The 72089-nt window shown below is 32.7% G+C and overlaps 2 protein-coding genes and 1 long non-coding RNA gene across 3 annotated transcripts in view; 1 reads left to right on the plus strand and 2 right to left on the minus strand.

Moving 5' to 3' along the window:
- Positions 1 to 4581: 4581 nt before the first annotated feature.
- Positions 4582 to 15589, minus strand: LOC129224361 (protein C1orf43 homolog). Its single transcript, XM_054858804.1, has 5 exons — positions 15574 to 15589; positions 12087 to 12145; positions 11254 to 11355; positions 6659 to 6776; positions 4582 to 4589 (listed from the first exon to the last, which is right to left on the minus strand). The coding sequence occupies exons 1-5, from the start codon at positions 15587 to 15589 to the stop codon at positions 4582 to 4584; spliced, it is 303 nt and encodes a 100-aa protein (XP_054714779.1).
- On the plus strand, positions 15011 to 44058 carry LOC129224423 (SHC-transforming protein 1-like). The gene is made up of 12 exons (XM_054858872.1): positions 15011 to 15145; positions 20941 to 21064; positions 23585 to 23655; positions 23960 to 24020; positions 25332 to 25451; positions 25536 to 25589; positions 27813 to 27991; positions 31214 to 31358; positions 31482 to 31629; positions 33094 to 33186; positions 38240 to 38556; positions 43780 to 44058. Exons 2-12 carry the CDS (start codon positions 20945 to 20947, stop codon positions 43930 to 43932), a joined length of 1461 nt encoding a protein of 486 aa, XP_054714847.1. The 5' UTR covers positions 15011 to 15145; positions 20941 to 20944; the 3' UTR covers positions 43933 to 44058.
- A 21158-nt stretch (positions 44059 to 65216) lies between these two features.
- Positions 65217 to 72089, minus strand: part of LOC129224460 (uncharacterized) — a 7899-nt gene continuing 1026 nt past the window's right edge. Inside the window, exons 3-4 of the long non-coding RNA XR_008580693.1 lie at positions 67731 to 67837; positions 65217 to 65604 (exon numbers count right to left, since the gene is read on the minus strand). This is a non-coding gene — a long non-coding RNA (uncharacterized LOC129224460). The remainder of the gene's footprint in view (positions 65605 to 67730; positions 67838 to 72089) is intronic.

Consider the following 72089-nt stretch of genomic DNA (forward strand, 5'->3'; position numbering starts at 1 on the left):
TATTTTTGCGCTTATTTTTTAGTAAAGAAATATCTAAAACGCACATTAGATATAAAAATTTTGAAAAAGAGGAAATTGTTTAGCTGATAGTTCATTTAATGATTAAACAAACTATAATTTATTTGGAGTTTGAAAAACATGTTATTTCAGAACTTTAGATATAAATACATAAGAATACTTTAGAATAAATGCATAAAATAAAAATTTTAAAGACTTCCTTTTGATAAGTTTTGTTCTTTCAGTTACAAAAAAAACTTATAAGCAGAAGAGAAGTTATATTGTAAAATTCATACAATAAAAACACTGGGAAAACATACATCTCATAAAAGAAATGCTAATACAGCTGCGCCTTTCAACAGCGAAGTCGAAGGGACCAAATGAAAATTTCCGTACAGTCGCAACTTTGTTAAAAAAAAAGCTAAATAATACACTGTGAAACCTGAAGATGAATTGAAGCCACTGTATCTCATACATAAATTTGTTTTACACAGATTTGCTACAAACAGACACAAGTGTATTTAGTTTTCTTATAGCTTGAAAGAAAATATTACATACAAGATCCCACTGCAAATATCTACCCTCATCTATCACATCTATCACTTAAACAAAACACAATTTTAATACATAATTATGATTAGAAGAATATGTTTCTGTCTCGTTGCCTATCAAAATACAGCTAAACTCTTATTGTGATCTTGGATTTTAGGTGGGTTTTTTAAGTTTTATATCTCGAAAACTACTTACTTCCAAGTAAAATCAATCCGTGATAAATTAAAGAGCATAAAATTACCTTTAAAATTGTGTTTTTATTTTTTATTGTAGCTGCAGGAGATACAGAGTTTATGATTCACTCATGAAAACAGCAAACATATTAGCAAAAAGAAAAGTTTTCTAATAGAGTGAACCCTCTCTGACCGACCACGTCTTCAAATGACCAAATTTTGTTGGAACATGATTTTTCCTTATTAGTTTAACGCTAGGTAATCCCTAATATTAATTCAATATTCCCTATTAATTTAGTTCCATTCAATATTCCCTATTAATTTAGTTCCATTCAATATTCCCTACTAATTTAGTTCCATTCAATATTCCCTATTAATTTAGTTCCATTAAGAAAGCATTCTAAAACAATCACATTTTCAACAACCAAAAAAAGAAAAGAAAAACTTTCCTAGCTTTACAATTGAATCTGGACACAATCATAAAAGAAAACTATTTTGGTTGTAGTGGAGCCTATTCCTCTCGGAATTCCGTATACTATCACATTGGAATTTTTTTTTATATATTACTCAAGAAGGTTTACAACAGACATGTGACTAGAGACGTACCGAGTACTCGGTAACTACTCGGCACTCGGCCTACTCGGCCAATTTGCCGAGTACTCGGTACTCGGCCAAATTCTGATCAGATACTCGGCCAATACCGAGTAGTTGCAAAAAATTGAATATTGTCCAAGACAGATACTAAAATTTATAAAAAAAAAAGAGCAAGCATTATATTCTGCAATCATTTACAATTAAAATTTATAAGTCAAATTTGAATTTTGAGAATAATGAAGTTTGTAATGCTTCAATGGAATAAATCTTTATTTTAATGTCCCCAAAGTTAATAAAACTTATTTATTAAAAATTACACAAAAATGGTAAGTATAGAAAATATGGAATTTTTATATTAAAAATGGATTTTTGCTACAAACAAAAATTAGCTATAAAAAATGTAAAAATACTTTTGCTTTAAAAGTAAAAGGAAATAAAACAACGTTAAAAGCACAGTGCAGGAACTCTGCAGACACGTGTTTTGCGTTACAAGGAATTCCTTTTTCAATGCACAAAATGGGAGCTAGTAGATTTAAAGGCATCCGACAAAAGTCAAATTTTTTTGTTGAATGTCTATTATTCTTTAGCTCACATGTTATGCACTGAAAAAGACGTTCCTTGTAACGGGGAGGGGGGAAGGGGGGGGAGATAAACGTGTCTGTAGTGTTCCTGCACATTTGTTTTATCTGCTTTTAAAAATTATTTATGTTTGGCGGACTAGAACTATAATTGATTGGTATACAGTGAAACCCCTCCTAGCTGACACCCCTCCAACGCGGACAATTTTTAATTCCCCAGTTCCAATGCAAATAACATTATTAAACCCCTGTCCTGCGGACACCTCTATATTGAGGACAAAAAAAAATTCCCCGTTAGTATCCGCATTAGAGGGATTTTACTGTAATTTGTTTTAATTCCAACTTGAATTTCAGCAGGAATTTAGTTTTAAAAACTATTATATGGACAAGGAGGTCTATACTACTTTTCCAATAAGTTCAAAATTCATCACATGTGTGTCGGTGGTTCTTCTTAAAACATAATTGGTACTTGGTAACTCGGCCAAGTAGTGAAAGGCCAAGTACTCGGTAACTCGGTACTCGGCCGAGTAGTGAAAGGCCGAGTACTCGGTACTCGGCTACTCGGCCAAAGTGCTACTCGGTACGTCTCTACATGTGACCTAAACAGGTTGATACACACTGAAACTGCATGGCTGTGTAAACTAACACAACACTGTTAATAAATTGTACTACACCTGAAAGCTCTCCCATGTATTTTTGTATCTATATAGCAGACTTTAATTAGATGCATGAAATTAACTGGAACACATCAAATTTAGCTTCCAAATTTTAGCTTTCAAATTTAGCTTTTTTTTTTCTCTGCATTCAGTATTTCGCTCTCACAAAAAATACTGAATTCAGTAAAAATACTGAAAAATCACATTTGTCTGTTACAAGAACGTGAGACTTAGGTCAGTATCACATGCCCTTCTGCAAAAAACACATTATCCCCTTGATGAGACAAGAGCTGAGTGATTTTATTTTAACAAAGCAGTTACTTCACTTTTGACTGTGACTCTTTCCCTCTCTTAACTTTATTAAGCCATTTAGCATTTTTATGAACTCAAATAACTACCTGGTCGAAGTAGCAAAAATTTCACATTCATTTTAAAAAATTAAAATTAGTTTAGAAATTCTGAAAATAGCAAATGTCCAACTGTGATTTGTTTTGGGAAAGAAAAATTATTACTATATACTAAAGTTTTATTAAAGCATATTCAACTTTTTGTTTTTATAACACTTAAAGAGATTCTTTAATATTATTGACAAATTTAAAACAAACTCCATTAAGCGACCATCTCCCTTAACAACCAATGTTGGCCAGAATTTGAGGTGGTTGCTTTAGAGGTTTCACTGTACTTAGGAGGTGAAGCACAGTGTGTCCGAATTTCCAAAATTAAGATTTACAGACCATCATACTCAACTTTCAAGATTCTATTCAGGGGTAAAAAGCACTAGTTTTTGATACACAAATTTTCTTTTTATATGCCCATTAATGACAATTCAGTAATACAAATCATCAAAAAAAGAAAAAAACTTCTTTTTTTTTGTGACTTAGTGCCTTTTACCTTCCAAGTACAAATAGTATATACAGATGTATATTTCTCCTATTATATCATAAACTTAGTTTTATAGAACACGTTTCAATGAAAACAACTTACCTAAAACTGATAAGGAATCCAAGGCTTTCATTCTGTATAGATGGACAGGCACTGCAAAATACAAGGCATTAAAACAAAGCCCAGACATTTCAAACAAATATTGAATAGTGATAAATAGCAATCATTATATATGTTTTAAGTGTTGATTAAAAAAAAAACACTGAAAAGTTATCATAATCCCTACATAGTATAAAATGAAGTCTCCAAAAAGCGTCTGTGTGTTTGAACTTACAAAACTCCAGAACTACCCAGCCGATTTCAGTGAAAATTTCTGTTTGTTCCTTTAAATAATGAAAAGGTTTGCAGATCTGTTCAAAAAAATTCGATGAACAGTTATTTTTTTATTCCAATTTAGGCCCACTTTTCACATAAATTCCTGAATTTATGGGGGTGAAGAATTACTTGCACATACTATTATATATTGTTGGAAAGTGTAGAATTTTCCGCATTGTACGCAACTTGTTTCAATGATTTAATTTAATTAGGGCGGAAGTTATTTACGTTTTTAGCTCGAATTTGTTTAAGCTCAGCTGAAATTTAGGCTTTACATTCTTCATTAAGTCTATCCATGAAAAGTGAAGGAATTCTCCCACAGTTTTCTTTTTGATACTATTGGAAAGAGCTGCTTTTTTTACTCCAGATCTAACTCCACAAAATGGCCAAAGGTTTAATCCTCTACCTCAATTCAAAAAAAAAGTTACAAGCGAATTAAATGAAGTTCAAAAATCTGTTCTCTATTCAAGTTTTCAGCCATTTTATTTTGCATTTCCATGGTAACGATTTTTGAATCCATTGTTTATTTCAATCTTTCTCATTTTCAATTCTTAAACTTATTACTTATTTTATTTTGTGTTTCCATGGTTAGGCTTTTTAAATTCTCATTTTATTTTAATTTCTTAAAAGTATTTTAATATTTGTTGTCATTGTTTGGAGAGGAAATTTTGCATGATATTTTTTTTTCCTTCATTTAAGCCTGGTTATTGTATATACTTCACTTGACAAAATGGTTATTTTCAAGGTGGACCGGGCAAAGCCCGGGCAACGCAGCTAGTCATCTGATAAAGGGAAACATTTTGAATTAATGAAAGTAAAAAGATAGAATAATTTGTAGAAGCTATTAATGCAAAATCCTTTTGACTGTTAAGATGAATTGAGTGAGGAGTTAGTTATGGAATTTGTGCATTAGAAAGAAGGAAAAGTATGACAAACATGTGAAAAAAATATTACAAAATGGACAGACATGTTAATCACATGCCCTTCTCATTTTTGTTACTCAATCATTTGTGTGAACCACACAAACTCATTGCTTTAGTTGGTTAGAGCATCATGCTAATAGTGTGAAAGTTGTAAGTTTAAATCCCTATGGCCTGAAAAATACATTGTTCTGATCAGTGGCGCACACAAGGGGAGAGTCCAGGGTGTCCGGACTCCTCCCATCGCCCATGAATTCTTTTGATTGACTAGAATCTTATTGACGTAGCATGTAAAATATTTCCAAACAAAGGTAACAAAAATTTCAAATTTAATAAATGAAAAAATAAAATTTATTTCCTATTTTTCTTCCCTGGCAAAAACGAACTGTATGTGTACATCAGTTGTTCTAAAATGATGATTTTGTTTCTCTGTTTTTGATTTTAATTATGAGAAAAGTAAATACATTTGTTTGTGTGCTTTCTGGTATTTTAATCAAGTATTTGTTATCAATAAATTTAATTATTACAACTAATACTAACTAATTATTCAATTTTTATTTTTTTTCATGTTCTTGACAATCGACAAAATCAAAAGAATAGATTTGTATGCGTGTTGAAGTATAATATGAGAATGGTAGACCTGGACTACCCTTTGGAAAACAATTTGTGTGTGCCACTGGTTCTGATTAATTTTTCCAGCAAACCTCTAATCAAAATTTCCATGAATATATAACCTAAATTCATCACAGGATTCTGAGCAACAGTTCTGTTAATGTTAAACTCAGGAAGGAGAAAAACATTAATATTAACATGGTAAATCACTGTACAATGTTTAAAAAATATTTTAACAAAGACAGAAGCATAGATTTTCAATTTATTTTGTTGCTTTATTGCGCATTGCTTTAGTGTATCGCATTAAAAGATGGAGGCTCATTAGCTCTGTTGGTAAGAGCTTCCTACTAATGTCGTGAAGGTCATAGGATTAATCACATGTTAAAATGCTACATTTACAGGATTCCAAAGAAATGAAACCTAACATGCAATTTATGGCAAAGCACATATTCAAACCTGGTGTTTTTCCAAATAATGGTTTGTTACTTATACACTGTAGAAACTACAGAAACTAAATCATAGCACTTGATATCTGGGTTAAAATTTTGTTCCAATGAAACAATTAAATAAATGTGATAAAATGTTAAAAAAAAAGTGATTTCCTGTCAGGCCTGGATCTGCGTACATGCGGACCTCGCAGCGTGCGTCTTTGGGCCCAAGTAGCACAAGAAATTGAAAAATCATAGCACAAAGGCTTATTAATGTTGCAAATATACACTGCTGGCCTCAAGGGTAGACAGATTTTGTTGCAAGAAACTCAAAATTTATATATCTAGGCCTGTTTCCAGTGCAAGAAGTTTCTCTCTTTCCCTCTATTATTAGCAGGTTAAAAAGTAATTGGGAGGAAAACTAAATATGGATGTGCTTTAGATGGTATCAGTTCCTTCAGTCAATTGAATTTGCTACAGATTTAAGGGACAACTTTAAGGAAAATTTTGGTACATACCAACTGTATTTTAAGATGATACCTAAAATACAAGAAAGGTAAAAAATACTGTATCTTTTCCTCTTTTTAAAGTTTTATTTATTTATTTATTTGAAGCTTTTAGTCACGAAAGTGGAAATAACTGTCATTAATTTCCTTTAGAAAAAACATTTTTAACATTAAAATTGTAAATTTTACACCAATAGATGTTTTATATCAAGTTATATCAGTAACTGAAAATTGGTGCAGATTTTTCACCCCTCCAATTTGTTTCACAATATATGTCTAACAAGAAAATAAATATTAACTTTTTGAATCATTTATGGTTTAAAATCATAATAAATAACTAAAGAAATAAAACATTTATTTTAAAGAAATTTCAGAAGCAACTTACTGTGGCAAGAAAGCTGCTCCTCCTGAAAGAATTTTTCATCAGATTTTTTCAAAAGAGGAGGTTGATAAAATATGGTTTTGACAATTTCTAATCTTCTATTTATTTCATTCTGAAGTGACTGAAAATAAAAACAATTTAATTGTTGAAAGATCTATTTTTATGTTAAATAAAAAATAAAACAACTTGAAGCTTATTTTTCAATACTAGGAGGTAAAAAGTGAATTGATTAGAAAAAACTGAAAAATGCTAGTTTAAACTCCACATTATGCAGGCTTGTCATTTCAAATTCTTCCAGTGGCAAAAGGCACCTGTTTGATTAGTGTCACACCAAGAAACAGCAAACTTCATGAGTACACATACATAAATTTCATACTCTGGGGCAGGTTGGGTATTTTGTTCCCTTTTCCGTAAAAAGTTCAGGGCAGAGGAAGAAACAGGACATTCATATGTTTTATACATACAATTATTAATGATGATGTAATAGAATTATATATTTTGATTACATTAAATTATTTATTACAGAATTTAGTTTAAAGTAATCATTTAGTAGACTCATTATTCTTGTATTTTAATCATAATCTATAAAATCTGCAAAAAAATATTATACACTTTTGTTCAACAATTTTTAGGAATTTTTTTACTGTGAAATTGATCAAATTGAAAAAAAAAATGAAATAGAGGATAAACATGATTGTCATTACTATATTACTATTAAATTAAAAAGAATAATTTTTAAAATCTTGGCAGCACTTTCCACTTGCCAACTCAAGGTATTTTTTATGCAACAAATTGAAATCTAATTCATTTTATAAAATAATAAACATTTGTATTATTGCATAAGAACTGTTTGATTTAAAAGTTGTTGCAATTTATTAAATAAGATTTCAATATTTAAACATTTATATATATATACTTGGAAATACCACAAGAATTTCTAAGTTCAACTCGCTATTAAACCTAAAGCGCAAAACATAGTGAACGAAAACTTGAACCAAAAAACAAAAAAGTTCATCTTTAAATGGAATCTTACCAGAAGAGGTGGTAATGAACAAGGGAGTAGATAGTTTTAAGAGGGCCATTGATCTTCACTGGGGATTGTAAATTGACTAGGATCAGTCTAGCTGGGCCCAGAGCCTGTTGCTGGTCGTCACTTTTGTATTTGTATTTGTAAATTTACTTTAATGTCATAACAAACGTAATTCAAATCAATATCATTTTCTTCATTTCATTTCAATCCAATTTTCTTCATTAATGCCAATTTCATACTTCATTATGTGATATTTCATATTTACACATACGTATACAGTAGAATACCTTTATAACCCTGACCTATATAACGCAATTCTCTATAAACCGCACAACTTTTCAGAAGTAAACAATAAGTTTTTAAGTTTAAAAAATCCCTTTGTTTTGCTTTGCTAACATAAAAATAGTTAGGAAAATTTAATTTTGAAAGTTTTTCATCTTTCCAGCTTAATTCAAAGTTTTTAAATGAAAATTAATATTCACTGTAATGAGAAAATATCAGATGGCTCTTGAAAATGCAGCTGTTATGCAAACTATGAAGCTGGCAGAAGTGCAGGATAATTCACTTTCTTTTAATTGTAAAGCATATTTATTTGTGGAATGATTAGTTGTATAATTAGTGTTTTAATACTCATTGCAGATAGAACTAATTCTAAAAGGCTAATATACATATATTCTGAATATTAGTTTTAAAATTTGTGAAATTACCTATATAACACCAAAACCTCTATAACACAAAAGCTCCGGTCCCAAGGTGTGCGTTATAATGTTTTTCAACTGTATTACAATTTATTATATTTGAAAACAAAGCTACATCTTTTAAAGATTTTCACTAAATGCATTAAAGCTTAATAACTTTTAATATTTATCAGCTTTATAATTGTGCTACCATTAAAAAATAAATAAATAATAATATCAATAATAATAAAAACACTTTTTAAAAAAACTGAACAAGATTCCACATAATGTGTACATCATCGCCTCAGAGCAACAGTAGGATAATTTAGTGTTATTCCTGGGGTTATATGTCTCAGTGTTGCTCTGATGCAACAATATATAGCTGAATGTGTAGTAATTTGATGTAATTCTTATCTCAGTATAGGCAGAGAAGAGACTCTTTAGAAGAGGCAAGCTCACGCCATAGGAAATAACTTCAGTCTTATGTTCTGCATTCTATGGTTATGTTTCATTTTTATAGTTCTCTAAAATTTTAACCTAACCATTAAAAATATATTTTTTTAATTTTAAAAATTTTGTGATTTATCAGAGTTTATTACACTAGATAATGTGAAAAATACAAATTATGATGATCACTAAAATTTAGAGACGTACCGAGTACTTTTCTCCGCACGCACACCCCACCACTTAGCTGTAAGCTTTAGGTTCCACCGCACGGCTGGGTGCGACCATAGACTAATAATAAGAGTAGACCAAGCTATGGCAACCCTTTTGCTGCTCATAAACCAAACCATGTGACTGGTGGATATCCTAGCAACAGCGGGCGTTAATCGTTGCAGACGATCAACGCCAGCGAGAAATAAAATAAATAGAATTGATGGAGCACGGAAGAATGATCTTTTATGGAGTCTGATTTGTAAATTTGTTATTCTAAATTGCAAATATTTTGTTAATATAGTGAGTTTTTCGTTTAGATAGTATTGTGCATTTTCTTTAGTCAATTTCAATAACTCTCTAAGCAATAAAAGATGCAAGCGACCAAGAAGAATCGGCAAACGGTAAGATTTTTACCTACAGTTTCAATTTAAGATACCGATTAGTACATTTTTGCGTTAACGCAAAACGTTTACGCCATTTCGTTCACGCCAACGCTGACAGCTCCAAATGAAATAAAAGTTACTGAAAACTGATCAAAAACTATTACTAATGTCAAAATAATGCATAACTAAAAGAAAAACAGTTCAATCTCTGCACCTGGAAGTTTCTTTTAATGAAAACACATTGTCTTAAAATACATGTCGAGTGCCAAACTATAGATAATGCTGCCATCTAGCAACCATGCTGCCAAAGTCTTCGCCAAGCCCTTCCACTAGTCACATGATACATCTATGAACCAATTTTCTTCATCAGCAAGAATGAGAAAGCTCGGTCTACTCTTATTATTAGTCTATGGGTGCGACGGTCGATAGTCGTCTGGGCCACGGACGGTCTTGGTGCTTATTGCGGCGGGGAAGGTCCCCATGCTGGGCGTAAACCCAGCTGGGAGTTTACCCCTTAATGTGTGAACCTTGCTCACCATGAGATACGGGATATCTCCCCGTACGTACCGAGTACTCAGTAACTACTCGGTACTCTGCCTACTCGGCCAATTTACCGAATACTCGGTAATCCGCCAAATTTTGATCAGATACTCGACCAATACCGAGTATTTGCAAAAAAATTGAATATTGTATAAGACAGATATTAATATTTATAAAAAAGCGCAAGCATATATAATATTCTGCAATCATTTATACCAGTCAAATTTAAATTTTGAGAATAATGAAGTTTGTAATGCTTCAATGGAATAAATCTTTATTTTAATGTCCCCAAAGTTAATAAAACTTATTTATCAAAATTTGTGCGAAAAAGGTAAGAATAGAAAATATGGAATTTTTATATTAAAAATGGATTTTTGCTACAAACAACAATTAGTGATAAGAAATATAAAAATACCTTTGTTTAAAAAATAAAAGGAAATAAAACAACGTTAAAAGCACAATGCAGACACGTGTTTTGTCATTAAAAGGAATTCCTTTTTCAATGCACAAATGTGAGCTAGTGGATTTAAAAGCATCCGACTAAAGTTGGATTTTTTTTGTCGAATGTCTTTACATTTTTTAGCTCACATTTTATGCACTGAAAAAGACATTCCTTGTAACGCAGAAACACGTGTCTGCAGTGTTCCTGCACATTTCTTTTATTTGCTTTTAAAAATTATTTATGTTTGGTGGACTAGAACTATAATAGATTGGTATAATTTGTTTTATTTTCCAACTTGATTAATCATACCTTTTATTTATTTATTTTTAATTTTAAAAATAATTTTTTTGTAAAATTTTTGACATCAACAAAATATTTTAAATAATCCATAATTAAATTTCAGCAGGAATTTAGTTTTAAAAACTATTGTATGGACAAGGAGGTCTATAACACTATTCCAATAAGTTTAAAATTCATCCCATGTGTGTCGGTGGTTCTTCTTAAAACATAATTGGTACTTGATAACTCGGCTGAGTAATGAAAGGTCGAGTACTCGGTACTCGGCCAAAGTGCTACTCGGTACGTCTCTACTAAAATTATTACATCATGACAAAAAAATGTGACAAACACAGGTCAAAACGTAGGTTTAGCTCTTATGATATTAATCTAAACCGGCTAGGAAAATGCAATATGCATATCGTCTCCTCAGAGCAACAGTAAGATATCTATTCCCAAAAATAACACTAAGATAGCTTTCTGTTGCTCTGAGGTGATAATATGTTGTTCAATGTAAAGATATTATTGGTCTTCACAAAAATGCCTTAAAAAGCACTCAATGAATCACGGAAAATATTGTAATAACTCCTTACTTTTGGTGCATCTTGGGCTATAGGTATATGAGGACCAGATCTGGATTTTAAAGAAAATCTTTTAATTTGCCTATTTCCAAATATGAAGAGAAGTACAAAAGTCTGAAAAGCAAAAAAACATGGATAAATTTTACACTTGAGGACCATAACAAATACTTCAAAACAAAATAAACAAATAAATATAAATATATTATGGGTATAACTGCTGATGAAATCTTGATTATTTGCTTTGCTACTTGCTACACTACACTGCTGGACTGAACTTATTAAGTCCCGATCAGATTAACAACCGCTTCATCTTTTTTTAAGACAGTTCCCTATAAATAATAGCTTGTTTAATTTCATGAACTAAATGAAGCACTTGACATTTTCCAACATTGAACGACAAGGCCATTAAACTGCCAGCTTAGAAATTTGATCTAACAATATTCTCTTAAGCATTTTCATTTGTTCTTCACTATCATGCTTCTATAACTCAGACATCATTGACAAAAACTTGAATGTTTACAGAAAGCCCTCCATTATCAGAAATGCAAATAATAAATAATGGCTCCAAAACTGAACCTTTTGGATCCCCACTAAAACGTCAACCAAATGAGAAAATTTTCCCCTAACCAACTACTCTTTGTTTTCTCCTAGTAAACTAATTTCTAACTCAATTTAAAGTTTTCCCTCATAATCCATATTGTTGCTAGAGTTTGATAATTAGGTAAAATTTGGAGTTTCCTTTGGTTATTTGACAAGTTCATTCTTTCAAAAAATTAAGTTTAGGACACCCTGATCACCAATGAAAAACCATTAAATGCATTACAAGATGATTTCAGGATACTTACTAAAATACCAAATGCAATGCAAATAATAATTGCAATTCCAGAAAGGGAATCAGCCATTACTAGACAAAGATAAGGTTGGAAGACCAGTGACTACTTTAATAGGAATGCTTCATCTGAAACAATTTTCACAATATTAACATAGATTCAACAAAATTTTATTTAAAATTTTAAAAACAGTAATTCAAAAGCAAGAGAGAAGTACAGCATGAAATATAAGCCATGAAGTAAAAACTAGTGCAATATACAGTATTGTGGCAATTAATTGGGAAATGTTATTTTTTTTCTCTGTATCACAGGTAAGCGAACGAATAAGCACTCAAATTCAGCATAGAGCTTAAATGACAGCTATTGTCAAACTAGTATAGCTATTTGTACGTTCAGTGAAACCTGTGTAAGTTGACCACTTGCGGTGCAGTATTTTGGTGGTCAATTTAGACAGGTGGTCAACTTATAGAAGGTAGTAAATGAAAGCTTTTTTTTTTTTTTTGTCATTTCTTGTCCCATGCATTTTTTTACTAATTGGAATACTTTAAACTCACTTTCATTGTTTAAAATTACTCTAAAACAATAAGAAAAAAAATGCTGTTTAAATATTTTTAGAGATTATTTACCAATGTGACGCATAAAGTATCATACAAAATTAAAATTTTTGTGAATCGAAAAAAAAAAACTGCCTCATTGCTTATGAAAAAGTACTTACTTGATATTAACAATTCCTAAAAATTCATAACAAGTCAAAAGTGACTCAAATTCCTCATTTGATTTTTTTTCTTGTACATTTGTAACCATGGTAATCCACTTTTCAACAAAATAACTCTTTATTGAAGTTTGGCGCATTTTCTGGGACTTAACATTAGCCCAATGTTTTTCGATGGAAGCATAAATTTTCATATGTTTTTCTAAAATGGGTCTGGTTACTTATTTGAGGCATAAATGATGAAACGTCTATTACAATCTAATGCTTTTGTACAGTGGTCAATTTACAAAGGGGTTTTTTACACTACTCCAAACCAAAGTTGGTGTATATTAGTGGTCAAGATAGACAGGTGGTCAAGATAGAGAGGTGGTCAAGTTACAGAGGTTTTCCTTCATTATATGAGATAGGACTAATTCCGTTCCTGACAAAAGCGGTCAACTTAGACAGGTGGTCAACTTACAAAGGTGGTCAACTTTACAGGTTTTACTGTATCAGGTAAGTAGCAGGCACATAAATTCTCCCGCCACAATTAAGTTAGAGCATTGAAACAAAGTTTTTAGAACACGGAAAATTCTATCCTTTTCAATGACATATAATATTAATATATGCAAGTAATTTTTCACTCCCATATTCAGGAATTTATATGAAATTGGGGCCTAGATTGGAATTTTAAAAAAAGCTATTTTTATCGGATTTTTTCGAATTATGGCCTATGTCACTCAGTAAGAAAGCACCTTTCATATAGTGAAGGAATTTTTCAAATAGGTGCAGTGGTACTGGAGATTACCTTGAACATATAAACACACAAAAATCTGCAATCTCTTTTTATAATTATTAATATAGATTTACTTTAGTACGAAGAAATTTATTGAATAAGGAATAAAAACTTGAACAATATTTACATGTATCTTTCATTTGCTATGACTTTTTTAAGAAAGTCTAAAGCTGATTCGATATTAATATTACAAGTCTATGTTTCAAATGACAAATCCAAAATAATCCTGCAGAAATAATTACTTTCAGACTTTTTTGGTCATCTAATCAAATTTTATCTTTTTTTCGGGATCTGAAATAAACCGGCCGGGACACCGGAACTTTGCCTGAAAACCGGGACGTCTGACAAGCCTAAGCATGGGACACAATAAATCTTGAAATTAGAGTTAGAAAGCAATTTTACCTGTTTTACGATGGGGTTGCACTTTGGTTTCTCACTATTTTCAAATCTAGTGCAACTTTAATTTTATGGTAGTTGTGAAATTATAGCCGTTATCTCAATTGTAATTAGTACAAAAGTATGTTGTGATTTTATATCTAGTCTTTTACCAGTCAATATATAATTTTCACATAACATAAAAAAATAATATTTCGAGAATAATCAGAGCAGGATAAATAGATTATGACCAAAATAAAATGCCAGACTATGTTTTAATGGACATCATTAATTGATTTCTGTGACATTGTTATGGTTGGGTAGTTTTTCATATGAAATGTATTACACCAGAAGACATTGAAAGTTATAAATTTGATGCAGGAGACGACAAAATGAGAAAATTAAGGAATAATAATAATGTTACATAACTTTTTTTCGAAGAAATAATGTAATTGGAATATTTTAGAGTGAGACGAACAATCCCAACATTATTAACATGATTATGATTTTTTTTTTTTTTTGATCAAATGAGCTATTTGAAATTGAATTTCAACTTAAAGCTTGGAACAACAAATGATAACAATTTACATACCTATATACCGGTACTTAACTTGTTTTATCAATTCTAGAGAAAAAATTAGGCAATACATTCCAGAACTATAGGAAAATGGAGTTTTCCCTTACCCTTCAGTAAAATACGCTGGTAGTTCAATGTTTCAACCCATTATTTACTTCCTCTAGAGGTAATTACGATTGACAGCAACATTTGTGGTGAAAGGAAAAGTAACGGAGAAACAGAAAACAGAAACACATAAGTTGAGTTGTACATACATCATATAATTGGAATCGAGAACGAGTGGAGTAACAGCAAACAAAACCAAATTTATAATTTAAATTTGGTTTTATCGCTTTGCATTAAATTAAAAATTGTGTGCCTTCTGCTTAGTTAATTAATTATAATTTTTCATATTTATCAATTCAATTTGTAAAAATAGGCTCCATTTATGTCCATAAATCATGCTTTTGTAGAATGACAATAAACAAATCATTCATTCACTCACTTTTCATTTCCGTTCTTGTTGATGTCTTGACATCCGCTCTAAAAAAAGTTTTATTAATGTTGACATTAATTTCGTCTTTTTCTTTATGTTTCTTGTAACATTCATTTGATCCTTTTGCTTAGTGTTAAAGTCACCTATTTGTCGAGTAATGGTAAATATGTTTGTTTTGCGTTTTTAGATGTTATATGGAGTTTTTTTTTTTTATAATCGTTTCATACGTTTGTGTACGATATTTATCTTTAGTAAAACCACTCTAAGCATATTTTAAGAAAGTTTGCAGCTTTCCTCAATTTCAAAAATGTTTGCACAATTTAATTTACTTGCAATTTCACTTGTCTTTACAAATTCCCCACATAGTTCTTAGGAATGTTTTTAGTTATTTGCCCAAATAACTAAATATTTAACGGTTTGTTTCTGTTATGTTTCATTCGTTATTATGTGAACACGTCCAGAAGAACTAATCATTGCAACAACCTTGACGTTTTCTGACGTTCTGATAAACTTATTAAGTTGTAGAAAACTTAACCAATCCAAAGACTTGATATTTATCTAACAATGTAATTTTAATATGTAGTTGACTGTGATAAAATAACATAACTTATCTGTTGAAAATCTTTGATTTATGTCAAACTGGCGGTTTTAGCGTAACTGATCCTTTTCTAACAACATTTTATCATTTTGAAAAACAAAATGGAATCTTACATAAGAATAGGGGGGAGGGGTTTGAAAAATCCTACTTTCCCTTACATGGGGGTAGGAGAGTGTCAAAAATTGCCAAAACCATCTTAACAAATAATGAATGACCCCTAAAAATATATCCATGTGTCTCTCTAAACTGATAGTATAAAGCAAAGTCACCTTCTCAGTTCAATAAAAGTTTTTGTTTAACATAGAATAAATGGAGTTTCTTATGAAGAAGTAGTTTTAATTAATATATTAGAAAATCGCCTGTCAAGATATGATGGGTGAAAATTGCTTCTACAATTGAGCAAAGCAGTTGCCTGTTTGGTGATTGCCTGTTTGGTTTAGTTATTCTTAACCCTAACTCCAGTGGATCAAACGTAAAACTCCAGTAGATAACATTCATTGTCAACCACTTTTTCGTTTCTTCGTTCCCCTGAAATGATACAGTTTTACCAGTAAAACAGTTAAGTTACTGGATCCAGTTCAACCTTGTCACAGCCTTTCCCTGCATGTAAGCATTACCAAAGTATATTATCAAATTATCACTCTGTGGTGCAAGTTTCTGATAAGTCGGGAGCATTACTGGATCATTGGCTATTATACAGTCGAGCCTCCATATATCTAACTTCCACATATCGAAATTTTCTATATATCGAAATCCCAGCAAATTTCAATGTTCAGTACATAGAAAAATTGTTTCTATATATCAAAAAAATCTCTATATATCGAAATTTTTTTCGAGACATTCGTAGATTTTTTTTTCCTCTTTAGACTGTTTGTCTCATGAAAAATAAAGGTTAAGGGAGAAAATTATGTTCTTTAAAGGTTGCTACGAAACTCATAAGGAATCTGGGGTTGAGGGGTGTGTAGATAGGTCGTTGTTTCGTTCTAGAATTCTTAAATTCCCTCAAGTTTATTTCAAATATCTTAGTTGTAACCAGTAACATTGTAAAATTAGTTTCAAGTCATCCCTTTTGTCTGTTGATTATCGTTCCTAGTCGTTTTAAATGCAGTCAAAATCATTCAAGTTAAGTAGATTAATTTTTTACTTTTCTCTCGATTTGTCAAAACGAAAATCCCCTGATGTTGCGGATCAAGTTGAATTGCCGAAGAATGAAGATGTATGAAGGCCCAAAAATGTAATTTCTGTTACTTTTTAATTAACTTTCAATTAATCTGATGCTCGTATAAATTAGAAATTAGGTTTCATACACGAAAATTAGCTTTAATTTTAATGTTCTAGGAGATTTTTAGGATAAAATATGATTTTTTCTATACATCGAATTTTTTTCCGGCAATTTTCTACTTTGATATATGGAGGTCCGACTGTATATGCAAAGATTCTACCAGGAAAAGAGCCGGTTTTTGTTGATTCATTTAAATATTTGTGTTGAAGTGTTTGTTCTTGTTGAGTTTTTTCTCATCCCCATAAGAATTATTTCTTTCATTATTTTCCCAAATTAAAATTATTTAAAAATAGTGATGAAACTGAATATTTTCCTGTAGAAAGCTATGTAAAAAAAAAATTAATGTAAATTTTTTTAAAAAAATGTTGTTTTTTTAAACAAAACTTTTTGTGTTAAAAAAATGTGAATAAAAATGATTGTTGTTGTTACTTATCTCGAAATTGTCTAGCAGAGCTTGACAATCCCCATAAATCCAAATATCTCCAGGAAGTCTAGGAAAAATGAAAAAAGCATGATGAGAAATGAAAAAAAAACATGAAATGAAATTTATCCCGTGGTGACCGCGGTGCCCCAACAGTAACCATGTAGTAACTAAGGGGTAAGAATGCTCCCACTGTAGCTAATGTGCATGTCGTAAGAGGCGACTAAAATGGGCATTTCAAGGCTAAGTCAAATTTCTTACTTCAATGCCCCAGACCTTCGGGTCATTTGAAGCTGCTCCTTTCGCCTTGCTGTGAATCCTTCTCCTCAAATGGCTACAGCATCGTTCATCGTGCAAGTTAATCAGGGGCGCGTCTGAGTTTTAGGTAGAGGGCCTTAGTCGACAAGTGAACTACAGTCTCCAAATCGACAACTCAAAATTCTTCAGTGCAGCATAAATGAACTTTCTACCCCGGCAATGAGAATTAAATTAGACCAATTGATTGAATTAGCAGACAAGCATGGCGTCCAGATTATTGCCCTTCAGGGAACTAAATTGAAAGAGCACACTAATATCAAATTAAAAAAATTTAGTATTTTTCGTGTCGACATACCCCATGGAAGTGGAGGTGGATTGGCTTTCCTGGTCAGAGATGTTAACTTTTAAGAAAATCCCCTTGTCTGCTGGACTCAGACTTAGAGAAGCAGGGAATATATATGTCTGTCACTTGGAAGAGAAGCGTGATTAAAATCTTCAATCTTTACCAGCCGCCTAACTAGGGACATCTTCCTGCAGAATTTTTTGACTGCACTAACAAAAACTCCCTATTCCTTGGTGATCTGTACCCTAAACATACGAATTAGGGCTGCACCACAAACAATAACAGGGGTTATGATCTATTTAATGCTGCTGATGATAGAGCTCTTATTTTTCTTAACACTGGAACACCAATTCATACAACTTTTAGCTATGGCACTACCGAGGCCTTGGACCTTTCTCTTGTTAGCCCTGAACTCCAAAAATGATTGTAAAAAGGTTTAATGTCTATGAATATTTAAAATATTGTTTGTTTATATAAAAACAAAGATTTTAAACTTTTTTCAGTATTTTAATACTTAAAAATTAATTTTTTTAGTTAATAGCCTATGACCAGTAGACTCTTAATTTAATAGCCACTTTTTAAATTAATATCTTTACAGGGTTGGTGAAAAAAACCGTTTTTTTGGTTTAAATACTATTTGCGAGAAAAACAATTAATTTTCGGAAATTAATTAAGGTTCCATGTAATTAACAGTTATTCAATAGTCACATTATACCTAATTTCTTGATTAATTAAAGAGATAAGAACAAAATCTTGTAACTAAATTAAATGATTGAAATAGCTTTCTGCGGGGAAATATTGATTGAAATGTTTGACTTGATTAACATGTTAGTATGCATGTATATATAGACCCTTTATGATACGAAATACTTCAAGAAGTGGTTGCGATGTGGATTAAGATAAAATATAATGAAGATCCAAGAAAAAAAACTTTATAAAACCAACATAATGTGAATAATCTTTATACATAAAGGGCTAATCTGTCCGGGGTAAACTTCAAAACTACTGGAGGGATTTTAACCATTTTTTCACAATAGATAGCTACATAATTGGAGAACAACTTAGGCTCTAATTTATCGCTAAAAAAACTTAGTCTAAGAACATCGTGATCGAAAACAGTAAATGTCACGTAATTTCCACATCAAATGATTAAAGATTAAACCCATTGTTTCGAAAATTCGTTGCCTAACAACAGCAATATTAAAAGTAATCATAATGTAAATTTTGAAACAAGGCCTCTCTGGAGCAAGCATGACATTGCTGTCTTAGGAATTGCATCCTCATCTTTATACATAAAGGGCTAATCTCTGTCCGGATGTCCGGGGTGAACTTCAAAAGTACTGGACGGATTTTAACCATTTTTTTCACCATAGATAGATACATTATGAGGGAGCAACTTAGGCTGCAATTTATTCCTTAAAAACGTAGTTGTAAAAAGTTATGGTGGAAAACAGTAAATTTCATATCATTTCCCCATTAAATAATTAAATTCGCAACTCCAATAAATTATAGGGGGCACAGCAGCCACTGTCTAATGGCGGATGAAAAAAAGTGAAACAAACAAATGCCATAACTTGTAACTTGCTTTGACGTTTAGTGAATGACAGTACTTTTTTATCGCATTTGTGCAAAGCTTTCTTTTTTATTCTTCTGAAATTACATTACACCACAAACTGCTTGAAGCCGGAAATTTACCCCAAAGAAAACTCATGGAATGGAATGTTTTACCTTTTTCTTTAGTGTTGGTAATTACCGCAAGGTAGCGTGTTCGAGCTTTGACGTTGCGAATATAAAACCCATTTTTACAAAAATTCGTTGCCTAACAACAGCAATAATAAAAGTAATCATAATGAAATTTTTGAATCAAGGCTTCTCCGGAGCAGACATGAGTTTAAAAGTCGTTTAAACATTTGGAAACTCTACTTTTTGCATCCTTAAAGAAACATAGTAGAGAGCATTTTTTTTCTTTTGAGTGTGTATTATTTAATTAAATAAAGCGAACGGTTTTTTCAGTGATCTTTGTTTTTGTTAATTCATATTTTGGAAATTCTTCAAATTTTTATATGCTTAAATTCGTGCTTTCGTTTCTAAATGAATATTCGTTCGTTCTTTATACTTATTGCTATTTTACTTTAATGGGTAAGGGAAAAACTTGATTTTTAATCATGTCAAAGTGATTTGTTTTGAGTTCTTTCAGTTAAAACAGAAAATGAAAGGAAGTAGCGATTGTTTCTTACATTTATTTCTGACCCAGGCAATGCCGGGTATTTTTGCTAGTTATCGAGTAAAGGTAAAAGTTATATTTTTAAGCATAATCTTTTCAAAAGAACAATTTTCATATTTTTTCTTTCTGATCTTACATAATGTTGATTTTCATATACACAATGTCGCAAATATTGAAGTAAAGCAAAACGTACAACAGTACATGATTGAACAGTCAAAAAATCAATTGCTGTTGTACCGACAAAGTTTTTAATGGAATTTTATATTTTTCAATATGTGTGGGGAAATCAATGTAAACCTGTAAAATGGATTTTTTTTTAAAACCATTTTTTAAAAAAACTACATGGTTTAAAAAAAAAACCAATTGATTTAAACCATGGTTTAAACCAGATTCCGAAAATCGCAAAAAGGAACGTTAAAAAATGAATTATTGCTTCAACTATCTATTGTATATGAAAAATTAAAGCCTGTTCAAGTGCTCATATAAATTAAAAAATAAATTAAACTTAGTAGAGACCATTTTATCAAATATGAAAAATAAGGCATTTTTGTTCTAATTGATTACTTTACAATTATTTTAGTGCTCCTTTTTATAATAAAAATTGCAAATTAAAATATAAAACTCTAAAGTGTGCGTAAATAAATAGTAATATTTGCCAAGTTGGAGCAAAGCCAGAGCTGTAGCTTGATGATCAAAAAAATTTCTTCTTTCAAGTCCCTTCAACTAGGTTTAAACCATACGAAAAAGGGGGAGAGGGTTCTATATTTTAACTTTTTACCAACTATTTTTACAATTTTGTACTAACAAAATATATTTTCCTTGTTGACAGGTAAATGAATGGAACTGAAATGGACGACTGGAATCAAGCCGGAAATTTTATGAATAAACCTCAGCGAGGTTGGTTACATCCAGATCAAAAAATTGCTGACAGTGGAATTAGCTATGGTGTCAGAGTTAGTACATAATATTTTCACCTTTTCAAAATGATCGTGATAAAATTCTTAAAATACTTAGTGCATTGATATTTATTCCTGCTAGATGTGTAAAATAACTAAAATACTGTAAGACTGTCGGTTATTTGATTCCAGAAGGAATTAAAGGTTAAAAATTACCTTTGTTGCTCCCCATATGGTAACAGTTTAAAATGGTGTTTTAATTCAAGAAAAAAATGCATCGACAATAACTGACTTGTAAACTATATAGTCAGACAGATATATAATGTTACTATTGGTTCAAATTCTATGGTGGTATTTTATTGAGTTAGTGTATTGAATTATAAAGTATGAAGTTACTCATATGTGTAGAATAGTAATGTTAAGAAATATGTTCAAAATAAAGCATGTTTACTATCTTCATAAATTCAAAATGTATGAAATAATAAACAGTTACTGACATTTACATTTAAAGACAAGGACACAACATAGATTTCCTAACCACATTGTTATTTATTTTATCTTAATCATTTGTGCTCAGAGACCAATTTACAGATTCAGGAGCCCTTTGTCTATTGCAGTGTGTAAAGCATTTATCATGTGTTTCAGAAAGCATTTCATGCTTGAAAAAACTTTGCAAGTACTATGTGGTAAGATCCAAAAGTAATGACCTTCGTTTAAAAAAACACATTTATTGAGCTGATTGGTACAACTGACTAATAGTTTTAAAAATAGGCACCTCCTGCAACAATACTTCTGTAGGCGGCTTTTCCAGGAATCAAAGGCATCTCTGAAGTCTTATTCCGGGATATCTACGAGGGCTGCCTTGACATGTGCTTCGATGTCCTCAGTGGAGTTGAAAGGTTTCCTTTTCAGCGCTGATTTTGGAAACAAGAAGTTGTGAAGCCGCAAGCCCGGGCTGTAGGAAGGCTAGGGCACCACAGGAGCATTGACTCGGACATTCCTCCATCACTCCATATATTGGAGTGATGTTTTAAGTGGGGTTCCTCAGGGATCAGTTTTAGGGCCTCTTTTGTTTATTATATTTATGAATGACATCAATGAAAATATTTCTGGAAGCATGAATTGTTTTGCTGATGATGTAAAAGTTATGGGGATTGTCGAAAATGAAGAACAAGTAAAACAGCTGCAAGAGGATTTAGATCATTGTATTACTAAGTGGGCAGATAAATGGGGTATGGCTGTTAATGTAGGGAAATGTCAAGTAAAAAGGGACTGGGTATAAATTAAGTTTATTCCAAGGGACATGGACACCACCACCAAAGAAAAGCATCCGTGCGCAGAGGCCGGTAGACCTCAAAAGTGAACCGGAATGCCAGCTTCAACCAATTGAGGACAGTTAACTAATTTGTTATTGTTAAAAAAAATAACAAATAAATAAAAAATTTTGCAGAAAAAGAGGGAAGAACTTTATATTTTCCTATTATATAGATAGATAGATAGATAGATAGATAAAATACCATTTTAAAACTTGTTTCAGCTTAGTTACTTTTTCTGTCATGAAAAATGTTCGTATTCATATTATAAAAACAAAAACTATGAAAGTACATGCGCACTGTGATCTAAAAGTACCCAAACTTTTTTATTTCAAAGAATAACTGAAACACATATCCCTGCTCGCTGTCAAATTTTACAGTTTCATAGCATGTTCTGATCATTGGCTTGACAAGAAAAATCTTATAGGACTACATAGTACAAATAACATTTTATTTTTAATATATATTGATTTTAAGTTTCATACAGAGTGTGATGATGTAATTGAAATGATTTCAAATTTGGTTTTAAATTAAAATATTTTGGGAAAAAAAGAGATCACCTCCCACACTTCTGAAATACAGAGATAGTCAAAGGAAGCAAGTGTTGTACTATATGATATGCATATTTTTTTATTGGATAGATAAATAAACTTCTTAATGGGATTGTCTTACGTTTTTGTATTTTTAGAGATGGCATTCAAGAGTGAATGATTTCTCTGAAGAAAATTGTTCATGCCTGAAATAACTGTTTTTAGTTATTTATCTATTGCCATTTGATAGTGTGACACAGGGCTAGAAAACCTCAAAAATTTTACATTCCGTGCCAGGAATGTTTGTCTAAAAAATACCTGCTGAATAAAAATTTTGCATGTCCAGTTTTTTATACTCTACTTACGGCAAACCACTTAGCGACTTGGCCAACCATTCCAAATGATTTTAAGTTTGTCCGAAGATGATTTTAGCAGAACCGCTTGAAATAAATTTTGAGCTCCAGAAAGGCTAACCTTTCAATAAAATACGAAATAATAAAATTTTAGGAAGAAATATTTGATTAAAAAATTACATGCCCAGCCGAGCATGTAAGACTAGAAGCTTCTTGCCCAATTGGAATTTTTACATGTCCTGGGCAGGTCGGGCAATATAATTTTCATGCTGTGGTGTGACAATTAAAAAATTTTTTATACTAGTATTAATCATTGTATGTTTTAAATCTGAATAATCCACCTTATTAACAATAATTCTAAAGCAAAACAATATTTTGCAGTATATAGGCTGTTTAGAAGTAAATACTTCGATGAAGAGTTTGGATTTTGACACAAGATCCTTGATAGCCAAGTAATATGTTTTCTTTCTCTCTTTTTTTCTTTTCTTTATCATTTTTTTTTAATTTTATTTATTTATTATTTTTTTTTATATCTATTGTCAGAGAAACATTAGGAAAGTTAAACTACTGTATATTTACTAGCTCTGATTAAATACTTTTTTTTATTATATGTTTTTGAATCTTAAATTTTGTTAAATTTTTATTGCTTTGATTTTTTAAAAATAGATGTATTTGAAATAAAATTATGTTTCTATATAATAATATTTTTTGCAATCATATAAATGTTTAAATGTTTTTTATTCTGCATATTTTTAGGGAATGTATAAACAAGTTGTGTGAAGCTGCTGGTTTAAAAACGGCTGATAAAAAGCGAAAGGTGAGGATTGTTTACTTCAGAAATGTTAATTTAGAACATTTGATGTGCCTTTTTTCTTACAAGCATTTTTGTTTTGTTTTTTAAATGCTTTCCTGAAAATCATTTTATGGATGTTGTTGCTGGCTCTCTTAACTCGTACAGGAAATTTCCGAATTGGGAAAACTTCTCTCTAACTTCCCAAGCAAGTATAAATCCCCGGAGTTTCTATCCAGTGGGAAATTCCCTAAAAAAAGGATTTTTCTATAATTAAAGGCTTGGAAAGAAATCCCAACAAGAAAACACTTTATCAAGAATTGTTTTGGAAAATTTGTTTCTATTGTCAATTAAGTGTATACAGAGAAATGCAAAGTATTTTTGGGTACGAAAGCAAATTTTTGACTAATTATTTATTAACTTATTTATTTATTTTTTGTTGATTCCTTGCATATGTAGGGAAAAGTTTTTGCATGTTATTTTCTCTGATTAGAAAATTCCTGCTTAACATTAAAAAAAAAACCCTATTTTACTTTAAAAATCAATATGTGATTAGTTTTTATTATAAAATCTTGAATTGCAAAACTGTCCCTAATTTCTAATTTGCAATTTTAGTCCCTATGTTTAAAGGCTATGGAAAACACAAATGATTGAGTAATGCATTCATTCATTTAATGACACTGTGCAAAAAGATTCAATTAAATTATATTAACATACTAATTTGGACTTATGCAAAATAAAAACTGATTTTAAAGATATCTCACCGAAGCAACTACTTGAAAAGATGATACAGAAATGAGAAATTTCTTAGTTTTAGTGAGTTTTGTTGATACAAGCATGATTTTCTACTTATTCACTCTCTATTTTGTGTATATATATCCAATACCAGAATGTTGAATCACCATACTATTGTATGCTACATTTACAGAATTTATTTTTTGTTTCATTGAGGAACTTAGTCAAGTTTTTACTGTTACTGCACTCCCAAACTTTAAAATTATTAAATATGTGCTGTACTGATAAAAAGTCTTAAAAGCTCTGGCCTAAGTAAATAAAGGATAGATATGTCCCCTTTCCATTAGAAAGTGCTCAAAATCCTTTGAACAGGTTTGCACTCCCATTATTTGTAGTTTGAAGTCAGGGAAAACTGAAATTAAATCATAAATTTTTCAAAATGATAATAATAGCAATGAAAAAATAAATAAGCAATAGGATTCAGTATAATACATGTTCTTGAATGATGCTTTTATTAAAGAAAGTAATTACATAAATTAAAATGATGAAAAAAGTGTAAAATAATATATATATATTTTTCTTCAATTCTATGTTTATTTTAAGGTGGATAAAAGATTGCTGAAAATGTTATCCGAAAAACCAAATATGGACCATGCAGGTTCAAATGTCAATTTGACTATTACAAGTTCTCACTTAAATTTAGTTACCATGGAAACTGGAGATGTAAGTATTTTTCTTGATGCATTTATGTCTGTATTTATTTATTTATTTACTTTTTTTTCCTCATTAAAAATTTGGCTTTTGTAGGTGATTGCTCGTCATGAAATGCCAAAAATATCATTTGCATCTGGAGGTGATGCTGTAAGTACTTGCAGTTTATGTTAGGAACATCTATTAGTTCTTTTATGAAACTTGTTTACCTTTAGATTTTTTAATTATTTTTTTTAATTGAAAAGTTTTTACTAATACCATGGTCATATTGTTATTAAAAATCTTAGTTTTTGTATGGGAAACTAATATATATATATATACTAGTAGTACCCGCACAGCGATGCCTGTGCTAAAAATTTAAAGAAAATTCGTTATACTAAAGAAAAACGGAGCTCCCCCACCCCTGATGTGAAATGATAAATTTTCTTTAAATACTTTCTAATTAAAAGGAAAATTAACATGTGCACAATGAATTTAAAATAAAGTAATAACAGTAAAATATTCCAGATTTGACTTCATTGAATGTCTATGCTCCTTGATTTAACGATAACTTTTTCCACTCCCTTCACAGTCGTTAAATTGAGGTTTTACTGTATGCTAAAAGTGTTAAACTTCATTCAAGTGAAAACTTTTGATATTGATTTTTTTTTCTTTTCATTTCATTTTGCCATTTGAGAGGTATCAAATCCTCTTAAAGCTAAAATAATTCTTGTAATTATTATTCATTTCTATGTTTCATTGTCAAACTCAAGTAAAACCCTTTTATTCTTTTTTTTTTTTTTGAAAATTAATTCTTGCATAGTATGAATTATTGCACAATTGCTGGTTTTTTTAGTTATTTCAAAAATAAAGTTATTTTTAAAGTATAATTTTTGGCACCAATTCTTTGTTTGCAAATAGCTTTAAACAGAAATATTAAAATTATTTTTTTGCTTGTACCTTTGTATGGGGTTTATAAGGTACAATTTTAAAAATAATTTAAATTGTAGAATGTTAAAATACATATTCAATGAGGTATTGCTCTAATAATATTTTTTTTTTTTGAATAGTCAGAAATAGCTTCTTGTTTTCCCCACACAATAATCTATACAGGCTTTATACAGAATGACACTTTAAAACCACATATGTTTGTGTGTCATACTATCACCTAGAGAAAAAGCTGGAACTAGAGGTTCAGACAGGTACCAAAAGATTTTAAATTTTCCTAGAAAAATATTTTACTTGATCTTTTTAAAACTTCAGTAATTAAAAATGACGAACAAGTGGCCCTTTTTCTGTGTCAGAGAAATTAAATTGAGTGAAAATATTTTCTGGTCTAGACAGGGGTGCCTCCCCCCCCCCCCCCCAAGGTCAATGCCCCCTTCCCAAATCTTAACCCTCTTTCCCTTTTTTATTTTTTAACTCTTTTTTATTTTATTTTTAAAAATATTTTTATTTATTTATTTATTTTTTATTATTATTTTATTAGAAAAATTCTGTGCTATGCCAATGACAGAAACGCACATACGCAAACTAACTAAATAAATCAATAAATAAATGTAAATAGATAAATAAATAAAAATAAATGAAAAATAATCCCCAAAAATTTTGATGGCATAACTTGCGTCATTACCCCCCCCCCCCTGTGGGCACCCCTGCCTCTGGTGATAAATAGTATGTGTTCTTTCACACATGAAAATACTGTGTATTTATTTTTGTGACATCATATGTATTTGTTACTATTTATGTACAGTTTTGGCATAGCATTTACCTGTAAATGCTATGGTAATTAGTAATTATTCTTTCAATTGTATGTTACACAAAATTTCCCTACAACTAACATATTTAATTTAATTCATTTGTAATTTACATTTTCATTTTATCTGTTTAAAAGTGAATGTTTTTTTTTTTTATTTTATTTTTACATTTTAATGTTACAGTTTCCCAACCTTATATTTTATTTAATCGTACAACTGTGCATATTTCTTATTGCATAGATAGTTTGGGTTGGAGATAGTTTATTTGTAGCTTTCTTGATGTATTATGGTATAACTTTCAAAGTATGTTAATTTATTTGTGTTCATATGCATGTTTTTTATTGGAAAATAATAACTCACAAAGATTCCTCTAAAATTTATGAAAAATTTGAAACTTTTAGTAACAGAGCTTAATCAAAATTAGGACACTGATGTATAAAAAGAGAAAACAAGACATTTAATTAAATAAACAGACAATGCTTGAATTCTTTGCTCCAATTTGTGATTACAAAAGGCTTTAAGTTGTCAGAAACTAATCAAATTTATTTTTGATTATGTGTATTTTATATGTTGATTTTTTTTTTATTTTGAATATTTATTTTTTATTTTTTGTCCCTTTCTTAAAATGGAATTTTAGGATACCTTGGATTTTGTATCATATGTTGCGAAGGATCATCGTTATGGACGTGCATGCTTTGTTTTAGAATGCGGTGGTGGGCTTGCTCAAGATGTTATTACAACTATTGGGCAGGCTTTTGAACTCAGATACAAGCAGTATCTTAAACGAGTGCCTAGTATCCGAAATGAGACTGAAACGTAAATTTTATTTGTTATGATTTATTTTCTTGTTTGTTTTTATGCTTTTATATGTTAAATTTATATACAGGGTGCGGAGAAAGTTCCCACAATTTTGTTTAAAACGTTTTTTTGGCGTTAAAATCGTATGTTGGCGATTTATTTGGCACATATTGTTTGTTGGCATTAAAAGTATTTGAGTTTAATCATTTGTTTTTTGTTAGTTCATTGAGTTAATGAGCTATGAATCGTGAAAATGTGTGTGTTACTGTCGTTGAAATACACAAGAAGAGAATAAAAACAGTCGATATTATTCGAACGACTGGATTCAAGAGTAAAACAGTCTATGACTCATTTGTGCCACTGGGAAGACGCCGCTTGTTTTCATTGACAGAAACGTCAAAATTAATGCTGCGAGCTATCAGCAGCAGGTTCTATGCGATGTACTGAGGCCATGGGCAAAAGAACACTTTGGCCAAGATGGAATCACACTCCAACAAGACTGGGCTCCTGCGCATTCGGTCCGATCAACAATTACCATCTGCGAAGATCTGTTCCCAGGTTTTGGGGGCAAGGATGTTTGGCTCCTTAACTCACCGGATCTCAATTCAATGGATTACTCGGTGTGGTCAATCTTGTAGGAAAAAATCTCGGGAAAACGATACGCCACAGTCGACATGCTCAAAACGGCTCTGAGGCGTGCCTGGAATGAGATAACGGTGGATGCGTGCGCGAGCATCTTCGGCAATTTCAGACTGCGACTCCGTAAATGTATTGAAGCCCAAGGAGCCAATTTTGAACAATTGTTATAATTTTTTTGTTTAATGTTATTATTATTGTTTAAATAAAGAGTTTTTATTGCTTTAACTTGTTGATTTGTTGAATTATGTGTTAGTTACAGCCTATTGAAATATCTAATAAAATTGTGGGAACTTTCTCCGCACCCTGTATATTTTATAATCCTTATTTTTTAACTGCTCCCCCCCCCCCCCATTCAATTGCTATCTAAATAGAAATTAGAACTTAAGATTACAATGAACGCATTTTCTTTGAGAATATTGAATTATATTTTTTTGAAAGAATATTAATGTCATTTTCGTAATATGTAAGAATGTTGCTATATATTAAAGAATATAAATGAAATTTTTTATCCCAATGAGAATCCACTTTACATTTCATTGTTTTGAAAGATCTATAGTTATGCTTTAATGTAAGTTAATAAGTTTTTAGCATTATGTTATAGAGTTTCTCTATTTCATGAATGCGATTTTTTATTAAAAGGAAGTTGAAAGTTACAATCAATTTTGTACTGTAATTAGTCCTTTTTTCAATGATTCAGGTCTTGTAAAAAGGAAATGCTTTTTGCATGTGTGTATGTAACCTTATTTCTAGATATTGAAAATTATCCGAGATCTTGAATAACCTTGAAAAAACAACGGGGTATTTATAAAATTACTGCATCTACTCACACATAAGTTAAGCAAATTTGTAGAAAAACCAAGCTTTTAAGTTGGGCATCTGACTTGTACTCAAATAACACTTGAGAACCTTCACAACTTAAGTTCAGCTTTTTTAAGTAAGCACAAATAAAATAAATACTGACACATTCCAATGTAATTTTATTTTGCCTTACTATTAATGACTTTTATTATAACTTAATGGTATGAAAAGTGTGGCACACATTAAATCCTGAATTCGCAAACTTTCAACACTGTTGATCACACTGGAAATGGGAGCTCATTAAAATTTTAATAACAACACTACTCAAAATTAGAGAAAAAAAATTATTGATATGAATAATGAAAACAACAATTAACAAAAACTGTTATCAGAAAAAAGAACCCTTTATACTAATTATGATCGCAAAAAGAAAACTCTTTCATGATACATGAATATAAGAATAGCACATTTCCAATCATAGTCATGTACAGGGTCTGACAAATCCCTGGTAGCAGAAAAAAAACATTGGTGACTAGAATCTTTGATAAGCTACGTAACAATGAATTTTTAAGTTCTGATAAATAATTTGTCTGGCACATAAAACTTTTTCCTGACTCCAAAGGATTTACAGTTTTTGTCTGTCCCTGAACATTATAACGATATTTTATTCCCCTTACATTAAAATTTTCTTTTCAGAAAGCATTGCTAAATGTCCCCAAATTTTCTGTGAAAGTAAGGTGTTGACTTATGCAGGGGTTTCTGATTTTTTCCCAATTTTTCTCCAAAAATAAAGGGGTTGCCTCATATTCAAATTAACTTACACAGTAAAACCCCTCCTAACGGACACCCCTCTTATGCGGACAATTTTTGATTCCTCGATTCCAAGGCAATAACGTTATTAAACCCCTGTCCTGCGGACACCCCTCTATTGTGGACAAAAAAAATTGTCCTGTTAGTGTCTACATTAGAGGGTTTTACTGTATATGAATATACATGATATGATAAATTTAAAACAAAAGCATATTTTGATAATGCAAGTTGTTGCTAAAATTTGATTAAAAGTGCATTTTAACTGCTCATTTGTATTTGAGATAAATCAGATATCTGATTTTTAACCTATACAGTAGAGCTTTAAAAATGGTTAACCCCATTCGTATATGTAAATGCTTTGCTCTTAAAGTAGTGAATCATAGTGTTGGCAATATTTGTTTTCAACATGAAAAAATTATTATTAATGAACCAAATATTTTGTTACTTGAAACTAATGCAGCATGTATTTATGATTGTAAACTTTTTTCCCATATTTTAATTTTGGTAAGCAGTGTCCTCCTTTAAAATATTTTTTGTAAGCATCGCTGAGATTTGGAATAATATTTTCAAGTGTTTTTAAAATAGTGCTCATTTGTAGTGAATTACTACTTTTTAAAACGTTTAGTAGTGGTTTTAAAAATTAATTCTTGCAAGTTTAATTTAAATTTGCTCCAAAATCTAAAGAATCTATAAATTTATGAGAAGATAATATAATATGCTAATAATGTGTGCAGGCATAATTTTACTTGAAACTTTCTTTAAATGTTTCTGAAGTTTTCAAGTTTAAACTAAAGATTGTTCAGAACCAAATATTTTTTCAGTTTTTAATTATTTGCACGTCCCACAGTGAAAAGTTTCTTAATGTTTTTTTTTTATTATTATTTTTAAATAATAATTGATATATCTTAGTTGTTAACTGCTCAACTCATTCTATACTGTGTGATTCTTTTCAAGTGATTTTTTATTTATTTCCCTAATATTTAATTGTTTCAGTGCTCAGCAAGCTTCATCTCATAATGGCAATTTCGTCCCTTCTCGAGATGATCCTGAATATTATAATGATCTGCCTGGTAAAGTTCCTCCTGATGTAGTGGCCAGTGTTTTTCTGGACAATGAGTCAATCAGATCATCCAGTTTGGTAATTAAATCATTTCCATTCTTATTTTTCGGAAGTTGCGAAGTTTTAAAATATTGCTGTTTTTGTTTCTTATTATCTTGTTGAATTTCACAATTAATGTATTTTTAATGTTGTATTTTTCAGGCCAGTCTTGCTATGAAAGACATTAATTCGAATTCACAGCCATATCCTGTTCCTTATGCAACTACACCTTTGCAAAAAGAATCTGACAGTTTAATAGATTTAACATCTAGTTCTCCAAATATTGCTGTCTATAGAAGGCCTGGTCCTGGTAAGGCCTTGTGAAGTTCTAACGTTTGTTACGTTATCAACACATGTTTGTTACCCGTAGTTTTTATTTTGTTTTCATGTTTATGGAAACAAATCTTCAAAAATTATAAAAAATATTATGTTTTATGCCTCATAGTGGGAATTAAAATTTAGAATATTCTTTTGTTGAGTTTTGTCAAATGACCTCATAAATGAAGCAATATTTAAAAAGTTGAATAAAATTGAAAATAATGCCCTCCTCACCTCCTCAGATTTTTTTTTTCTTTTTCTTTGAAGAAATCTGTTTATTACAGAGAAGGATATTTAAAAGAGATTATATATTGGGTGGCCCGAAATTAACGCAAGATTTGAATTTGCCTCCTTTTTTGCAGTAAATTGTTGGAAACCCTGAAATAACAACAATTTGACAGATGAGAGTTTAGAGTTATTAAAAATTGAGCATTATATGATACAATAACACATTTTCTTAAATGAAAAATTGTTTCAAAAATAATGGAAGTTGAGGCTGGTCAAGCAGTTACTGTTTTTAGCTTCTTTGGCTTCAAATAACCCCATAAGAAAAAATCTAATGATGTTAAATCACATGATCTAGGGTGCCGATTCTGATCACCGAAACGAGAGTACACGACCAGGAAATGCCTCATGCAGTAATTGAGTTGTTTCACTGGCTGTATGGTAGCATAACACTCCATTTTTACTAAACCTAAACTCTCGGCTGTCAAATTGTTCTTTTTTCATGGCTGCCAACAATTTACGGCAAATTCAAATCTTGCGTTAATTTTCGGACACCCTTTATTAGTTTCTTATGCAAAGTTTGTAAGACTGTTTATCCTAAATATATTCTTCTGAAAAATAAAAAATTCTCCTAAAAAACAGCTTAAGTAGGAATTATTTCTTGCGTTAAATTCTGATATGTTAGTACTTTTCATTCAATTTGAAAACTACATTTTCTGGTTTTTCTTTGTTTGCAGAAAGACAATTTACTGTTTATCAAAACATTAACTTTCTTGGAAACTGTTCTGATTCTTGCCCCCCCCCCCCCCCCCAAATGTTTGATCTTTTGATATTGCAGAACATTGTAATAAAACATATTTGCCTAGTTGCCTTATTTAATGTTTCTAAATCCCTATTTATCATAACATTTCATAGGATTTTCTGATATTTCCTTGTATTCAATAAAACCAGTATTATAACAAATAATATTTTTGTGTGTATTTGTTGTGAAAATATATTAACTTAATGCGTTGAATTCTTCCATTATTTCCTTACCATCCTTTTTACAGTTTTTCCTACTAATTAATGTTACATGGGACCTTATTCAACATCCTGGAAAAGTCATTAAATTGCAATTAAAAAAACTTTTTTTATGCATAACAAATTATCAATTGTCAGGTTTATTGTTTTCCCCTATGCTTTACTATTATTCATTCATTAATCCTAATTATATTGTTTATTTACTTCTCAGAGTATGTGAATACAACAGCTGTAATTTCAAATGAAAGACCAATGGATAATTCTACAAAAGCCAAAACTGTCAAGCATGATATTTTCGATATGCGTAAGTATAAAACAACAAAACATTTTCTCCTTTCTTACTTTCCTTTTTTTAATGTTTAATTACATGTAAATTTCTGTGCCTGTTTTTAATTATTAAAAATTAAAAAAGTTTTCTATTCAAAGTAAAACACTGCAAGTACAAAAAAGGGGAAAAGTTTGACTGAAGGCAAAATAACTTTTGAAACATTTTTTTGTATTGTTTGTAACTGAGAATTGTCCTGAAAGTAATACTTGTTTGCTAACAAACTACTAAGCACTTGGAAAAAATGTTAGGAAATCTTTAGTTTGTGGTTTAATTTCTTAAGTAGTTTTTTACATAAATTCCACTTAATATCCAATAATGATGTACCCCTCCTCTGAGCTTTTCTGTGGTTTTAAATCATCACGCTTAAAACCACCCTGAAACACTGAAAACTTTGTGAACAAATCAAGTTACTAGAGGCTTAATCAGGACAAAATGCTGCAAATTGTCTGATGGATGGGCAGGCATTGATTCATTTGTCATTATGAATGTTCTCTTTTCATTAAATATGTGACACCAGTAGCTCATATGATTCATCCAACGCATCACTAATATGTCTCAAATTTCCCTTAAAATTTTGCATAATGAGGCTAAATGTACGATATATACAGTCGAGTCCCGACTTACGCGAGGGATGCATTCCAAAACTCCTTGTGTAAGTTGAAATTTCGCGTTGTGGAAAAATATATGCATACAAATTTTTTAAAGCATACCAAATACTTTTAGGCACTTATAAACACCCCTCAAACTGCTCTGAAGCATTCCTAAACCATTAGTTTCTTTCATAAAGAACTGAACTTTTACTGTATTTAAAAAATAAAAAACTGTTATTCAACATGAAATACTTAAGATGCACAAAATGAATGACCAATGGGAATAAAAGACATAAAATAAAACAACACGGTACGCACTGCATGCAGTAAAATTAAAATGATGCACAAAATAGTACTGTACAGTAGATGATTTATGCTCCAAGATCAGATTGTTATTATTATCTAATACATTTTTAAATATGCTTCACCTTTTATTTAAAATGTTTCAATTTGTGGCTACATCTCCTCTACCTGATCTTTTTATTAATCCACTATGCAAGATAGAGCAGGATTCCTCACCATTTTTCCTTTTTCATTACTAACAAGCTAATTTTCCCTTAGTAGCTTCATTTTGTCGAGATGCCCAACATTAGTCCATAAAAATTTTTGTAAGTGGTAGCTAACAGGGGTAAAAAGGACATAGTTTGTTGATTTGGCGGTTATCAAATATTTATAACTTTTTTTAAAACATAATTCTCATAATAATTATCTAAATTAGCCGGAAAAAAATTGTCCTACAAAATGCACGATTTGATCAAAGATGTCCCACTTTTGCAACATGTACTATTTACGAAGTCGTGAAATATAATTACTAACCAGCTGAATTTTTTTTAGGTCAGTTAGTTAATATTTATATAATTTAAGACACACATTGTCCTACATATTGTGTGGTATGCTTTTCTAGTCCGACACTCCAAAGTTGTAGTACAAATCCCAAATATAAAAATAATTACTATGAAGTTGAATCTTCGTGAGTATTTTTGTCTCAATGTGACGCCCAACAGTTTCCTTTGCAAAAATGCTCGACTGTGGTAATTAAGAGGAGGAACAGGTATATAATATGTTGATTTGATGATAATAAAAAATTTATTACTAACTGGGTGTTTTTTTTAATTCTCAAAATAATTATTGATATTAGCCAAAAAAATATTTGTCCTACAAAATTCAAGATTTTATCAACGAGATCCCCCCTTTCTAACATGTATCACTAACGAGGTCATGAAATATAATTACTAACCAGCTAAATTTTATTTCATCAGTTAGTAAATATTTATATGATTTAACACCCACATTGTCCTACAAATTGCGTGGTACATTTGCCGATTTTCCAATGTAATTTGAAATTCATAGAACTGAAAATAGATTCATTCACTACATTTTGCTATTAGAGTTCAGTTATTAGTACGTATGCGCACATAATTGTTTGCTGTGTATTAGATATTTCACATTGGAGCAGACCATAACTGTGCTAAGTTATTTTATGTTGATCACGTGTTTATCGCTCTGAAATAATTTCAATTACTTTGTGAATTGCTACAAAATAATGGAGTGTTTTTATGCAATGTATTGCGCGACAACCCTCTCGCTTTCGAAAGAAACATAAAGAAATCAAGAAATTTTCTCAAGATATTTTGCTTTCTTGTCAATTTCTATCAGCTCAAAAGCATCATAAACACAAATATTGTAATATCGTACTACCGGAAAATTGGAATGACGACATAATCGGGTATCTCTTGCTATAAGGAGTTTAGAGTGAAATCAAAATATTTGTTATGAAAAGTAAGTCAATTGACTATTTTTTCATTTTATTTTTAAAATATATGAAAATATTTTATTAAGTAGAAATTTTCATGCAATTATGTAAAAAAAATGGAGTATTTCCATGATAAAATTATTGGTATCTTTTTTTTTAATTATTTTTTTTAACAATCATTTTAGTAAGTACATTATACTTAACATATTTTTCTAAAAAAATTTAGTACAATGCATATAAAACAGTAAAATTAGGCCAAAAAATAACCAAACCCAAACATCCAAAAAAAAAAAAAAAGAATTGAAACCTGTCGTGAAATAATTTTTACCCTTCCAGCAAAAAGAGGTAAAAAGTCCCAGCACTTTGCGCGTCGGGTTTTGGGGGAAAGGGGGGGGAGCGAAATATTCCTCTTTTTAAATAAAAATAATTTCTATTACTTTTTTAAAAATACTCAAAACTCGCAGAAACCACACTCTATAATAGTAAAATGATAAACTCTCAGAAAAAAATTCTAATTATCTGGAGTGCACAGATGGGGGGGGGGGGGGGGGTCCATCCCGCAAATTGCATCATTGGAACATATGTTTCACATAGGAAAACGAAAATAACAATTATTGTAGGACTAGGGATATATACCTGTTTTCTCTTATTACATTGTTTTATTTGGGCACAAAACACACTAATCTATCACATATTAGTGTCCTACGGTTACTAACAAAAATGGTCCTGTGGTATTGACAACTTTGGAGTGTCGGTCCAGAAAAGCATACCACGCAATTTGTAGGACAATGTGTGTCTTAAATTATATAAATATTAACTAACTGACCAAAAAAATTCAGCTGGTTTGTAATTATATTTCATGTCTTCTTAAATAATACATGTTGCAAAAGCGGGACATCTTTGATCAAATCGTGCATTTTGTAGGACAATTTTTTTTCCAGCTAACTTAGATAATTATTATGAGAATTATAAAAAAAAAACTAGTTAGTTATAAATATTAGATAACCGCCAAATCAACAAACTATGTCCTTATTACTCCTACAAAAATTTTTACTGACTAATGTTGGGCGTCTCGACAAAATGAAGCTACTAACGAAAAATTAGCTTGTTAGTAATGAATAACAAAAAAGAGCGAGGATCCCGGTCTAAGAGCGCACTTAGCTTCCATTTTTATAACTTTTACTTTGCTAGACTGCTCTGCAAGCTTCAATATTGAAACTAAGTTCTAAACTTTTTCGGGCATCTTTTTGTTTTGACTTTTAATTGTACATATGAAAGATTCACTCATACTTATTGTCGTGCTACCTTCGACGTTTTGTAATTGTTCAAGCATATCGAGAATCTTAGCCTTTTTAAATTTTTTTATCAGAAACTTTCTTTTTCTTCACATTTTCAAACTTTAGATGAAGGTAACACTAAGGTGCCATTATGGTTATTTGATGCACTAGACTAGTTTGGCATGGGAACTTTGGCTGTCAGTGATGCTCAAAGGGACGTAATAACATTCACGAAATCAATATTTAGTAGCCAGTAACGAAGCTGATACTTCCTTCTAAAAAAATTCATGTTGTGGGCAAAAAATTTGCGTTATAGCCATTTTGCGTAAGTTGGATCGCGTTGTAGCGGGATTCGACTGTACAGACAACAAACCAAAAATAGGCGACTACTAGCATACCTGCCAACTCGACTGGTTTTTCCAAGAGATTCTCGGGATTCTAGCATTCCTCCTGATATCCCGATTTTTATTTTAAATCTCCCGACTTTTAAGTATTTTGAGAAAAATCCCTTTATTTTGAGATTTTTGTAAAAACAATTAAAAAAAAAAAACTTGTAAAACTGTTTTCACAAAAATTGTCCCTCATTTTATAGTTTTAAGTTAATGTACTCCATGGTTTTTGAAAGTTTCCTTGCTAAACTTCAAGCTTTAGTTCATTGAAATGTGGCAATAATATCAATGCTCATTAAATTTCATATCAATTTCAGTTGTATATTAAACATTAATTTTAACTTAGCCTTCCGTTTTGCGTTTCAGTTGATCATTCTATGTATATATGACTAATGGAACTTCCATATGACTGTACTTTGAGATATGATAAAATTTTATGAAATAATGAAAATTTTCCATATCCCTGTGCATTACAATCATGTACTGGATTTTTTTCTTTGAATGTTTGCAGGTTTGTACTAGATTTGTGAAATCGAATGACTTCTGCTTTTTTTTGAAAGAGAGAAAGAAACGAAGTTAAATAATCACCTTTTTTTGAACTTGGTTAAAAAGTGTGAAAAGGATTTTTAACAAGTTCATTTTTTTTTTCTCCAGATAATAGTATTTTTATAGTGTGAACATTCTGTGTGAGGGCAAAAAAAGATTAACGTATTTTAAAATTAACACTTCCACTCGGATTTGTATAGAGCTTTTAAATTCATGGAAAAATTTACTTATTTATTTTCATCTCAGAATGAAGCAGCTTTTCTGTAAAAAATAAATAACAAGTAAAGGTTCATAATTTTAGAAATACCTATGAATGTTGAAAAAATATGTATTCCTCCCAATCTAAATAAGCCATTAAAAAGCGTTGTTACCAAATCTACCTTAACTCTTTGCTATTTTTTTTAACTTATCACTTATTAAATGTGTTGATGTGTTACCCTCAATTATCTCTATTGTGTTTTTTTTTATCTTTAGAACCATTCAGTGCAAATTTAGCATCCTTGCAACCTGAAGATAATAGTGTTGATTCATTGTTAAACACTGCAAATACGTTAATTGCTGTTCCAAGCACCATTCCAAAAATTACCCCCAAAATGGAAGCGGAGAAAGCTGCACTGTTGGAAGAGCCTTGGTTCCATGGCACTATAACTAGGCAAGAGAGTGAAGCTCTTGTAGTGAAAGATGGGGACTTCTTAGTTCGTGAGTCAACTAGTACTCCTGGGCAGTATGTATTAACTGGCATGCAAAGATCTCAGAGAAAGCATTTACTTTTGGTGGATCCAGAAGGAGTAGTAAGTAGTTATTTTTCTTTTTTCCCTTTCAAACATTTGATTATTTATGCTTTTTGAGCAATCACAATTGCCAATTGTTTTCATTTGATCATCCTTGACGTTTGGTTCCTTTTTCAACCCCCACCGTCCTCTGCAAGCGCGGCTCCGCCCGGTAGCCGCTGCTCCTGGTCGTTGGTGTCCATGTCCTACACATACGCACGCTCATACCCACACACGTGCCTTTACACACATACACACACGCCAACATGCATATACACAAGTCTACGCACACACACACAAGCCTACACATACACAACTACACACAAGTAACCGCCCAAAAGGAGGAACAGGAACCGTTTCTAGAAACAAGCTAGTGTGGTAGTAACCAATGAGTAGGGTCCTGTCGCAACTCGTGATTGCGAAAAACATAATTTTAATTCAAAATTTCAAAATTCAAATTAATTTTGAAAATTTGAAGGGTTTTTTTTTGTTTTGTTTTGTTTTTCAAAGTTAGTCAATACAGTTTGTTGTTGAGATACAATTTACATTGGAACAATTAAAGTACCGTAAACAAGGGCTACTTGAGCCCAATATGAAGTGTTTTTTTTTAATTTTCTTAATATAAAGCTTTTTAAAATAATATAATTGACACCTAAATTTTACTGTCATAATCTTAAGAATATTTCTCATTGATAGAGCAAACAATTCATGTTTTTAAATTTGTAAATGTATTTTTTTTTAATATTTAATTTTGGGCTCAAGTTACCCTCATGTAGGGTTTCTTGAGCCCATGACTTTTCTCCCATTTACTTTCCAAGTTAAAATGATATGGGATCGTAGGTTCGTGTAGTAGGACGTATAAATGATTTTTGTACAAATTTACAAGTAAATGTTTACAAAAGAGTTGGAAAAGTTGTCAATCGCTACTGGTCATCACTGGCATTTTATTAATCCTTAGAAACTTTATTTTTATTGGAACATATCATTTAAGTCTTACAAAGGTTGAAAATTTTAACTTCTAAGTAGTACTCTGCAACTGTGGTAAAGAAAACAAGCCTCTTTTAAGCATGTTTGGTGGGTCAATCTGTAAGATAATATCTTCCATTTATAAAATAACAAGTCCTTCTCTTTAGGCCAGATCCACGCCTTCTTTGTGGGTGCCATGGAGTCTACAAAAGCACCGTCTTCTTTTATACCTTGAACAACACCTGGATATTCACTATCTTTCTGCTTAACCAGGACAAAATTTCCCACCTTCAGCGTCTCTTTTAGGGGATTTTTTTCCTGGTTGTCTGAAAGCTTTTTACCAGATCTGCTGCCGGCATATGACACGTGTCCTGCAAATTCTTCATCACTGTTGTAGATACTGATATCACTATCTTCTCCAGACTGTAAACTGAAGGAGTCATATTTGAAGTTGAAGTTGAGTCTCTGTGAATTCTCTTCTGTTGACGTCTCACTGGCTTTGTTGCTTTTACTTTCTCTTGGCCAACTGTTTGTGGCATTTTCTTTTGTTGTGTTCCATTATCCTCAGAAACTTGCAGGTCATCAACACAAATGCTCTTACCAGCAGGCACTTGCAGTTTCTTCTTCTTCTTCTTAGTGAAACAAGGTTTCACAAACTCATTCAGTTTGTCTTCAAGTTTTTCAAGGAAAACTTCTCCAACCAGGTTCAATTTCAGGTGTCTGTCTTGATTGGGCAATCGATTTAAAATTTCATCCTTGTTGACAGGAAATATTCCTGCTTTCTTGAACCCTGCTTTCAGGTTATTTTCCACATTTGGTTCCAGTTCTTCCAATACAGTTCGGAAGAGCATTGGAAACTGATCCTTTGGAAGCACATTCATTCTTTTGCCGGCATCAGACTGTTTCCATCTTCCCAGCACCTCTCTCCACTTTATCTTCAACGGTTTAAAATAAGCAACATCCAGAGGTTGCGTCAGGTTTGACGAATTGGGGGGGAGACACACAAAGCGCACATCATTTTCTTCACACAGCTTTATAACGCTCAGGGTCAAATGTGATGCCAAATTATCTCCGATGAGAACTTTCTTTCCCTCTTGTCGTCTTAGAACTGGTAGCAGGTGACTTGTGAACCACTCTTCGAAAATTGCTGCATCTATCCAGCCATGCTTACTCCTGTTGTACCGTGCTCCAAGTGGTCCATTCTCGGTCCACGTTGTCCAGAGATTTTCTGCTTTATATATAATGTACGGTGGGATTGAATTTCCTGCAGCATTACCACAGAACATTACACTGATGCTTGATTTGGTTGAGTTTATTACTCTCTCAAGATACTTTGTGCCTTTCCTGCAAATGACTTTTTTCCTCCCAGAGTCATCGCTCATATTAGTTTCATCATAATTGTAAATGTTCTCTGCAGGCACACCTTTAACAACATCACTAATATTTTCGATGAACTCACTTATAATATTTTCATCAACAGCTGCTTGATTTCTTTTTATGTTGGCAGCAAACCTCACAGAGAGTTGAGGGTGTCTCTTTAAAAATGACTTCACCCAGTCTCTACCAGGGAGATTGTTTTGAAATGCTGCTACAGTTTTTCCTTGCTTAGCTAAGTAAGCTTTTACAATGAACCGAAAGTCAAGTTCATCGCAAGGGAAACCATAATCACAGACTTTGTCTAGATGGCTTGCAAATGCCAGCTCTTCTTCTGGTTTAAACACGGTTGGATGACCTGGACTATTTGGATGTTGATTTTTAAGCTTTCTCTTAATTGTAGCCCTACTTATTTTATAAAAAGCCTCTGCTTCTCTTTGCGTCATTTTTTTGGTCCTTACACTTTCCAGACATTCTTCTAAAGCTTCACTAGTGTAGTCAGCATACCTCCGACTACCAGGAAGTCTTTTATACTTGGAAGGCATTACCGCCTCTGTGACAAATAATAAAAATTTAATAGAATTAAAAAGCAAAATTATGCGCAGGCTGCTTGCGCCCTCGTTAATATGAAATGTAGCTACAAAATTACTTGAGCTCAAAATTGCTTTGGGCTCAAGAAACCCGTTTTGTAGGTTAAATTGACACATTCTAACAATTCAAGGAATATGAAGCACATCCACTAAATATAGCACTATTTTATGAAAGGAATCATTTCAGGACCAAATAAAGAATAAAAAATACACTTACTTGAGCTCCAGAAGCTTTAAATATACGATGTACAGCTAAAAGTTAGCAAAATATAAAAATTAACCAACTCTTGAAACACACAACAAACTGCAACAGTGCACTAAAATGTCGAGTCCAGAAACGCAACTACTATCTCAGGCTCTAGGAAATGCTGCTACCTATCAGAAAATCTTGAAACCAAGTAGTACTTATTGTCCAGCTACTCTAGAGAGTACGCTAAAACATTTTTTTATTTTGGGCTCAAGTTAGACCTTTGGGCTCAAGTAGCCCATGTTTACGGTAATTAACAAAATTTCATTGAATTTCATTTGATATGGTCTTTATTGCACTGAATTACGTAAAGTATTTGCAAATCTAAAAGCAATATTGATGATATTTTCCCTCACAGGTGACTTTTACCTTTGTTTAATTTTATCCATACGAGACATGTTATGTAAAAGAAAGTTGTTTTTACTTTTGAAACAAAATGTAATGTTCAAACTGTCTATTAAAAATCAAACGGTTATTGATTGCTAGTTTAAATAATTTTAATACTGTTTGTTAAATCTTGCTCATTTTACATATTGCTTTTCACTAATTATATTGAAACCTTCTTTTATATCTAGTTATTTGTAGTATTTTCAGTTTTTGTGTGTGGGGGGTGGGGGGGGAGAGATTTAGACATTTGTCCTAATTTCAAAATTTTCCATGGCACTTTTTTAACTTTGATGATCAAGAAAGATAAAAAAAAGTTTGGTTTTCAAAAGTTTTTAATTATCTTAAACAATAAAACATTTGTTATATTTTAAATTATTTTGAAGTTTTGCATGCATAGGATAGGTTTCTGAAGCTGCTTCTAATTTTTTCTTCCCAAGCTTTAAATTGTAACTTTTTCTACTAGTAGTCCTGGTAGGTGCTGTTGTACAGCATGATTTAGAAAAAAATTTCAATGAAAGCCTACCTAATATCTGATCTTTAAACGCGTTTTACTCGAAACTTAAAATAGTCTACTTGCATCCCTTTGCTTCTCACTGCCTCATATGATAATTTTTAGTTTTATAAATTTAATGAATGTTACGTAAAGAGGCTTTGCATGTGGATGATTTGTCCAGTTACAAAGAAAGTCATAAGTGGTGTTATGAGTTCCATAGCTAACAAGTTTGCCGAAATACTTTTACAAGCATAATTCCTCATATTCAATAAGTTACTGCCTTATAGCCAGGGCTAAGGCAAAAATACATGAAATACATTGCCAGCTCAGTCAATTTCAGCCGAGGACTGCAGTTTCATGCTTATTAGCACCCATCAGCCCGGCATATACCGCCCGGATAGGGCGGTAACTTACTGAATATACCTGCCTTGCCTTCAATATTCGAGTTGAACCGAACCATTGCTTCGGTCACTTGTCTGGTCAGTGCTAATTCTGTATTAGCTACTTGTTTGTTTGGCACTCTTGGCTTCGTTAGGAGGTATTCTACCTCCAGCTCAGTCACTCCTATGCCAGGCTGATGAGTGCTAATAAGCACGAAACTGCAGTCCTCGGCTGGAATTGACTGAATTGGCGGTGTATTTCATGCATAATTCCTCATGCTCAGAGTCTGTTAAAAAAGGAATATTATGAGTGGAATATTGTAAATTGGAGCTGTTATTCCTACTCTTTATCCATCTCTGTTACTAATGTTCATTGAATGAATTTGAATATGGCTTGAACCTTATCAAAGCTGCATTTGCAAAAAGTATGTGTTATAAAAATAAATGTGATTGATTGATGCTCTGATAAAATTTCTGAAATTAAATGCACAAGTAGCTGACTGTATACTTCGAAACGGGGGTCCCATACATGGGCAAGTTACCTTGGTGACAGGAACAAGGGACCGTCAGGGAGTGATGTATACTTCGAATTCCGATAGTAGAATTTGAATGTGTTAGTCTTAGCTTTAGCATAGGAATATTTCTTGGTATGTCATAGAGTTTTTTGTAAATGTAGCCAAAAAGAGTTTTGTTGAATAAAATTCCCTTATATAATACCCCTTAAACTTTTTAAAAATTATTATTTCAGTATTTCGTTTGCAAGTGTTTCTTAAGTTTTTTAAAATTTTTTATCTTTCATTATTATAGGTTAGGACCAAGGATCAAGTATTTGATAGTATTAGTCATTTAATTTCATTTCATAGAGACAACTGTTTGCCAATCATTTCTGCTGAGAGTGCCCTACTTTTAAGGTATCCTGTTTGTAGAACGCTTTCTACCAGCAAGTCTGTACAAGTATAAAATACCAGAACTGCATTCGTTTTTCATTGCTTCTTGTTTTATGTGCTTGTTTTTGTATGATTGTTTTTTAAAGATTTTAATAAACTGCCATTGTTATTTTTGTAATCATTTTATTAATCATGACGCTATCTATAGCTGCTGTTTTATATGCTGTAATAGATGCTACTGAAATTGATTTAACTCTGAATCAATAAAGTTATGTTTTGAAAATGAAATAATATACAAACATATCCTCGTTTAACCTGCAAGACCTTAATTTTTGCTACCATTCTTACCATTTTTGCTATTGCAAAAATGACCAAAATAAGATGCAAAGTCACAATGTGAAACGTTTGAAGAAGAACAAAAAAACTTAGTGAAAAAGTACAAAATCTAACTTTTATATGGTCTCCATGTCCCTTACATCGTGTTAGAGGAAATCACAAGCATGGAAAACAATTTGAACCCAAAAATTTTGACATTAGTTCGACTACTATTGAAGTTCCTTTAATATATCGTTCAGGAAGATATGAGACGCATCGTTTTGTAACTTATACCACTTTAAACAGGCAGTTAATTACTTCTATTGGGAGGAAATGTAGTGACTAACAAGGTTTTAAAAATTTGTGTATGCATCATGTTTGATTTTTCAAATTGTGCAAGCTTTTGTTGTGTGTTTTTAATGTGTCGTAGCATAAAATTTGCATTTTCTTTTTTCAATAGCAGTGAAAAATATAATTTTTTTTTCTCTGACCATTTGCCATTCTTCTGAAGGGGCGATATGGTTCTATTTCATCTTTTGCACAGTCTCTACTTATTTTCAACTCTAATATCTCCTTGAATTTTAGACACAAACATTTCATTTTTTTCATGTTGGTTTTATCTTTCTATGGCAATTACTTCCCTAAATGCAATGTAGGGGACTGGGCAAGCATATGAAATATTAGATCTTATGTTTTATCACTAAATTTTTTTTTTTTTTTGCTTCAAACTTATCATATTTTAACTGCATCTTTTTTTGACCATTTTTGCAAATGGAAGTACGCATGCAGGTCTAATGGTTGTGAAAATAGAGATCTTACTAGCTGATCAGGGAGATGATGTATACGTTTTACTTATTACTAATAATTTAAGTGAATTTATGTATAGAACCTTCCAAATGGAATATGTAGGTTTACAAAAAAGAAGCTAGCTACAAAATGTCTTTTCTTAGCAACTATAAATGGATGAAAGTATCAATGAATATGCATTTCCAATTTTATATTTTAATACATAGTCATTTGCATGTCTTTCAACATGGTGTCCAAAAATTTTAAAACTCTATTATTCACTCAATAATATTTGAAATTCCAGAAAATATATGTACAATATTTGAATAGGTTCACCCATTTTGCTCTATCATTTTTTATCATGTGTTAATGATTCACTGGCATCTGTGAAAATAAGTTGGTTTAGTTTTCTTCAGTTCTTTTTTTAATTCATAGTCATTTGCCTAATTTACATATATCCCAATTATTTTTAAAAACCATCGAGCTTCATTTCTAATTCATGTCTACTACATGATGTCCCCCCCCCCCTTTCATCTTTGCCATAAGTATCCATTTTTTAGTTTCCATTTTAATTGTCCATCCATTCTTCCCTTTTGCAAGTAAAAATGCTCCAAGTGTAGTAAAGTACTTAAAAAACAAGAATTTTCTTTAATAAGCCACCCCACCCCCCTCTTTCATAAAATGGGAAGAAACTTTGAAGGGGAAAAATTTTATCCGTGTGTCAAAAAAACTTTTAAGAAAATGTTAAATGTGACTGAAATTTTCTGTTGCAGTTTATTTTACCATGGTAATATTCATAGTAGTTTGGGTAATCATAGCAAAATTGATGATAATAGGGAAGTTGCAACCTATTAAATGTTCATATTTTGGCTATTGGATATTGTTAATTGATCATCAAAACTAAAAAATTCACCATCGGCGAATTTTAAAACACCGTGGTTGATTTTTAATGAATTTTTAAAAATCCACGCGCAAAAGTGCGTTCTTCTGAAACGTCATGAGCCTACGTCAGAGGGCGCTAATGGGAAGCCTTCCGCCGAAGATCCCTTGTTTTCGCTAGGGACATTTTGTGCGCGATGATATTTTTATTTCTTAGAAATTCAATAATCCTTTTGAACACACTCTGGAGGCCGGATCCCTTAAAGCACAATCTAAAGAATCTTCCTCAAGTAACACCAATGAGATATTCAAATATTTTCGAGAGGATGAGAGGTTTAATGTTCCAGAAACGCGAGGAGTTAAATGCGAGGAGAAAGTCTTTTACGTTTCGTCTTCGAAGTCAAATGCGTGGCCTTCGCTTCTCCCCTATCGGAAGAGAGGATGACGTCACTTCCTATGCCATTTGACGTCACAAGAGCTTGAACTTTAAAAATTAATTTTAAAAAAACTACTTATCGTATCGCAAAAAATTTTTCACCTATGATGTTCATACATGTTACTCTAACATATAAAAATAAAATTGAAAAATCGAAAACTTCCCTATTAATAAGGACAATATTATTTGTAATTTGTTATAAATTCTTTTGAGTTCTTGTTCTTGGTAATTGATTTTTAAAGTAGTTTGTTTACCTTCAGATACTGTTTAAAAAAAAATACTGTATCAAATGTTATTGTTCGAAAGAAAAATTTAGAAAAAATTGCACACATGGGTTTTGATGTTATAAGGAATCCAATTTTAAGTGCAAAAGCTTGAGTTCTTACATTATAAAGCACATGAGGAAAGCTTTCCCGTAGAAGTATTTAGAAAACCGTAAATAGTTAGTTAATGTCTTTTACTTTTCAGTAATGCTTGGTAACATCATGAACAAAGATAATTATTTTGTTGCATTAACTAAACTGGCTATACATCTTATTCAAATCCTTTAAAAAGCAATGCAAGTTCTTGTCTCACTATTATAATTTAAATGTCAAACTTAATGAAACTCACAAAATATGTACTTAAGTGTCTTCATGAGCTCAATGAAAATGAAAAGCTAATGTGTTAATTTGTTGAAAATAAATTTTACCTTTTGAAGTGCTGTAAATTGTTTTATGATTAGTTCAAATTATAACGTATGTTTTTTCATTTGAATTTATTGATAAAAATGAATTTTAACTATTAGAAAATGCTTGCTTATTATTGTGCATATTTAATTCAATAGAAGAAAACTTTTATCAGGGCATTGCATTGTTTTCCCGTTTCTTTTCTTCTAAACAGATGCATTTAAATCTATACATATTATTGCTCTATTTGCAGTTTCTACAAACACTAAAATTATTTTGAAGTATAAATTTAAAAAGGCGAATTGTTTTTAATGAGAAAAGCAATGCATTTTAAACACTGCAGTTATTAAATATTGCTGAAACAGGTTGTTAGAAGTATAGCATTTTAAAAAATGGCAATTCATTATGGAAAAAGAAAGTTTCTTACATTGTTTGGTCCATATGCTTCACATATGGAGTTATTTCGATTTGTCATCCTGAATTTAACTGCCGAAATTGTATTGCAAAATCAAGAATTTAAAAAAATAACCACTGGCTTTACACAGTAGTAGTAGTCAAAATGGAAACTTTTAAGGTTAAAAAAAAATCATTTTGTAGCTCACTAAACTTTGAGGGTGCTTCTCCAAATCTCCCCCCTCCTTTTTTTGTACTTATCAGTATTATTAACTTCAATTTCCTACTACCAAAAGCTTTTCATATAATTTATTAAAGTTTTCTTTTGTAAAAATGTATTATTTTTTCTTTAAAACTGTTTATTCATTGTCTTGTGTGTATTTTAACTTTGTTGGATATTTATTGAATTTCTTAAGAAAACATATATGCGTTAGAAACATGAATTAAATATAAAATAGAGCTGGAAGTTTTGCAGAACTTAAAATGCATTTGACTGTACAGTTTATTAACAAAGTCAAGGAAATCATTTGCAAACATAATGCATGATTCAGTAAATTACCGCCCATTAGCCAGGGCTAAGGCAGAGATACATGAAATACACCGCTAGTTCAGTCATTTCCAGCCGAGGACTGCAGTTTCGTGCTAATTAGCACTCATCAGCCTGGCATAGAAAAGTGACTGAGCTGGAGATGGAAAACCTCTTAAGGAAGCCAAAAGTGCCAAACAAACTGGTAGCTAATATAGAATTAGCACAGACCAGATGAGTGACCGAAGCAATGATTCAGTTCAACTCAAAGATTGATGGCAAAGCATGGTCCTCGGCTGGAAATGACTGAGCTGGCAGTGTATTTCAAATAATGCATAATTGTTTTCTTAATTGTTTTTAAAATTTTTATGTGCAACATGTATTGTATTTTTTTTTTTAACAACATTTTTAGTAGTTAAAGTTTTGGTGCATTGCCCTTGTAAAAAAAAAATATTTTTTTTACCATTCAAAAATTTGGATACTCCAATTTTTCTGATTTGGGGACCATTTTGTTGTTTTCATTCCAACGCTTGTAGATGTATTAGAACACCGTTTACTTTACTATACCAAGAAGTCTCATTTCCCCAAATGTTTTTGTTGCACCCATATTTGTGGGTTTTTAGAATCTCTGTAATAGGTTAATTAAAATGCTGCAACAGCAAATCAAACAATGAATAAATATAACAAGGAAAGCAAAAATAACCTCTTTGTCTTTGCCGCTATTTGTTTCAATCATATTGGCTTTGCTAATGTTTAATATTGTCCTCTATATATGCTTTTAAACCAATATGCAACTTTGTATCCTTTGTTTTTACTGGCCACAATTGTTGTTAAAGCTTAGGTTTTCCAGATTATAGTTCAATCAAAAGTGAACAATTTGTAGGATAAAAGTTACTACAAAATATATTAGAAAAAAATTATCAATGCGTTTATAAAGTTTATGTATTTCCAGATATCTTAAAAATTGTTATTAATGAGAGCTGTTGAAATTTCCATTCTTTATATTTAGTGTAATTATCTTAAGATTCATTGACTGTGTAGCAATATAGTGAAGATCTGTGCCTTTATATGTTACATATTTTACTGAAAAATATTCTAAAAATATACAAGTCATTATATTTTGAATGTGATAATAAATATTTAATTACGAATTTGTGTTTCATTGAAAATTCTTATTAATACTGTTGTAATAAACGTAGTTTTAAGGTTGCCATAAATTTTAAATTTTTCTAATAAAACTTCAGTTTTATATGCAATTTTTATGTTTGCTTCTAAATCTAGAATGTCGCAAAAAAAAAAAAATTGTTTTCAACAGAATATTTTTTAAAACAGATATATAAATTCCAAATTAAGTTTTGTGTAGTGAGGTTTTCAGTAGATTCTAATAAATGTTGTAAATTTTAGTTTTTCAGGTTTCCTCAAAGTTTCCAAAAATTTCACACTGTCGTCAGAAAATTTTACTTGAGTCCACTATCGCCCTTGTTGTAATTTTTTTTTCTATTTTCCTATTCTGTCTTCACTTCTAACTTTGTAAAATCGATTCCTTTAACTCTTTGTTTAGTTTTTAATTTAAAAAAAAATGCATAAATATTGATATTGGGCTAATATTTAGAGACCTTGTGGCACCAGTAAAAGTTTATTGACATTAAAAAAAAATTGCATGTATATGATAGTACAGTATAACTTTGATTTAACGATTGTCAAGGGACTGGAAAAAGTTATCGTTAAATCAAGGATCATAGACACTTAATACAGTAAAATCCCTCCTAACGGACACCCCTCTTATGCGGACAATTTTGAATTCCCCAGTTCCAATGCAAATAACATTATTAAACCCCTGTCCTGCAGACACCTCTCTATTGCGGACAAAAAAAATTGTCCCGTTAGTGTCCGCATTAGAGAGATTTTACTGTACAGTCAAATCTGGACCATTGAACTGTATCATTAAATTGAGGAAATCGTTCAGTTGGGTATTGGTATAAATCAGAGTTACACTGTATATTCAAAAGACAACTTTTGCATCCTGCATGGATTATTTTTTACAAACTTTAATTTTTTGTTTCACCCTATTCCACAAAAGAAAGGGTTCCACTGGAGACTACACTCTGACCACCGATGATTTGGAAAAGCAGTCATCCTGTTTAGAGGCGGAAATGGGCAAATCTATTGGCTTTCATGGCATCATGGCTTTTGCAGATGTTTGTTAAAATTAAGAAGAGACACATTGAAATTTACAAAGCATGAGTGTCAAATTTTTACTCTTATCCCTTTGTCAGACAAACTTGTCGTAGCTGAACGTTTGCCAATTCCATGCAATTGGTGGACGGACAGTAATATCATGGGCAAAAGCGGATCCAGGATTTGGCTCAGGAGGGGGCATTTTTTTTCCAACTTCGGCGACCCCACCCATCCGGTGCCCCTCCCCTTCTCTCATAAAGAGGAAAAATCACATTTTAGTTTGCTTTCCACATTGTCTTTACTTTTTTACTCTCAGCTATTTTTCCGTTTGGTAAAAAAATATTAAGTAAAAATTCATTGCTATTGGAAACTAAAAATAATTTAAATAAACTAATGTAGACCATATTGTGATTTCATTGTGGAGTTCCCAGAACTAGTGACATCTAGGACGTTAATTTTTGGTGTAAACTCTCCCCTCCTCCCAGCAAGAAAAACGTAGAACAATGATTGTGATTTATTATTGCAATAAAAGTAATTGATGCACATAACATTTTCAGGGTAAACAATTGTTTTCGTGTTGCCTTAAAAACAAAATTAAAAAAATAGAAAGGGCAAGCAAGGATGCAAGGGAGAGGCGATGGGGTGATCCTTTAAGGGACTGTCCAGCGACCAATTTTAGATATTGTAATTCAAAAAATGCAATTTCAGAAGATCTTCGATGAAGAGATATGTAAGGGAAAGAGGATGGAGATTCTTCAAAAATATTTCGAAACTGTATCCCTAAAAACGCGATTGCATTCCATCTACTGATGTAAGGGGAAAATACGGGATTCAAAACTCTCTCCCAAAAAGAAGTTCTCTAGATGTTTCAAGAAGAGCAGTGGCGCAACCTGCAGACCCCGAAGAGTTCCTATTTTTCCTACTTTTTAGAGCTCTCTCCTTATTTTCCTACTTTTTTCTTTTTTCCCTACCTTTTCTTTCTTTAGTACAGCACTTCTAATTGTGCATTTATTCTTATTTTTACAATGCCGCACAAATAATTTTCTGCATGTTTTAATTTTGAAAAGCAAATGAAACAAGCGGATCCCGGGTTTTTCAATGACTCACTACAGTAATTTCTGGAAGGAACGCCGCGGCGTTTTCATGTTTAAAAGTTAAATTTTCGTAAGTGACTCTTTTGCCATTGCGGCGTTTATGATCGACTTTTCTTTTTATCGCCCCGATTTCAGTCCTACTATTTTAACTATACAATAAAGAAACAGATGCTAGCACATTCTGATGCAATGGAGTTGTTTCCTTCTGTCAAAAGTAGTACTTTTTGTCACTGAAATTTATAGAATAAGCAAAAAAATAATAATAATAATATGGACCCAGAACATACTTTCATTTTCCCAACAGTTATTTTTTAATTTTTTTAAATGTCCGATTTTTCAAACAAGGCATGGTCTTGATGACGTCACAAATGATGCTCTTGGCGCATCTTTCTTCGTGCTTCCACGTCATGATAATCAAGAAGCGAATTAAAATTGCGCTCTACGCTTGCTATCAACCGTATCGTTGCCAATATACGTGAGTAAAGAAGCGAATTAAATATTTTGCTCTGTAAATGGCAGCACAGAATGGCATTTAATCATTTGTGATGTCATCGACCAGAAGCATAAACAATGAAAGCTCGCCGATGTAAGTAATTTTTTTTAAATATTAAACTTAATCAAGTTATTTAAAAAATGGTCAGATCCTATGTTTTTAAGCATGCTCTTTCAGAAAAAAATACTTTTAAAATTTTGGAAACGACCCCATTATATATTATTTTCCCGTCAATTAGAAGCTTTAATTAAAGTAAACGGCCGACTGTTCAAAAATTGCGGAAAAAGCCGAATTTCCTATTCGCCTATTTAAACAGAAAGGCAATTTAAAACCTTAAAAGGAACGTAAGGAAGCAAAAAATGAAAAACCTGAACACTGTACATATATTATTGATGTTAGTACAAAATAAAAGGAACAGATAACAGAAATTCGCATAAACGGACCACTTCAAAAATAACCGCAGAAGAGATAAAATTTTGAAACTCTCACCCCGAAATTTTTCAAAATTGACGTCCCAAAAATACAATTTTTGACGATCTTTGATGATGTTAGAAGGATAAAGAGTTCTCTTCCTCGCAGTTTTTTTGTTACTGAATGTTAAAAAGAGCAATTTTAGATGATCTTCGACGATAATAATAAGGGAAAGGGGATGAAGGGGTCAAACTTCTCTTGCGGAAATGTTTCAGAATTGAAGATACCGAAACATTTGTAATCAACATGTGTAACCAGGATACGTAGTGAAGGGTAAATTATTAAAATCAATCGCTTCTTACTTGGAAAATGTCTGTATCCGCTGTTAAAAACTGGCAATTTTTATCATATTGCACCTAGGGGTCCGGTGCAATATGATAAAAATTGCCAGTTAGGGGGGGGGGGGAGAAGCAGACGCTACCCGCTCTTCACTGATTGAGAAATGGTAAATGCATGAAGCAAACAAATTTTTAAAATGTCTTTCTTTTGTACCCAGTTCCAAAACTTCCCCTGGATTTAGAGGGAATAAGCTGCTGATATTACGTCCCGCAGATTGAGAATCGGTAAATGAACCAAATAAATTTTCCAAATATCTTTCTTTCTTTTGCACCCAATACCAAAACTTTCCCAGTAAATTTACAGGGAAAACGTAAAAGTTGCGGATATTGCGCAACCTAGAGGGGAGCGGAAGCGGCCCATTTCCCGCAGGTTGAGAACCGATGAATAAGATACACTGCTCGACATTGGAAATGCAACACCAAGAAGGAGTAGTTAGAAAGTGATGAAATTTCGAAAAAAGACAGAGACAGCAAGGAATAATAAATGATCTTAATTTCAAAATGATAGGCAGAATACAGAGCGAGAACGGCGTCGGCTCAGTAGGATGTAGGACCACCGCGGACAGCGATACACGAAAATTCACGTCTAGGCATAGACAGGGGTGATTGTGTTCCGGTATTTTACCGAATTTCCGGTATTTTTGGACGTATTTCCGGTATTTTTATGTTTGAAAATACCGGAATTATGTTTTCTTTTTTTTAATGCTTTTATCTCCTTACCTCCGCAATTTTTTTAAATTATATAATACTCATCAAATAAACCTGCAAGAGCCTTAAGATGGACACCTATCCCTTAAGATGGACAAATGTCAAGATAATTTGTATAACACCAGCTCAAAAGTAACATTGTAACCCATTAAAAATTTAATCAAATGTACACACAATATTTTGACTCAGAACTATTTAATACTATGGCAAAGGTGCACTTAAGTAATAGGGGCAAAAGATTACCCCCCCCCCGTTCTCGCTTTGAAACTTTCAGGTATTTTTTGATGAACTCGCAATCACCCCTGTTTCAAGGACGTAGCCAAGGGGGGGGGGGGTCCATGGGGTCCGGACCCCCCCCCCCTTCCCGAAAGACCCTTCTCCTTTTTTCTCAGTTGTTGCATCTCGCATGAACAAAATTTTTCCGAAAGATAATGATTTTATAAAACACAGCATTCTCTCCCCTTAAATATTCCCAGTAATCGGCAATTTTCTCAGCACTTGAGTCAATTCAGAACACGAGAACCTCGTGCAACAACTGCAGCTTCCCAATTTTCGTCTCCTTTTTGCTGTGTCACCTACTCCGTCCGAAACGGGGAAATGTCCCTTTCGACTTTCAAACCAGCTGGGTCCTGTGACCTTGAAATTCAGCCCCTCTCCTTGGTCCATCAAATTGCCATTGGCAAAGTAAAAACAAGCATTTATTGCCACTTCCGCTGTATCCCACAGGCTCATTGGCGTGGTTTTCTTTCTCTCTCTTTTCTTTTTGGATTTTCGTGGATTTCGTAGACGCATGTTGTACGAAAGACAGCCAGAATGAGGTGCGTTCCTGGTGAATCAGTAATTGAATTCCGATTCTTTTCTGTTTTAACACGCAGTTTTTATCTACGTTATACTTATAGAAAACATATCTTGAACAAAATTGTATGCAAAAGAAAATTAAGTTTACCCAAACTAGGTAAGTCACAGCGCTCCCTTTTAAAGTTTTCTTGATAATACGAGCAATTTTACTTGTTAATGTGTTTTTCCATTTAAAAACTAATTTTAAATTCTAAGCCAGCAGCGAAAAAAGAAATTCTACACATTTCGTGTGTTTGAGAATGAGAAAAATAATTATTGATTTTTTTTTTTTGCATTTTAACTCTATATTTTTGGCATGGTTCATTTCAGATTCATTTTATATTTTGATAAAAATTTTATTTGAACTTTTAGATTACTTTTAGCATCTCTCTCCTTTCTGAGTAACAAATTACGTAGATTTTTTACTGATGTTTTCCCCCCAATATTTAAGCATGATCATGGAACATATTAAATGCCCAAAAAAAATTCGTGTTTAAATAAATAAAATAAATGAATAAATAAAACGTGAAGTTGATGTAACAAACTTTTTACGGTATCAAAATTTTATAGAAAAATTAAATTGAAAAGTACTTGAATATTTTACTGTGATCAGTTTATGAAATTACAAGTTCGGCCATATTAACGCATGTAATAAGTAATTTATTAGAAATTATTACTTTTAAATCTTACTGAATTGTGATTCTATGATCCCAAAAGAAAAACAGTTAGATTTTAATTGACGAAAAAAAATCTTATTCGATGTTGTTCCATAAAACATATTTGTATTTGCATCATTGGAATACATTTTCTGATTGTTATTCACTGACTTTGTACTAAGGAGTTATTTAATTAGCATCTATGCATCCATCTTTAGTAAATTGTGAAGGTAGCATTAAATTAACAAAAAACAGGCATGTGCATTTAACTATAAATTACTAGGTGAAAATTACCGCTATTTACTGCGTTACAAGCAAAGAAACAAAAAAAGGTGAATACGAGGTAAAAGTTTTTGAGCTTTTCTGTTATATATTGCCTTTTTTTTTAAACACTTATTTTCTTCAGGCTAAAGATATTTACTATTTCTTGCAATAGAGTGTTTTGCTAACATCGTATTGAAGAAAAAAAATCATTACCTGCGTCGTAAAATATGATATGTATTGTTGTTAAAATTAACAACATGTTGTTAAAATAAAATTACACAGATGCTTAATTTAATTCATTAGGTATACATTCCATTAATCGGCATGTAAAAGATCCCTTAGGTCGTATCACTTATTTTCAGGAGGACAGAGGTTCACCCATATTTGGAAACTTTGTATGTGATTACCACTTAACAAACTTTTTGTTAACTAATTTTAACTAATGACTCTATTAATTTCAATTATTTAATTAATTTTAGTTAATTATCATATTTTAATGATCAGTTTTAATTGGATTTATCTTAGTCTTGTGTAATTATCAGCTACTAATTCTGCTTTAGCATGCCTCCTCTTTTGAAGTTCGTGCAACCTTGGACCCCCCCCCCCCCCCCCCTTAACAAAGTTCTAGCTACGTGCCTGCCTGTTTTATCGTTGCTTGTATGAAGTGTGTTGATAATTTTATTCATTCAAATAGAAATGGCCCCCAGAAAAAAAACTCAGCCACCGAGAAAAACCAGATTGCTTAAAGAAATGGAAACAGTAGTGCGGGTAAGTGCATCTTTTTCTAACACCATGTTGAAAATAATTATTAATGTATACTGGGGTCGTCTCTGAAATGTTTAAAAGTTTTTTTTTTTTTTCTGAAGAGCATGCTTAAAAACATAGGATCTGACCATTTCGAAATAATTTGACAAAGTTTAGTATATTTTGACAACTATTTTAATCGGTGCGCTTTGATGCCATTTGCGCAGAGCGCAATATTTAATTCGCTTCTTTACTCATATGTAGTGGCAACGGTATGGTTGACAGCAAGCGTAGAAAGCAATGTTTAATTCGCTTCTGAAGTATAAACCCGGTAAGCATTCAGGGCGCCAGTGGAGATGGTCAAAGTACATCATTTGGTACGCCATTTAGACCACTCCTCATTTTCAAAATCAGACATTTAACAAAAATAATTTAAATGAAGCGTTGGGAAAACGAAAGATTTTTAAAGGGGCGGGGGGTTAAGTATCAACATCAGTATTGGGTACTTAATATTAGTTTCAAGAATGGACTTTCACTTTCATATCACTGTGAGTGGTAAACCGTTTATAAATCAGGGAAATATCAGAGAATTTTGAAAAAATAATAAAAAAATCAGGGAAAATTGATTTTATGAAGAAAATTTTTTTTATTTTTTGCTTTATAAAATTAAGTACTCTAATTCCTTACGCATTTTCTGCCAATTATCTGTTCAAAAAAGAAAAAAAAAAAGTAAAAGTAATGTAGTGCGATTATACACTGCCACATATTGGTGCATCTTTTCCCCTCAACGTCAAAGTATTGAATCTTACTTATTAACCACAGGATGAACTTCCTAAGATTGCTTCTGTGTCTGTTAGGTTGTTTATTTTACATAGCTTGAAATTTCCTTTTACGCTTTAAATGCTACATAAAATAAACAACCATACAGGCAAAGATGAAGCCTTCATTAATGCCTTAGCTCCTTTGCCTTTATTCCATTGTCTCGAAGTAATTGACGTACTGTAATCACGATTTCAAGAAAAACCTTATAAAACTTTGGTATTTCCAAGGACGCCCCCCTCCCCAAAAGAGTAAAACTTTGTGAGAATTTGTAAATATATTAGACGAAATAATGTATTAATATTTATTTTGAAGTTTGGTCATAATATTTTTATTATTATATATGATTTGTGTGTATTGAGTTATGTGATATGAGTTATAATGTATTGTGTGTGTTCGAGCTATTTCTTCTTACCCTGTATTTTACCGGGACCTAAAGTAAACCGGGACTGTCTCTATCAAATCGGGACGTCAGGCAAGCCCACCTAACGGCCAGTTCATCATTTTTATCAAATGTAATTAACCTTTCCTTAATATGGGGCAAATTTTTATCGAGATTAGATTCTTACAAAAGTGCTTACCAAGGTGTCAAGTCAGTTTTTCGCTACGAAAAATGAAAAGGAATTAAAATATACAGAAAGAAAACTTAATCCATGCAACACGATTCATTGCCTATGAGATTAGGATTCAAGCTGAATCATCTGTGTTTGCAAGAGTTGAACACCAAAGCACAAGGGGTGCCCACGAAAAAAAATTATGGCGCAAGTTGGAGCCATCCAAATTTGGGGGGGGGGGAGGATTTTTTAGTTTTTTTAAATTAATTTATTGGAGATTCTTCATTTATTTGTTTTTAATTTAAATTATTTACTTTATTCTGTTAACATTTCATTTCATTTATTTAGTTTCTGTGCATGTGTGTATGTATGTATGTCATTAAAGTCAGAACTTTTCCAGTGAAATAATAGTAGTAAATAATAATTAAAAAAAAATATTTTTTCAAAATAAATAAAATAAAAAAGAGAGCTGAAAATAAAAAAAATAAAAGAGGGATGAGATTTTTTATGGGGGGGGGGGGGGGGGATAGGCACCCCTGCCAAAGCAATCAATCGTTCAGATGTGTCTTCCGTGAAACATTTTGCATATTTTTGCTGACTGATCTCCGAAAACTAAACATGCATTAATAAATTATTAATTACTAGTGGCACCCGCACGGCTTCGCCCGTAATAGAAAAATCAAAAGGTCTTTTGGTTCGCTTGTATATTTACAAATAATGTATGGTGAATTTTCTCGCCAATTGGCTTGTACCGACGTTACAGTTCCACGTTATGATTATTTCGTATCTCGCCAATTGGCTTGTGCCCATGTTACGGTTCCACGTTATGATCATTTCGTAATTTATGATAGTTTTTTTTTCTTAAAATTTGAATAAAAAAAGAACCACATCGAATTTTCAAAAAATCGCTTCGAGGTACACACCCCCATGCTACATACTAACTTTGTGCCAAATTTCATGAAAATCGGCCGAACGGTTTAGGCGCTATGCGCGTCACAGACATCCTACAGACATCCAGACATCCAGACATCCTCCGGACAGAGACTTTCTGCTTTATTATTAGTAAAGACAAAACATATACTTACTGACCTGATTTAAAGACACCAAGAGAAAAATTGTTTCATGAACAATTTTTTTTTAAACTCTTTGGCAAAGCCACATTATCAAGAAATCATTGTTCAAATCAAAGATATTGAAAATTTACAGTGGCGCGGGTTGTAACTCGGGACGAGAAGATTTTAAATAAAAAATCCCTGATGGAAATTCTGTCTTTACTGCTGAAGGTTTGGCGATTTGGCTGGCTTTGAGACGATTTGGGCAGTCGAGTGATAAAATTGTCATTCTCACTAGTACTAAGCGATATCAGAATTTTAATACCGCGATATATCGCTCTCCAAATATCGATATTTTCTATATATCGTCAAAATTTGGGGGAGGAAGGGGAGTTGCAAATAATCAAAAAATAACAAAACATCTCCAAATATAATAAAGGTTGCGTTCGACGAACCTCACCGGTCGGCCGCCAGTTACAAACCGCAGCGTTCTATCATCTATCGGTTACCTCACCGGTTACCATTTTAAGCTGTTGATTGGTGGATTGGAGCACGTGATCATTAGTTGTCATGTGATTAACTAACCGGTTGCTCTCGGTCGTGCTCGTCGAACGCAACCAAATACAATTATTTCTCTAATTCAAAACTTTCCTGGGGGGGGAGGGGGGCGTGCAAATGGTATAGCTCAATGGATGACAAAAGTGCTTCGCAACGAAAAAGTTTTAAATATTCACTTCAATATTTTCTTTAAATCTTTCCATTTGAGCAGTCTCAATAATTTGAATGTACTTTGAACTATATTTCGTGTTGATGTCTTAAATAGTTTATTTTTAGTCATTTAATAGCTCTTGCTATAAGACTTTTTACTTCGTAGTTGAGTAACGTTAAGTAAAATACTAATAATAAATCTCTTTAAAGAATGCAGCTATAAATTTTGGAAGTTATCACACCATATACCCGTTAAGCCCACAGAACTATGAAATAAGCTTTTGATTTATATGTCACTAGCTGCATTACCCGACGTTGCACGGTCTACCTCGAAAATAAAAGTTTCGTCTAGTGACACATGTTTAACAATCAGATTTAAAAAAGAAGGGGAAAAAAATAGCGCAAACATTTCTCGTCAATTTGGAGAAAGCACAATTTTATGACTCAAAATTTAAATTTAGACATCATTGGATTTTTTTTGTAATCAATCTAGATTTTCTGGCGAAATCCCCCAAGTTCGTCCCCATACACCCCATTTTGATGAGAAACAAATTGCGTGAATTCCTAAGCATCAAAGGACCGCTGCTCCATGTTTAGAAAAAAATCCGACGAAAACTGTATTTGCATTAGGAAAACCCCTCGTGTGGTGTATTCACACCCTCTCCCCTTTCCTCATAGGTAGGCTAAAACCCCTATGACAATCAGAGGTGATTGTGGTCCGGTATTTTACGGAATTTCCGGTATTTTCGGACGTATTTCCGGTATTTTCATGTCTGAAAATACCGGAATTATGTTCTTTTTTCGTTATGCTTTTATCTCCCTACCTCCGCAATTTATTTTAAATTATATAATACTCATCAAATATACCTGCAAGAGCCTTAAGATGGACAAATGTCAAGATAATTTGTATAACACCAGCTCAAAAGTAACTTTGTAATCCATTAAAAATTTAATTAAATGTGCACGCAATATTTTGACTCAGAACTATTTAAAACTATGGCAAAGGTGCACTTAAGTAATAGAGGTCAAAGATTACCCCCCCCCCCCTCCCCCGTTCTCGCTTTGAAACTTTCAGGTATTTTTTGATGAACTCACAATCACCCCTGGGCATGGAGTCAATAAGGGTGCGGATGGTGTCCAGAGGGATAGATCTCCATTCCCTTTCAACCATTTGCCACAGTTCGTCTTCTGAACGAGGCAGAGACAGAGTCTGCAAACGACGTCCAATCACATCCCACACATGTTCGATTGTTGAGAGGTCAGGAGAGTATGGTGGCCAGGGAAGCATCTGTGTGCCTTGGAGAGCATGTTGGCAGATGCGAGCCCTGTGTGGTCGGGCGTTATCCTGCTGAAAAATTGGATAAACAGAAGCGGGATTCATCTGAGAACTCGACATTTCGCCATTCTGTCATTCACGTCGCTCTAGTCCGGCACCATATTAAACGTTGCTGTCCATGTTGTGGGGTCAATGGCAGTCTTCTTAGCGGACGCCGTGATTGCAGACCACGTGCGACCAAACGACGGGAAATGGTTCTGGTTGACACGGGAACATTCAGGATATCTTGCATCTGCTGCAGAATCGGGGAACAAGTGACTTGTGGGTCTGCTACAGCTTGTCGGTGGATGCGTCGATCCACGCGTTTTGACGTCACTCTGGCTGCCCCTGCACACCTCAATTTTACCCCATTTCGTTGTTCCAACCATCTTCGGCACAGCCGATGCACCGGTGCTCGCATCCATGTGGGTATCAGCTGCGATTTGACGTACGGACCAACCTCCCCTTCTCAGTCCGATCACCATACCCTTCGTAAAATCGTCTATCTGCTGGAAGTGCCTTCGTTGACGGCGGCCTGGCATTCTCTCGTGTTACACGTGTCCTCCAAGACAAAAACAAAATTTCTTCGCTAATTCTCCAGTCAGAAATACCGACACGAATATTACCCATTCTGCAAGTTCCTTCCCTTATATCTTACTTCACGTGCTTCGGAAAGCTGCGCATTTCACATCATTTACATAACTCAATGATGTACGTCTACTCTAAAATTTGCATAAATTTCTGAACACTCGTTCTTGGTGTTGTATTTTCAATGTCGAGCAGTGTAAATTAATTTTTCAAGTATATTTCTTTCTTTTGAACCTAATTCCAAAACTTCCGCTTAAATTTTGAAGGAAAACTCATAAGTTGTGGATATTGCGCCCCCTTGAGAAACGCGCCCCACTCTCCGCAGATTGAGAACTTTTGAAAATTTGGAGGAAAAACTCATAAGTTGCAAATATTTCACCCCCTAGGGAGAAGCAAACGTGCCCTACAGATTGAGAACCGGTAAATGAACCAAATAAATTCTCCAAAATGTCTTTCTGTTGTAACCAATTTCAAAACTTTCTCCTAAATTCTGAGAGAAAATTTATAAGTTGCGAATATTGCGCCCCTAAGAGGGCGTGGAAGCGCCCCACTTGCTAAAGGTTTAGAACCGGTAACTGAGGCATATACATTTTCTGAGTATCTTTCTTTCTTTCTTTTGTACCAAATGCCAAAACTCCTCCCCCCCCCTAAAATTTAGATAGAAAACTGATTAATTGCGGATATTGCGCCCCAGGGGGACGCGCCTCACTCCCGACAAATTGAGAACTGGTGAATGGAACCAAATAAATTTTCCAAATGTTTTTCTTTTGTACCCAGTTGCAAAACTTTCCTACTAAACTTCGAGGGAAAACTCATAAATTGCGAATATTGCGCTCCCCCCTCCCCCCCCCCCCCGCCCGCCTAGAGAGGCACGGATGCGCTCCACTCCACAGAAGGTTGAGAACTGATGAATGAAACAAATTAATGTTCCAACTATCTTTCTTTCTTTCTTTTTTGATATTTAGTTATTCGTTACAAATCTATATTTGTGTCACACATTACTTATACAAATTATTTACTAATTTCGATACATGAAACTTAACTGAGTGAAAACTGTTGAAAACTAAATGCGCCCCTTTAAGTTTAAAGTTAAGTCAATTTAAGCGCCCCTTAAGTTAAATTAAGCGGGGGAAAAAGGTTTCCAATCATTGATGTCATTGAGTGAGCGGGAAATATTTTGCTGCTTGCTCAAAGATTAGGTTAAAGCCAGTACTTGTTTCCTTCGAGGTGATAGGGGGAGGGAGTTACTATTTATTTTATTTTATTTATTTTTTTTTTTTGGTTGTGCTTTCGTGAATAATGTTTCATATCAACATAATTTTTTAGTAAACTTTTCTGAGTGTTTATAGTCTATAGCTGAAAGTAATAGTAGCCGGGGGAGCCTTCGGCGCCCCCTTCTTACTGGCGCCCCTAATTCCTCTAGGGGGATGCAATTGCCCCCTTGGATCCGCACCTGATCATGGGACTGGAATATTAGCTTTTTCTCTAGTGACGGATTAAATACTGAAAAGTTCTTACCAAGGCGGACATTCAACGTGGTATCATTCTCTGCTTGTTTTGAGAGGGAGAAAACGGCAAACGCAACATGAAAAATTCGTAGTTCTCTGAAAGGTCTAAATTAGGGTAGCTGAAATAAAAATCTCACCAAATGTTGATTTTGCTAAATTGATTTAAAAACTTATCAAAATGAAAAGTTTCATGTAATATTTGATGAGACTAGTCTTGATTTTCATTTGTTTTATTTCATATAGAAAGATGATTTACATAAAGGAAAATAATCCCTTTGTTATTTAGCCATTTTTTAACATTTTAACTTCTTAATTTTGAAAGTTTTGAACAACAAAAAGATCTTGCGTTGAGCTATCAATTTTTTTCTCCAACTCTTGCAAGGAGGGATGTTATATGATATTGATATAAGAATATTTGTAATATTGCTTGGTCTTACATTCATTGCAAGGTCTTCTTTCTTTCCTTTTTTGTGTGTACAGAGTATTACTACTAAAATGACTGATTTCTCTGTTTTAGACGAGAATATGTTTATGGGAATAAAAGTTTTTCACAGAAAAAAAAGGCCAGTTGCTTTCATTTGTGTAATTTACACAAATAAAAATAACATTGACTGTGTTAGATTTTTCAATACTTTAATCAGAGGGAGAGTTGGTAGTAATTACTTTTCTTCATTTCATCGCCCCAGGACAACAGTATATTAGCAAATGTCTTACTGCTATTATATGTCTTTACTTTTGCTCTGAAACCGCATATTTATTTCTTAAACTCGAGGTAACTGATATTGAAATTGGTAGTGGGTCATTCTTGCAAAAATGGTACAAATCATGCAAGATACTTTAATGATTTTTCTTATTGATTTTAAAGATATTACCACGAATTAATCTTCTTTATTTCTCCCCAATTCTCAATTTAAATGTTTTTAATCAATTATCGATTGCTTGTACACAAGTAATTTATAAAGGGTTCGAAAATATTTTTCTGCCGGCCGAACTTTTGTTCGGCAGAGGAGCCGATTTTGTTCTGCGGTTCAGGAGAACATTATGTGTCCCAGCTCCATATCATTAGGACTTAAAATTCGATTCAAAGTTGTTCTAAAATGCAATACTAATATAAATTACCAATTACATGAAGTAGTTTACATAAAAAACAAGTTACAACGCAACTTCAAAGTCAAATTTCTCAGAAAGCATTGTTTTTTATTTAAGTTTCAACACTTTTTACGTTTCGCATTACCCACACTGTTACAGCCATTTCGAAAATAAAATTAACAATTGCGCAGAATCTGGAATAATTTTTACGAAGACTTTAAATAACATATATCCAACAAACATATAAACATATGATGTGATAAATAGCATATCATGGTGAGCTACTTAGAATTCTACAGTCACCAAACCGGGTGAGCTGGTTTTTTTTTTTTTTTTAAATCTCTCTCTCTTTTTTTTTTTTTTTTTTTTATAGTTAATGTGAACTCTTGAACGTTCACTCTGTCGCACTGATTTTACTGAAAAAGAAGGTTCTTAACATGAAATCGGAGACCGAACAAGTTTTAAAATGATTATGTCATTTTATGCTTGTTCTGTAATTGTAACTTTTTTTTATGATTAGAAAGATTTTTTAAAGGCTTTTTTTTCCACTCTGTTGGGTTGAAAGACTTAAAAACGTCTCATAAAACATTTGTACAAATTGTAGATATTTTTTTGTCTACTATATTAAAAACTGAGTGTATCCATCTATGTGAGTCACTCTAACTTCTTCCGAAAGGCAGAGGATTGGCAATCGAACCAGGTATCGATAGATTCGTAATTTTTCTGGCATGTTTTAAAAAGTTTCGTTTTTCTACCACTTTAATTAGCGTATTTATTAATTAAAATTTAAATCCTCAAGGACATTTCCCCGTCCGAAAGAATGCGCACGCTAACTCGCGGCCAATCCTACCCTAGGTTCTTTTTTCAAGGTTACCTTTTTCTCGCCTCTGTAAAACTAGGGACTTTTTCTACTCCTTATAAATATTTTCTCTCTTTTTCTTTAAAGCGGAAGTGATTGAAAGATTCGAGTTGATGGTGAAGTGGAAGCGAAGCAAGCTGAAAATTGAATGCTTTATGAGGTGCACCACCCTGAAAAATAATGAACTGCCGCGTTTGGAAAGAGGGGGTAAAGTCAATAAAGTATACCGCCAAAGGCGGTGTGCCCCAATCCGCAATAGGTAGGTTGGACGAGCCTCCGAAGGTGGCGGGGCTGAAGTGCCTCCGTATGTGGCGAGGCTGAAGTGCCTACCGCAGGCGGCAAGAAGGGGGCGAAGCAACGGAAGTACATTGCAAAAGGTGGTGTATATTAATCCGCCGCTGGCGGGTTGCACAAGCCGCCTCTGGCGCCGAAGTCGAAAACGGCTAGTGCACTGATTGAGGGTGAATCAATAGAAAATATTATTAGTTGGCAAATATTCTTTAAATTGATGAGAAAGTTTAAGCACCGGACATGAGTTGTACTATTTTTTGTGAGAATGACCCTGGTATAAAATTCACACATTTCATGATGTATATGTGTTAGCCAAAATTTAAATTCACATTTATTCAGCTGCTTTTTGTGTTAAGCATTTGAAGTTTTAAAAATATTGTCTCGCATTTTAAATTAATTCACGGCCCCACTGGATGACGCTAACGCAAGTGCATGCGATTTCCAGTGCGGCCATGATTAATGCAAAAATAAGCGTTCTTCGCTTCACGCAGAATGACAGTTGTATAAATCAATTAATGTAGTGCTTCTCCAACGGTCGTTGTAAATTTACAGTAAAATCTCGTTCATCCGGTCTCTTTTTATCCGAATCTCCAGTTTATCCATATCAAATTGTGTAGAGTTGCAAATAAATAATATTCATTTAAATGATAACTTTAAATTTTAATAGCAAGAACGGAACAATTAATGCACTAAATATTTGCTTTTTATTTGGATCAAATGTAGAACTATAAATGATGAAGTGTTTGCCAGAAACGATCTCATGTAAATTTATTACAGAACGTTTTTTTTTTTTTTTTTTTTTTTGTAATAAAAGATAAGTCTGCTTATTTAAGAATCTGTTTCATTCATGTCCTATATTACTGGGATTATCCGAATATTCGTGCATCCGTATTGCCTTTGGTCCCAGTTAGTCTTGATAAACGAGGTTTTACTGTAGTTGTAAATGATTTCCCCCAGGGTTTATCGTATCAGATAGCAGGTTTCTGTGTAACACCCCAAAATATATACATCTTTCATTTGAAGTGCACGGACTTCCTCATTATCACACGTCATAATAATGTACTCTTGTGAATTCAGCATCTATTCCTCTTCACATTTTCAGTTAAACTGTCATCTGTTTTGAATAATGCTTCTGATGAAATGGCAGTTGAAGAGAAGTCTGCATCGGCAGTGTCACTGAAAAATTAAATATTAATTTACCGTTGAAACATAAAGATACTGAGACAGTTTAATTTTATGAAATTAGTGGAAAGTATTTAGAAAAAAAAAAAAACAATTTTTATCCTATTTGCTCGAGGTTTTTCAAACCTTTTTTTTTTCTTTTTGCGAATCGGTTTCTATCTTTTAAAAATAGTATCTCAAAATTCTATAAAAATAAAAAATAAAAAAAACATCGGAAGTCTACTTCAGGCCTGTAAGTTTTTCTCCACCAAGAGCCTTTTTTACTTGCCTGGTTTTTTTTTTTTTTCAGATGCTCCTACATCTAATGATTAGAAGAAATTATTACATTTGTGAGAATTTTCGAATCTCATCATGTTTACATACACGTTGTGACGTGTACTAAATCTATTTTGACCTTTTTAAAAAATGTATCTGCACATGCGTGTGTACGATTTTGTGGTCAGTCTTGCTCAAAAACTGGTGCATTGAAAATACAGGGTGTCCGAGAAGTCTTTAACACATTTCAAACATTCGGTAAAAAAAAAAAAAAATAAGCGAGATAGAAAAAGTAAAATTAAATTACATTTATTACCTCACATAGTAAAGTTTTTTTTAAACGTATCAATACACCTCGATGTGGAGCCTTTTCGTCGCACGAAGAATATCCATCCTATAACCAATTTCTGACCAAGTTCGTTGTAGCATTGATTCTGTAACTTGTGAGATTGCAGCTGTAATGCGATGTTTAAAGAACTGAAATGTTGTGCACTTTGGTGGAATACACAGTGTCTTTGACGAATCCCCAAAGAAAGAAAGCGGTGGCCACTGGATGGGACCGTCCGATCCACCTGTTTCGGAATTCTCGATTTAAAAATTCCCGCTCCCAATTTTGCATTGCAATTTTGCGGCCAATTTTGCATTAAAAAAACTTTACTATATGAGGTAATAAATGTAATTTAATTTTACTTTCTATCTCGTTTATTTATTTTTTTTAACGAATTTTTGAAATGTGTCAAAGACTTCTCGGACACCCTGTATATCTGAGCAAAATTTGGTATACATATGCCCCCTATATTTGAATTACTACTATTTTTGTTTTAGCGCTAACTGCTTCAGAGGAAAGCAATCGAAGGAAAGCAATAAGCTTTACTGCGGTGTCTCAAGAATGCAAGAATTCGGACAAAACTTGGTCGGTTGGCTCAGAGCGTAAAAGTTCTAGTTCCATTTTTTAGGAGGAAAACACGTTTATGAAGAAGAAAATCGTCTTCCTTTAGTTTTTCCGTGCGCAGTAAGAATTGTCTTTTTTGCCATGCATTGCATAGTGATGCAACAAAAAATTGATTTCATAGGCAAGAGCCCGTCAGTGCTAGACCTACGTCATAGTATAAAGGACAAAAAAATTTCTACGTAAGCATCTCGCAGCAGATAAGAAAGGTTCCCTATTATTTAATCTGAGTCGCGCAGGCTTTGGCAGGAAACAGGTAGCAAAAGGTGTATCAAAAACTAAACATCATCGAGTCATTCCATGTCAGTGACCTCGTCGCCACCACCCGACTTACTCCGATTGGAACGAAATGTTATAGAGATGCAGACATGATTTTGAAACTAACCCATACAAATTTTCAGCTTTCAAAACCCAAATCCCAAAGATCTAGAATGAATAAAATTAAAGGGCTCCAAAATGGTGAATCAGCTTTGTGAAACGAATTGCCATGTTTAGGCTACTCCCCCATCGGAGGCCATTTTGGAGACCACATTTTTTTTTTCTTTTTGAGGTGTCCTCCTCATGATTTGTGTCTTGAAAACTGAAAATTTGCATAGTTTATTTCAAAGGCATGTCTGCAACTTTCTAAAACGTCCTCCAAGTGAACTTTGCTTACCTGCCTTGATGTGCTTAAAAAGCTCTTGGGCCTTTATATATTGATGTAGGTTTGGCACTCATGTGTCCTTGGACTAAAAAACTGATGGTTTTTTCTTTTTTTTTTCCCACACTCAATTAGTCACTTGACGTAGGTATCAAGAGGAGGACAATGCTCTCAAAATGTGTCGCCGAAGTCGGTGTACATCAACCCGCCGCAGGCGGCTATATAAAATTCAAGGTCATTTGTGTATATCTGCTTTGAAATGGCTTCGAAGCTTACCTTTATACACTTCGTTTTCTTATCATCATTTTCCCTCCGAATTGAACAGAGCATCCGGAATAAAAATGCAAGCAGGATAATGAAAAATATACCAAGCAAAACACCACCTTGAAAAAGGAAATCTTAAGCAAGCAATTTATTATACATTTATTTTATAGATAAACAGCAAAAAAAATATATAATGGGAAATTTGATATGTTTTATTCTACTTTTCCGTTTTTTTTTTTTTTTAAAGCTGGGCAGAAAGCTTAATACATGGCAGTGGCGCTCGTTACTATGGGCCAGGTGGGCCGGGCCCACCCGACAAAATAGTGCATAATTAGATTATTTAAAAATGTCTTTTGTGTTTCAGTTTTAAATAAAATCAGGGCATGAAACTGATTTTAAATTTCTAGCACTCTGTTAATCGCTAATATAAGAAAAAAAAAAGTGTTCCTTTTCTATCAAATAGCGACAGCGCTTTAAGAATAATTCTTTAGGCTTTTTTAACGGCGGCCCACAACTTAACCAACTGCGAACATTAAATCAAAGTAACGAAAGCGGCAAGCGACATCACCGCGAACGATGCGTATGTGCATGGGCCGGCTCCATTCCTGCCCCTCGAAAAATATCTTAATTCAATAGCAATAGTAGAAGTAATGGGAGAAATGTGTCTCGTCTCGTGTCGCTTATACCAAGTTTCAGTGAGGCTATGGGCAGAATTTTCGGAGCCCACCCCACGGGGAAAGGAAAAGATCTCTCATCGCTTTCTCTTTCTCTCCCTCTCTTGATTTATTAATCCATTTTTTCCTTCTCTTTAATCTTAAACAGCTGTTAGTATGAGGTACTGAGGTTTACAATATTTTGGGTTCCCACTCATTTCATTACATGGGATGTCCATTTTAATTCGTTTATTTTTCTTTATGGAACTTAGAGCGCATTCTCGAAATTTCTGAATAGACATTTTATTTTCGAAAAGGCGTTTGCCATTTTTTAAGTTTCAGTTTGAATTTAGGTTCAGTTGGTTTTCAGTGTCGTGCTAATATAATAAGAATTTAAATTTTTGAATTAAAAGCTGCACCTAAAATAATCTTCATTGGGTGAGATTTTTTCAATTTTCTTATAAGCTATGATATTTGGTTAAAGTAATAAGTCTTAATCGTGTTGGCCTTATTATCATACCTTCTCTACGCTAGCGTATTCTATCGCTTAGCAAACCTAAATTATTACACAATAAAAATTAAAAGTAATTTAAATTTCTTATAAAAAGAATATATTGGTAATTAAGTAAACTGTTTCTAGAAAAATTAGTTACCAGTTTCGTAATTTGATATATATGAGGCAGTGAGAAGCAAAGGGATGTAAGTGGCAAAATTAAAAATTTGGAGATAACCTGTACAAATGGTAGGTGAACCTTTCCTCTGTCTTAGGGCAAGAGATAGCACTAGTAGCCCTGGTAGGTGCTGCTCTACAGAATGATTTAGAAAAAAAAATCTATGAAAGATTACCTAGGAAATTATCTTTAAACGCGTTTTACTCAAAACTTGAAAATGTTCACTTACATCCTTTTGCTTCTCCACTATCTCATATAATAACGAAACATGTTAAAGTGAAAGTTAATGCTGCTGCATGATCCCAGTCACAATCTAATTTTTGCTATTCTGTATGGGAAAAAGGAGGGGAGGGGGCTTATTGGTCTTCATTGCCTTATTATTTGGCACGCCCACCTTAGTTTTCTTCATTTTACCTGTTTTCCTTTTTCTTGAGAAAACTTTATACAATCGTCAGAGGCAACCTGACCTTTTGGGATGGGAGGAGAGTGGTTGAGTTCTCAATTCACAAAATGAAACTCCGAACTTCACCGAATGATATAAATAAAGCATGCACACATACTAAAACATAATTAGAAGATAAATTAGGCCTGAAAAGCTATATGAACTCCAAATTTGCCAATTAAAGAAACTTTTGGGAGGCCACAATGACCTCTATCAGGGCGCCCCTGATAACAGCGGGCCCACCCACCAAATTAAGCCACGAGCCACCACTGATACATGGTATAAATAATATTAATTAAAATCAAGTAAGCATAAAAATAGGTATGGGTTTAAATTACAGAAAATGTGTGTCTGTCAGTTCGTCGATGCGTCTGCTCTCTCCCCATCATTTTTGAGAGAATAGTCCTGTTCGAACAAACTTTATTTTGATCAAACATATCTCGGCTAGGGTCCCTTCTTTTCGTATTTCATTCTTTGGTTTGACAATTTTTCCGTTCAATTTGCAACAGTGCAAAAATAATTTAACATTGGTCTGTACGGGGAAATTTAAGGATATCAAGACTCGGTTTCTAATAATGCGCATGAAAACATAGATGCATTTATGCCACAACAAAATCACTATTTAAGTAACAACTTAAAATTCACCTAATAAATTGGGTATTTTTAAAATTTTTTGTTGTTAACATCATGATTACGTATTGCATATTGTTAGCTGGCTAGAATATTAGGCTAAATTACTGAGTTTGAAATATTCCTAATAGAAGCTCACGACTGAAGTGAACCCACGACTGAAAAATGACGCATAACAATTACAGAAAATGAATTTGGTACCAATTTTATACTATCAATTAGTTTTTTAAGATGAGAGAAGTACATTTTACTTTTCTTTTTTAAGTCAGTGTCAAATGTTTAGAAGGTATATTTGAAATTATATTCCAATTTTTAAGTACTAGATTGTTTGACTCCGGAACTGCAAAAGCGTTTTCTTTGGAATTTGAAACTTTGGCACAATACTTGTTCTCCTAACATATGTCGCGTCTCTTGTTAGTACAACGTAGGAGCGGTGAAATTTACTCTATACTGTAAATGCATTCAGTTGGGCGATATTGCAATGTAATATCAAGAAAATGGTAAAAAAAGTTGATTTTAAAAGAAAATCCATTGCTTTTCCTTTAGAGAACTAAAAACGTTTCCAAACTAGAAACTTTGGACCCTCATTACGGCCGAACTAGGGCCTATGCAGTCAAACCTCTTTATCTGGACTGATATCTTGTGGGTTTTGACCTAAATCTAGAATTTCGCGCAGATCCGTGACCCTCAAGGTCGTGCCGTTTCGTAGTAAGTTTAAATTAACTACCGATTGAGATTCAATAATGTAGTTTTTTATCTATGTGTCCTAAGATCTTACACGCAAAAAAAAAAAAAAAAAAGAATGTGGGGATGCATCAGTTTAACGTCCGGCTTCTATCTCTTAGCAGGAAACCACATGACAGTTATGGAAAACATCTTTTCACACGATTCGTAGATGGATGCAAACGTTAAAATTGTGTGAAAAATTTCTCGCCAAGTCGTGTTATGGCGCCGGATATTTTGAAAACATTTCCCTTTTACATGGTGCGATCCGAAAGTAATGAGCCTTCGTTTAGAAACACAGATTTATTGAGCTGATAGGTACAACTGCCTAATAGTCTAAAAAACAGGCACCTCCTGCAGCACTACACTTCTGAAGGCGGCTTTTCCATGACTCAAAGGCATGCCTGAAGTCCTGTTTCGAGATATCTGCAAGGGCTACCTTGACATAAACTTGGATGTCCTCGATGGAGTCAAAAAGTTCCCTTTTTAGCGCTGATTTCAATACTGGAAACAAGAAGAAGTCAGGAGGCCACAAGCCCGGACTGTAGGAAGGTTAGGGCAACACGGGAGAGTTGACTCAAACCTTCTTCAGTCAGAACTCTCGGCACAAGTTTCGTGCAGAATTTTCGCATGTCCAACTTCTCCGTATAACAATGCGTTGCACAGTTGTTTCCGATAAGTTCAGAGCTTTTGCTACTTGGTAGAGACTCAAACACCATTCCGTGTTCAAAATTCACACACACGTTGCATATTTACGTCAGTACGGGACGAGGACGGGCGTCCAGACTGGGGTTCGTCAACAATCACTTAAAGGCCTTACGAAAGGCATCGTGCGACTTTTCTACTTGGGAATAAGACAAACACTCAGTCCCAAACGCCTGCTGAAGCATTGCGAACGTTGGGGAAGGAAACCGGAAGCAAAATTTAATCTCTTTGTGTGGCTCTGACGAACTTTCCATATCGCCATGTCACGTACCACCGTATTGGGGTTACTGTTAAAGCTGATGGTACCGCTCCGAAAGCTGGGAGGCAACTGACCTGTGTTTCGCTGTAAAGCCAACAACCCCCACCACCGTCGCTGTCAATCTGAGCGTGCTGCGAGGTGTGCATGCGTTAGTATAACTCGAGGCTCATTACTTTTGGATCGCACCATGTATACGTATTTTTTTCAACAAGACGGTCCGAGTAATTTAAAATTGATTGATTTTTTTTGTGTATAACTTTTGATTTTGTACAAAGTACGAACAGAAGT

This window comes from Uloborus diversus, chromosome 6 (genome assembly GCF_026930045.1).
Source record: "Uloborus diversus isolate 005 chromosome 6, Udiv.v.3.1, whole genome shotgun sequence".
In the NCBI taxonomy this organism is placed as follows: domain Eukaryota; kingdom Metazoa; phylum Arthropoda; class Arachnida; order Araneae; family Uloboridae; genus Uloborus; species Uloborus diversus.

What these genes read in the sequence shown, in the direction of transcription:
- LOC129224361 (XM_054858804.1), bottom strand. An exon ending in GCATTGCATTTGGTATTTTA is followed by an intron (nt 11,356 to 12,086) that starts GTAAGTATCCTG and finishes TTTGCTTTTCAG; the next exon opens with ACTTTTGTACTTCTCTTCAT. An exon ending in TAGCCCAAGATGCACCAAAA is followed by an intron (nt 6,777 to 11,253) that starts GTAAGGAGTTAT and finishes TTTTATTTTCAG; the next exon opens with TCACTTCAGAATGAAATAAA.
- LOC129224423 (XM_054858872.1), top strand. Translation starts at nt 20,945, where the DNA reads ATGAATGGAACTGAAATGGACGACTGGAATCAAGCCGGAAATTTTATG. An exon ending in ATCCGAAATGAGACTGAAAC is followed by an intron (nt 27,992 to 31,213) that starts GTAAATTTTATT and finishes TAATTGTTTCAG; the next exon opens with TGCTCAGCAAGCTTCATCTC. An exon ending in CTATAGAAGGCCTGGTCCTG is followed by an intron (nt 31,630 to 33,093) that starts GTAAGGCCTTGT and finishes TTTACTTCTCAG; the next exon opens with AGTATGTGAATACAACAGCT.